Raw genomic sequence first — 72,089 nt, 5'->3', positions numbered from 1 at the left:
AAACCAGTCTGGAACACCAAACAGAGCCTTGCTTAAACCTTCAGCCAACCAAAGACAAATCCTCATGGCACAAAGATCTGCTCTTCCCAAGAGACAATCACAGCCATCAGAAACAGCACTACTGGATGTCAGCTTGCCTCCTGTTAACTTCCAGGGTTACCAACTCTGTTTAGTCACATATTAAACCTACAGCATATTGGAAAGTATGATCAGAAATTCTTTTTGGGATTTAGCATACAGAAATTAGATCATTCCTCCAATTTAAAATTGTGCAAGCTCTGATAGCACAAAATACTTTCTCCTAGCAAAGAGTGATTTCGTGTGAGTAAGGAACAAAGACAGACTCGCATACTACTAGGATGAGTGCTCAGAGATCCACCAAAATCATTTCCTCACGATTCCCCATGTTTTAGCCCAGTTTCACAAACCCAATGCTCTTACTGGCATCTAGTGGTGGATGGAGACACCAACACCAGCAGCAGCTTTTCTGTGATCAGGGGCATTGTCCGTTAGTCAACACAGACTGTAAAGCAAAATATCTAGTGTATGTCTTGTATATGTTGGTGGGATACTAGTGCAGTGAAGACAGATCTGAAAAGCTGACTTGCAATGCCTTTTAGAAAGACAAGACAAACGAGCTGGGCAAAGAGCTTGAAAAATCCAACCCGGAGAACAGTGCGTGTTTCAGCATGCCTTTTGTAGTGAGCTGCACAGGGCTGTCTTTGAGCCATGTGGCTGTGGAAATAAACAGGTCTGCAAACACAGAATGACCAAAGGCTGGCTTTCATGCGGGCTGTTGCTCAGTCCTTTACATTGTTCCACAAAGACTCAAGAGAAATGCTCTCCTACTTCACAAAACTGGGGAGAAATAGGACGCAGCACTGAAGCGAGCTGCACTGAAACACTTGCAGTTTGCAGACACTGTCCAGTTCAAGAAAGACAGGGAACTCCTGGAAAGAGCCCAATGGAGAGCTGCAAGGATGAGATGGGGACTGACCATCTATCTCTCTTGTGAGGAAAGGCTCAGAGAGGTGGGGCTTTTTAGACTGGAGAAGACCAGGAGGGGATCTGATACATGCTTATAAATAGCTAAAGGGTGGATAGCAAGAGGATGGAGCCAGACTCCTTCTGGTGGTACCCAGTGACAGGACAAGGGGCAATGGGCACAAAGTGGAACACAGGAAGTTACATATCAATACGAGGAAGAATGTCTTGACTCTGGGGCACTGGGACAGGCTGCCCAGAGAGGTTGTGGAGTCTCCTTCTCTGGAGACATTAAAAACCTGCTTGGATCCAATGGTGTGTGACTGCTCTAGGTGATGCTGCTCTGGCAGGGGGGTTGGACTAGATGATCTCCAGAGGTCCCTTCCATCCCCTGCTGTTCTATGATTCTGTGAATCTGTGATTGCATGAGAAGGTATTTAGGGCTCCAGGTCTCTTTCTTTCCAGACAAAGAGGGCTCCCTGCCTTCCCTGCTGCAAAACCATGCAAATGCTTTGCCTATCAGCCACAGAGCCCCAAAGAATAACTGGGGGGAACACAAATGTCTATACAAGATTTCTGAGCTTCCCTTATACCTGTGCCATTTCTTTTTTATTTTCAACAGATTTCAATCAGGACTCTTTGTTTTTTTGACACAGGGATCCTTCTGCTTATTCATACACAGGTACAAAGATTCTCTCTGAAACCCTGTAGAGCCAAGGAAGGTCTTTAATGCTATGTGGGTTTTGCATCTGACCCTGACTGACTCCATCCCTTACATGCCGCTCACAATACTTAAGTTTATTGTAGATGTTTTCCACTGCTAAAGGATCAATCTTTCGAGCTGTTAAACTAGCTTTCAACAGAAATGGTCTCTGTGTGGTTTTACTAACAGTAATATCACTTAGATTCCCTAATAGAAACATTTTAGTACCCCAAAATATTGCTGTTCAAGATCATATTTGTCCTTTGAAGTATTTCACCACTTAATTTATGGATAAATGGACTTTCCCTAAACATATGCATTAGATTAGCCTTCGACACACCATTCCTCCAGCACATGTCATTTACTTTGATCCCTATTTCAGTCGTCCTGGATGGAATCCAGATAATTCTAAAAAGTGCTTTTTCCTGTATGAATCTCAGCTGTAGGTTTATGGTTTGCTGAAGGTTTGAGATTTCATTAAAGCACCACAATTTGCTATCTATAAAGGTTAGGGGTTTGTTCCATGTATTTCCAACTCTTTTCAAATGAATATTTGGTAGCAGAAGGTAATAAATTCTGGCATAAATGTGTGCACACGTGTATGCTTTGAAAGGAAGGAGGAACTGCTTCATGTTTACCTGCAGCTAATGATCTGATGCATTTGAAAAAGAAAGGACATTTTTGATGCACTAGGAAATAAACATAATAAATGAATCTCCTGCCAAGTACCATTTTTATCCCCTGATTTTTAGTTTCCTCCACAACATAATGCATTCATGGAAAAATATTTTCAGACCATTTTGCACATTTAAGCATTTTGAATGTTCTCAAAAGGTTTTTCTTTGTGTGTGTGTAAGGTTTGTTTGTTTGTCTGTTTAATTTCTCTGTATCAGTCTGTAAGGCTCAGCATTATTTTGCGCTTTAAACGAAAGTACCTATATTCTCTGAGAGCTGGATACTGCAAAAAGCAGCATGGCTCTTGGGTTATATTGTTGTTTTGTTATTAGTTTAGCAGCAGAAGCAATTCCCTCCAGTGTTCATCTCTCTTCACGTTGGCCTGTCAATATCTATTGCCTAATATAAAGGATGCCTAAATTGAAGGAACATTTGAAGGAATCAAAAGAGCTCTTCCACAGCTTAGTAATTTAAAACTTCTCTAATTTGTCTGAATTTTCCAGAGGTATTTTTAGGTTTTGTATTTGTCTTCAAAATATTCCACAGTGCTGCAATAGCTTCTGAAGTAAATGTATTTAAAAGTGCTTATTAGCAAACCTCTGCAGAAAAAGACTTATTTAGGCAAATGTTTATTTGCATAACAGTAGTTTTCTGTACGTGGGCACAATCATCAGCCACCAATTGTACCATTTAGTTGCCTAGTTTAGTTTTTTTAAATATATTTGTTACATATTTTTCCCCTTCTCACTATCCAGATCTCTCATTCCTCAGCTTCCCATTTGAAGCCCTGATCTGGGATGCATCCTTTAAACCCTTCTTAAAAATGGGCATATAGACCATATTCCATTGAACCTGCAGTTGGGAATATATACAGGCTATTTTCTAGATCAGAAATATGAGGAACTGTCTTTTCTGGTTCAGTTACAGAGAACAGAACACCCTCTGCACATCCTACTCTGAGGCACTCTATTTCCTTTTACTTAGACTTTAATGAAGTTGCAAATATATATAGTATTGCAAAGAGCACAGAGGTTAATAGCACAGGCATTCGTAGCTGGGTTTTAAAAAGTAGATGGAACCAAAAAGGCAAAAATAATGGAATTTAATTTAGGGAACAAGAAGGGGGTGGGGGTGAAGAAGGGGTCTCAGCTCCAGTGTGAGGGACCCAGCAGGAGGAACGTAACGAAGACTAGGGCGTACCAAAGGTCTCCCTGACCCAGTAGATCACAATATGAGTGCAGGAATGGACCAAACATACCACGATACTCACACATAAACACACGTATTTTGTGTCAACCTGTGGCTTAGGGACCTCTTCAATGGGGAATTATTATCAACAAAAAAGCACAGTGTGTGTGGCAGGAGAAAAGAAGCAGATCCTAAATGCCTGCTTGCCATCCACTGGGGGCCATCCACTGCTGCAGAAAAGGACACACCATGTACCTGTTCCAGGGATGCTGGAAATCTTCTACACAGCACCCAGAGGATTGTTCTTCTGACCCAACTAAGCTTTCTGTTCCTCTTGAGAAAAGACACTGCCTCTCCTGTCTCAGCTGGGGCATTTTAAGGTTGCTGTGAAATGTGAGGGATGTTACCTGAAGAGCAGGGCATTGCAGCACACGCAGCAGTATATTCCTGACTCTGTTATTCAGATAGATCCCACTAAATGGCTTTTGAAAAATGGAAGGGAAAAAAAAAGAGAAGTTAATAATGCAGGTCTTTTAAAAGCTCACCATCTGGAACAAGCATGTAAGAATCAGATTCAAAACAGGAGAAAAACCATAAAAAGAAGGCTTCACAGGGGGGCTTTGAAGAACAAACATTAGCAGCATAGAGAAATGAAGGGGAGGATGCCTTTGGATTAATAGCAAAGACTACCCCCTGCCCCCAGAAACTTCGAGACCAGTCAGATGCATAAATCATCCAGGTACCAGGGCTGGAGTCGTGACCTCCAAGGAACTTGTGAAATGTGCAGGATCCCAAAGACCAGGGCTCTGCTATGGAGCGCCACAACTTCAAAGTGGCTCTACAAAGGGACTCTCCTCCTCTTGGCATGCTCTGGAATTAGGATCCTTATTTTACAGATAAGGATTTGGGCACGGTTCATGTGATTTAATCCCACGGTGCATGTTCCATGCGTGCAGATGCCCTGGCTCTGGGCAAGGGTTGCTGGCGCTCCACCCACAGCACTACGGGGTCTCCATCACAGAAGGAAGTAAAACATAGGGACAAGGTAGGTGGGTGATCTGATGCACAAGAGGTAACCAGCCTGCTGAATATTGCATGGCCTAATCCATGTGAGGTCGAAAAAAGAAAGATGGTGGGCATAGTCTTCCTCCCCTCTGGAAAGGCCTCTGCTACTGCCCCATAGACAGCTGAGCTGGAAGTAAAGTGTCCCAGAGAAAACCCCAAAATATGAAAAGAATGCAGAATGTTTTTTCATCTGCAAACCAGTCTGGGTAGGAAGAAAATTCACCTACTTCAGTATGCCGAGTCTAACTGCCATCCCCGGAGACACAGAAAGCTTGCGAAGGAACCGAGTGGTGGCAGCGCCCCAAAGCAGGTTTTTCTCTGCCCAGCAGGCAGAGGAGGGGCCTTAACCCGGGCCAGCATTGGCACTTTTGCCTTCCAGTGCAGTTCCTTTTTCTCTTCTAATGAAGAATTGCTCTGGAGTCATTTTTATTCCAGCCTGTAGCAACAGTTGCTTCAGCTTGTTTGGTCAGAGCGCCGGTGTCTTCAATTACTTATAGAAAGATCATATGCATTATTTCTAACGCCACTGTAACTTCAACTCCATTGATGCTTTCCATCATCACTTCAGTTCTCCTGAAGTGCCTATGGGTCAGACAGCACAGGAGGGCACTTCAAGGACAGAAAACCAGGGGCAAGTGCAGGACTTCGCATCTGCTTTCCATGCTGTGTGCTGCGTAGGGAGAGCAGCTCCAGCACACCACTTGGGAAGGGTCTGAACGGGAACAGGCACCTGAGACACAAAGTACCACCTGCTCTCCCAGCTCTGCTCTCTGTTCTCAATGCCCCCTCCCTGTTCAAGGCCAGGTTGGATGGGGCAACCTGGGCTAGTGGAGGGTGTCTCTACCATGAGGCTTGAGACTAGATGATTTTTGAGGTCCCCTCCAGCCCTTGGGATAGCTGCTGGTCTGCTTGAGCTCCTTCCTCATCCCAAGGTATCACTGAAAGGTTTGGCAGTTTGCCTCTTGGAAACCCCCAGAAACCTGAACTAGCATCATTTGTGGGCTATCAAAGACCAGCAACTTCCACAGGCTTCAGTGCAAAACGGTGCTAAGAAGCAGCAGAGGAAGAAAGCAATACCTACAGCCCAAGAGAAATGGGGCCACTGTTAAGTGAAGGACACATGATGGGAGAGCAGAAGTCACCCATCATGGTGCAGACCTCTGGCAACACCTCCTGTGGGTCTGTACACACATGAACAACATGTGGTAGGGGATTGGCAAAGAATTAATAGATTAGATTAAAAACAATAAGTAAATAGTTTCATTCCTTCCTAACCAAAAAAGTCCAGGGTGGAGAACTACTTCCACACAGCATAGAAAAGAAAATCAGCTCTTGAGTAACGAGCACTTGCCTGGACTCATCTCTTACAATGCAGAAATGATGGAAAAAACCCACAAAAGAAAAAGAATTTGAAAATTACAGTTTAACTATAAAATCTATAGTTTAGCCTGCCAGTTGAAGAGAAACACCTACAGCAGGCTGGCTAGAGGACACCATGAATGGGGACCTCCTCGCCTTGCAGGATGACTCCTGCCCTTTCCCTCCCATTCCCCATGCTCCAGGGAGAGAGTATCTGTGGCACCACGGACAGTGCAGGAGCAGCAGGAACTCTGTGGCTGGGAGGGGAGGAGAAAGAGAAGGCATCTGCAGAGCATCCTCTGGAGCAAATGAGCTGCCATATTGGTGGGGTGGAAGAGGAGATGACAACTCCCCCTGTCCCATCCCACTGGTCTAGTCTGTGCTTAAATACACAGGCTTAAATACTGATGCAGCATTTGCAGGTAAAGGTTTAAATCACTTCTTACGGAGAGGCAAAGAGGCCTGCTTAAAAATTGCCTCCTGTTGAGGCATTTGCTGGCAGCTGTTACAGATTGTTTTTAAGGAGAACAAGTCCGGTATTTGCATGCAAAAGTGCTCTTAATGCGTTTTATAGGTATTGCTCTTTGTTGTATTGATTGAGTAACTGCAAAGGCAGTGCTCTATCTGCATGGTTACTTGTTTACACAGTGTGATTTGCAGTCACAGCTGCTTTGACTTGCCCTATAAATATACCTGTAACGGGACCCATATTTTAGTTTTTGCCTCCTGTCCCTGAAGGCAGAACTAAACACAGGTCCGTTTGCCAGGTTAAGCCTTAATGCTGCTATTTTTTCCCAATAGTTCCATTTCTGCTTTAGAATTGGTTCATCATTACTGCATGACATAGAAAGAACTGTTTTGATTGCATCAGACAGCAAAGCTACTGATGGTGCTTAATACAAAATTACCTTCTTTTTAGGCTGATTCTTCTGGGATGATTTTCTAAATCAAAGTTAAAAAATCGTGCTGAATGGCAAGTCCTGAACCATCCTCACATCTAAGCTGGTGAGTTCAATGGCAGCTGAGGACATCCAATGCAGCATATGATGGGTACCATGGCTGTAATCAAATTCTCTGCTTGGATCCATGAAGCCATGCACTGAAAGACAGATAGTAGGGAGGCTTGGAGATGATCACGCTTGCTGTCTGCAGCAGCAGGGGAGAGGGGGGCACACTGCTGTCTTATGGCTGTGTCCTATATAATAAGACATGGTAGAGTGAGGTAGGAGAACCTTGATAAAACTCCTGGAGATGTGATACCTGTGAATCCTCAGACCACAATTCAGGATGATAGGAGAACATGGGGAAGACAGCTTCACTGGGGCTCATAGTGCTGACAGAGGACAGTGTCCCTTTTCCCCTGTGCAGCCATTTTGGGAAGTGAAGATCAAAGCATGGTCTTTCTAAACACTTTCTGGCTTAGCCCTGTGGCATCTTACAGCACTCATTTGGCCATGGTTCAGGAGGGAATTGGAACACATTAGGGAGCTTTCAGAGGTGAAACACCCCGTTTGACACTCCCCCAGTTCTGGCAAGTGGTTTAGGGTTGGGAAGTATTTGCAGGCGATGGGGTGGCTCCAGTCCTCACCGCCACCATCTCCGGTTCAACTGTGGCAGAGAGACATTTCCTTCCCCTTCCTGGCCTTGGTCTCAGGCAGTGTTTGCTGCTGAGGAGGACAGGTAATCAGTGGAGTTCTCCCTGAGGGATCTGGGAAATGAAGCAGGGTGAGATAAAGTGGTTAGTCCTGAAACTTGCATGTTTTAATGTAATTGACATCGATTGAACTGGTGCATTTTTAAAAGGCAAAATTCAATAACAAATGAACCGTCAATACCTTCCATGCAGCTCTCTGTTATTGGTACTACCCCAAGCACAGCAGTTCTGAGGCAGTGGGAACCCAACGGGCACAGGCCCCTTGCTGTCCCCCTTCCTTGGGCTCTGAGGAGTGGGCACTGGGCCCTGCGCTGGGGAGCAGCGGCAGCAGAAAGCATTAGGCTTGTCTGTCCTTGCCTCCTCATCCTCTCTGCAATCCAGCTTATTGCAAGTTGCTTCTTGATTAAAACGAGCGCAGTGGTGGAAGAGGCAGACCCCACTCATGCCAACACCCACCATCCATGCTTGAGGCAGTGTGCCGGTGGATTGGATCCTCCATTTTTCCCTGCATGACAGATCTTCCTCAAGCGGAAAACAACCCCCCTGGCTGGACGTATTTCATTTTTCAGATCTTCAGTGCTGAAAACCCAAATCATTGTCCTGTCATGCCTGTAATATTGCCTCCCATGGTTACAGCACATACCAAGCTTTGTATCTAGGCAGAGAACGGGCCTGCATTTCTCCCCATAGACTGTTATAAAAGCCAATTAGGCTGCTACTTAATTTTCCTCCTTTTTGTCTCCCCTGTGCACAAGGGGGAGCAGTTAAAAGTCTCCCTTAGCTACATTATGTACATTTTCAAGTAAATTCTCCCTGAATTGTAATTCAGCAGGTTTATTGTTAAAAAATGCTGCCTGACCAGCAGATACACAAGCTGCATCCAGGGAACGGTCACTCATCAAAAGCACGATGCCTTATTAGATGTGTGTAGATGGGGGAGAAGCTCCTCAGCTCCTCCTGTACTTTGCACCCAGGCTGCAGCAGCAGCGTGTGTGTGGGCGGGTGGAGGCGGGAGTCGGAGGGAAGCGGTCACGGTCCAGGCTATCCTGCTAATATTTATTCGGGTTCTAACCATTTCCCAGCCCAGGCTCTGTCTTGACTGACAGCTTTGGGGACAAGCAGAGCATCACATAATGCCTACGCTGGCAGATACTGAGCAGTCAGGCAGGAAGCGGTGAGGTGCAGAAATCAAATGAACCCCATTCAAATTCAAGCCCCAGCTTAAGCGGCTTTTGTTAATAAAACCTCTCGACAGTACTGAGGGTGGAGGAAAACACTGAAACAGTGGGGTATTTTTTGTTTATATGCATTTGTGTGCAACTAGTTTTCCTCTCCTTATTTTATCATACCTAATCTAAGTCCTCTCCTATGGGACGTTCCTGTTGAAATGTAGGGGAACTCAGCATACAAGAACTTGGCTTGGACCTGTCCCATGTAGCGGTACTGCGTGCCCAGGTCCCCAGAGAGTGAAGAAAGGGGGGCTGACATGAATGCTCTGGTGGGTACATTGTATCTGTGGTGAGCTCCCTTTTCCCCACAGAAATCCTCACTGCTTTTGTAGGGAATGATTGCAGAAACTCCACATCCTTCCTCGGCAGAGTCTTCCCTCCCTTCGAACAGACTTGTTAGATCTCCACAGCTAGTTTCTAGTCACTCAGGTACAATGAAAATCTGGGCTTCTGGTGTGTAGAGATACTGCTTCCACATGGAAATGCTATCCAAAATATACAGTAATTCTCCAGAGCTCAATTCCAATGGTGGAAAGGGATTTCAGGGAAAATTATTAGGAGCACAATTGCCAAAGCTTCTCGGGAAAAAGGCTCAGAGAGACTGAACACAGATCCAAACCTACCTGAAGCTGGTCCATGGATTCTGCTGAGATTTCTTTGTGGTGTATCCTGATGTGATGCGTCAAAGGCATGATCAGAAACAATGGACAACTTCTTTCCTTGTTTGCTTTATGGTTTAATATCCCTTTTTTTTCTAATTAAAAATATAGGTTACTTAATTATTCTAGCGTTTATTAATAAAAATTAGGTTATATTTGTGGACTAGTTTAAGTAGAATAGAATAGAATAGAATAGAATAGAATAGAATAGAATAGAATAGTTCCAGCTGGAAAGCATCTACAAGTTTGGTCCACTGTGACAAATGCTTTGGATTGGATTAGACCAAATGCCCTTCCTAGTACCTGTCCCACATAAATTATTCTAGGATTCTAAAAATTTTTTGGAAAATGAGTGAAGACATGAATTCCAGGTCAAATGGATATTTTGCAATCATTTCTTGATATAAAACTACTCAACATTCTCCAAACTTGTGTGTGATTTCTAATCCCTTGTACCTCAGGGTGGTGGAGAACTGGGATGGTTCTTCTTCCATCCAGTACCCAAACCTGAACAAAGCGTTGCGTGAACAGTTGTTTGGCAGCAACTGCTGTAGCAGCAGCTTTCTGTAGGTTATCTTAATGGATTTATCACCCTGAACTAAGCCCTGACCATCTGTTCTATGCTCTAATTACAAAAGTAGAAAAAGCTAATTCATGATTGCATCATAAAAAAGGTAAAATAGAAGTTATTTAAGAGCAGGGTATGTCATGCTTCACACTCTGATTGGGGAAAGTCACTCTCCCTTCATGACTTCTCTGGTAGCAGAGTTTGCCTCTTTCCCAGCAGATGGGGATTCCTCACCACACTAGGCTTTATTCTGCTCATTCATGTTAGACATACCTTTATATTTTGGATTCACATAAGGCAGTTGCGAACCTTCTTTCCTTCTCACTTGGATAAGCCCCAGAATAGTTGTTTTTAATGCATTTTTCTAATCAGGGAAAACACAAAACCGCAGTCCTTAAAAATCCCCCCCCAACTTTGCATGTCCTCCATCCCACTTTTGCTGTGATGCAGGTGTGTCTGGTAGACTCAGTCACTGGTTTGTGCTGGCAGCTCATCCCCACAGCAGTGCCCTTGCTTTAGAAGACAGGCAGAAAGTGGGGGGCTGAGTGTGTGTGCTCTTCTTCTTACCGATACCTCCAGTTCTTCTGCACTGCCCCTGCCTGAGCCAGCAGCGGTGGCAATGCTTCAGCTGGGAGCTGAAGTTCCAGTTCACTTGTGTTGTGAGGATAAGGGCTTCAGCAGTGTTTGTCCTCTGGAAGTCTTACACTAAAAAGTGGATGCAATTGAACAAGTTAAGGGGTCAAAAAGTAATATCTTGGTCCTCTTTATTTTTATGGGGTACATCCTCCTGCCACTGGCACCTCTTCCCACTGTGCAGTGTTGTGTCCTGGTTCTGCAGCAGCTTCGTAGAACTTTCAGCAGCCCCGGTGGCTGCAACCCAGCTCACAGGGGAGTCTGGTGGGGCACTCAACACCTGCCTCGTGGCCAGACAGGGAATTAGGATCAGCGCAGAAGAAACCTGTATTCTCATGAGAGATCATAGAATCATAGAATCATAGAAAGGTCTGGGTTGGGAGGGACCCCAAGGATCATACAATTCCAACCCCTCCTGCCACAGGCAGGGACACCAACCTCCAGCCTGGATCTACACAAGATTGCCCAGGGCCCCATCCAACCTGGCCTTGAACACCTCCAGGGACGGGCATCCACCACCTCTCTGGGCAGCCTGTTCCAGCACCTCACCACTCTCTCTGTAAAAAACTTCCCCCTAATATCTAATTTAAACCTTCCTTCCTTTAGTTTTAATCCATTCCCCCTTGTCCTGCCATTGTCTACACTTTTTAAAAGTTGATTCCCCTCCTGTTTGTATGTTCCCTTCAGGTACTGGAAGGCTGCAATGAGGTCCCCCCGCAGCCTTCTCTTCTCCAGGCTGAACAAGCCCAGCTCCCTCAGCCTCTCTTTGTAGGGGAGGTGCTCCAGCCCTCTGATCATCTTCGTGGCCTCCTCTGAAACCTCTCCAACAGTTCTACACCTTTCTTGTATTGCAGGGCCCAGACCTGGACACAGGACTCCAGATGGGGTGTTACAAGGGCAGAGTAGAGAGGGACAATCCCCTCCCTGTCCCTGCTGCCACCCCTCTTCTGATGGAGCCCAGGATACCATTGGCCTTGTGAGCTGCAAGAGCACACTGCTGGCTCACGTTAAGTTTCTCACCTACCAGAATCCCCAGGTCCTTCTCAGCAGGGCTGATCTCAAGGAGCTCTTCTCCCAGTCTGTATCTATATCTGGGATTCTTCCAGCCCAAGTGCAGCACCTTACACTTGGCAGTGTTGAACCTCATTAGGTTCACCCAGGCCCACCTTTCCAGCCTGTCAAGATCCCTCTGGATGGCTTCCTTTCCTTCTGTTGTGTCAACCACACCACTTAGCTTGGTGTCATCCACAAACTTGCTGAGGGTGAAGTCATCCAACTTCAGGGAAGAACTGGCTTCAGTTATGCTTTGCACATGGTTTCCATAGATGATATCTCAGCATGTCAGCAAAACATCAATGAGCTGGAAGAACAAACTGGTTCATTAGCATGCAAATAAGCTCACTCCTTAATGAGAGAAAAGCTTTTACTAGCTCATTGTGTCTCCACTACACTCACTTCTTCCATGCCATACAAATAACATTTTTATAGGTCAAAGACACGTATGGGCCCATGTCTCTCCCTCTGTTTCTGGCATTTCTGCACATACTCCACCCATACCTGAAATGTAACTTCTGACTGGCTAACAGGACAAGAAAGGCCAAGGTCGTTCCAATATTTCAGTGTCAATGCCAGTGTTTGCCCAATAGAAAAATAATTGGCTCATGAAGAGGGCTAAAGAGCTGTTCATTTATCTGCAAAGTTCTCCTGCAATAGCTGCACCACAAAGACTGTGAAAAAGACATGGCCCAAGGCCACAGAGCTGTGCTGCAAAGCCCACGGCAAAGCGCTGCAGTGGAGTCCTTTGGTGGTTTCCCTCTGGGCCATTTAGGGAGAGGTGCAGCTGTCTGGGAGGAAAGGAGATACCTTGGCCCATCTGTGGTGGTAGTGGGTTTGCTTTCTGGATGTGCCAGCAGGTCTTGGTCTGTGTGTATCTGTGCCATAGCACGTGTTTTCATCCTTGTGTGGTGTTTCCTGGTGCTTTGGATGAGTCTCTGCAGTCAGCAGTTAACACCTTTTAGCTGACCACTGTTTCCCACCGCTGCCATCCACCCGCAGGCACAGTCCCACTGCCCAGCCAGCCACATTTCTCAGCATTTGGGTGACAACCCTCTGGCCTGTGGGGCTGCACTGCCCCAAGTTTCAGGATGGGACACCCCAGCTCTTACCACTGAGCAATGCTTTGTTTGGGGTTTTTAAGGATAAAGAAGGAAACCAAACATTTTTACTGGCTGTGATTGAGAGGATGAGGATAAATACTAATGGGCACCCAGACTGGATGTGAGCCGGGTTCTTCCCATTAGCCGTGGCTTGACACAAGGAATGTTTCACCATCTGCAGAGGCTGTCGTTTGGCTCATACCTCATTCCTCTGTGACAGCCATCAGTGAGCAGGTCTTGCTGTTTGTAACTTGCATCACCAGGGCAGGGGCTGGTGGCCCTGGGGATGGGTTGAAATGGGGTCCTGGGCTGTGGGCAAGGATGGTGGTCCCAGGCAAGATGGGTTTGGGACGTTGAGGCCTGACAATTGACCATTATTGCAGGATTTTTTAGCCAGTATCTCTAGGTCCAAATCTGCTGTTGCTGCCTGAACCATCACCTCCCTGCCGACTTTAGCTGTCGTGTGGTGGTACCTTGTTACGGAAGAAAAATGGCTTATGAAGAGAGAAAACCTTTGTAGTATAAAATCAATTGATCTGAATGACTAAATCAATAAACGTGACTCCACCGACTGCTCATTTTCATACATCAGTGAAACTCTTCAGCTTTTAAGTGGAGCTGCCAGTAACCCTCTGTCCTGCTGCTCAAAGCTCTCCAGCAGCAAGAGCTCCGGCACAGGGTTAGAGATCCCCTTTTCACAGCCAGCCTCTGAGGGCGGAGAAGGACTAGTAACTGGAGAGTGCCTTCAGGAGCCTGCGGCACCCTGTGAACCAAAATAGTCAAGATTACTGTGACACACTCCTCCCCCTACCCCATTTTGGCTAGCTAGTCCTCACACCATGGGAATGATGGACTGAGGCTTGGGGGATGTGTTTTTCCAGTTAACCAAGGAACATACCAAAGGTAGAGCTGTGTATTTATTTCCTAAGTCTTGAAGCACAAGAGCTGTCATGACAATGGATTCATCTGTCGTGGAATCATAAGGAAACCCTGACTCAAGTTAGGGCTCAGGAAGGCCACAAAGCTATACAGAGCATCCTGAGGTCTACAATATCAATACAGGCTAGGCTTCCTACTGTGCCCGCTGACTTTGCAGCTAAACTTTCAAGATGTCTTATTAGTCTTTGCATAGTGAAGTTCTCAAAATGAGTTGCACTTGCTCCTCCATATCCTTTCATCCTAGGAAACCACATAGCTAAATGTTAGTAATTGTCAACTGTAAACGATATTAAGAGCTATTAGGAAAAGAAGAAGATAATATATCACAAACTCTTCAATATTGTGTGGAGGTCTAGTCGTATCTCTAAAAATGCAGTAAAACTAAAAGAAACAAGCATGGAACAGGAAAGTGGCCAAAGGTAGGGGTGGGAGGCCACACAAGTGATTAAATATACCTCACATGTAAGTATACTTAGGGAAGTGTGCGTGGAGGGAAGATAGGATGGAGACCCATAAGAACACAAGCCTACAGTGGGTGACGTAGGAAATTCATGTCCACTGTCTCTTCTGCTACAAAACCTAGAAACTATTAAATGAAAGCAGCAGATGACAAGTTCAGAATAAAGGGAAGGAGTTGCTGCTTTGGACAACTGTAAGAGCTATAAAATCTATAGACACATAGGAAGTCCCTGAACTGCAAACTGCTGAGCATTGCCAACACACTCTTGACATGTAGAAACGCATTTTGTGCCATGTTCTAATCCTTTCTACATTGACTGTGGCTGGAGATGAGATACTTGATTGGACAGACTCTTTGCTTGAGCCTGGACACCCACTCTTATGGTTCCTTCTACTTTGCTGTGATGGTATATGCTGTCCTCAGGCTTTGAATTATTTGGGTATTTTTTCTTTTTTTTGCTTATTTTTGGTCTTCTGAAGGAAAATAGGTACTGCCAATGAGTTGTTGGGGAGAAGACTCTTGTACAAACCTGCAAGAGATTAATGCACTTTTCTATCTTAACTAAGTTGGCACAGTAGCCAGGAAACAGCTACTGCCTCTGCACAGCTTCTATTTTGACACTAGGTGTTGTTAATGAGCTGGATTTATGGAGAAAGGAATCGTGTGGTAGGTGAGGTGGAGATTCATGCAAAGAGGCTATGGATGACATATGACATCATTCAAAACTTGATTTACTCACAAAATGTTTTCTTTGTTTTTCCCTAAAGCCAAGTTTGATGTCAAAAATAAGAGAATAAAAGTTCCTCTTGGATCTGAAAAGAACACCTGTTTTGCTGTAGCAGCCTTGTTTTCTTCTCAGGATCCAGAGTTAATCAGCAACAATTTACCAGAGGAAGAGTTCATTTCAGTTTCTACTACTGAAGGCAGTACACAGTTTGAGGGGGTGATGTTCTGCCATTGCTGCAGTTTAGCAGCAGGCAATTGGAACTACTTGAAATGTGTTAATTCTATCAACTACATGGCAGTTGTTCCCTGCCAGCATAACAAGAAAACAAGTGTAAGTTAACATCAGTGCTCCTGCTACTCAGGGATCAAGGGCAACAGAAGGGCTGCCAGCAACCTGCACTGCCTCTGCATCTGCTTGGGGAAAACCAGAAGAATCCATTTGTGCAGCAAGGTGTTTATCAGCAGCACCCCTCAGAAATGGGTGTCAGCCAAAAACTGGTCTGAAAAGCCTGAATCCACTCAGAACTAGAAGATTGTTTCTGGCAGCAAACACTGGAGACCCAGACTCTCTTTTCCCAAAGGAATTTACCCCATTTTTGTGCTGAAGAGATCACTCAACTTTTCAGCTTCCTATTAATCACGTGTTCCTTTCTACATAACAGCAGAGCTTCAAAAACAGGCATGAGGAGCACCTAGTGCCTCAAATGTATCCTGGCACTTAGGTAGCTGTAGATGGTTTTGCTCATGCTTAGAAAGGCATCAAACCTGACTCCTCCTATGTCCCGAGTGACTGAACTATGATGTGAAAGGACATGGGAGGGCCTTCCCCATCTGCTCCTTAAAAGAAGGAGCATGGCCCAAGCCAACTTGTAGGTGCTGGGCACATCCCGGGAAGTTTTGCCCAGCTGAGCCTGAAGAAAATTTTGAACGTTTTGTTTTCTGTCTCAGATCTGGAAGGAACGTGAGCCGAGCTGCTCTTGGCAAGGCTGAGGGAATTCTCAACCAGGGCATGGGCACAACTGCAGACCCCTGGGAAGCATCAAATAAAAACTCCTGGCATCTTTTGACTGACTTGACAATCAAACTGCAGCTTTCAGGTTAACAATTTGGGATTTAAGTGTTTATATTCTGCTTAGATCTCATTTCCGACACCCAAGAGCATAACAATTCTTAAGTGTCAGAACTCAGCTAATACAAAGCTAAAAATTGTGCAGGATGTAAAACTCTATCCAGCATTTTTGGATGATGTGCAGTAATTTTTCATTTCTTTAGCTAAAAAATTCTATGTAAAGTAACTTTTTATGTTGTCCTGGTTCTGTCCAGGCCAGAGTTAACTTCCCCAAGCAGCCAGCCCAAGGGAGCTGAGTTAGCCCGGGCTCTTTTTCTCACCACCTGACATCACGCCCCATAAAAGGGGCTGGTTGGGGAGGGGCACTGGCTGCGTCAGTATTTACAGCAGAAAGATAAAATGACACCCAAAGGGCTACCAGGAAAATCACACTGTATGTCAGAGGAGGAAGGAGGGGTAGTGGTGTGATCCTGCTCAGAAGCGGTGATGAACACAAAAGGTAGAAACCTCTTCAAAGCACAGCAGACTGGAAGTAAGTGTGCTTATACAAACATTAAAAATATAACAGAACACAGATTACAAGTTTCTGTCACATTTTTTGGTGGGGAGGAAGTAAGCACCTTGTTGGTGTTCTGGTCTTCTGACATTCAGGTTTGTACAGTGGTGTCTGCATTGGCCTAACTTCCATCCAGGACTTCTCACTTTTCTACAAACTCACATGACAGTGATGCTCCCAGAACTACTCTGCTTCACTACATTCCTGACAGCTTCACCTGAAAGTGTTTATTAGAGAGTGTTCTAGCCAGTGTTTCACCTCTCAGATGCACCACCACACTTCAGCAGTGCCTTGTTACCAAAGGCTGCAAGAAATACAAATTCTGCCTAAAACTGCTCCCTCTCAGAGTCCATTTCATCTTCACATGAAAAATGAAGAATTTAAAGACAGAGTGAAAGCAATAACTTATCAATCATCTGTCTTCTCTGTGCCAGGACAAACAGTATTTACTTTCATCCAGAGGATGTTGTCATCCATAATTATTAACTCTGCAGAGTTCCAAGAAAAATAAGTGGGATTTTTTTTTTTTTAACCAAGGCTGCTGTATACTGTTTGCTTTGTGCTTCTGACTCCCAGGTCTTATTTCACACAAGAAATTGGCCGGTTGTTTTTAGGTGACCTGTTACTTCACCAGATGTTATATTTTCTTGTTTAATGGAGATATAATTCAAATAAATATGCATGGGAATTGAAGAAACATAAGAACAAAAATAATGCTGTATTTTGGAAAAAAATGAAACCTATTTAATAAGCATTATAATGTTAACACATCCAAACAGTCTTGATCAATCAACTTTTAATCTGTACACTTTAGTCTGAAAATAGTACCACCCCCCAAAATTCCAAGCACTGAAGTCAGATACCTAAAATATGTTTAATTACATGTTTAGGACAACATGCCAGATATACTTCTTTTTGATAGCTGGACCTGAACCCCCTTATGTTTCATAAATTCTAGCACCACAACCATCTCTAAAATAGTAATTTTGGTAAAATTAGTCAAGATGATTAAATGCATTTGTACTGATCTGCCTCTGCGCTTCCCTGTTTTATCAAGAAGCCAGGCTCAAACATTAGATCTACAATATACTCTCGAGGAGGAAGCAGAAGCCCAGCTATTCCTTGAGGTGACTCATCAACCAATTTAACTTCATTCCAAGCTCTGTTATACTCGCCTCGAACCAAACTGCAGCTGATGCCAATTCTGTCTGCTATCACCTGAAAAGGAAAGAGAAAGGAGTTAATCACAGTTGATGCCTGTAGCTTGTGACACTTGCAGCAAGGCCAAGAGATGTTTAAAAAGAATAAAAATATTTGAAAGGCCAAGAGCCTGAAATGGACTTTGTAAATTTTGGACCACTTTGTAAATTTGTAAAAAGTGGTCCAAGCTCCCCATCTTTATTGTTGGTTCTGCTCAGAAAGTGGAGGCTTTTCAATGTTATTGCTACCATATTCTACAAATGACATGAAAAAATACACATTTTAACTCTTTTCAGACACTGATAGATTTACTTATCAGGCAGTCCTTTGGATCACAAATGAAGTGCAACACCCATCATACTCAGCAATGTTTTTTCTAGTTGGAAGACTTATTTCTGAATAACATTTTGAAGACATGTCTGTGCAAGCAATGAGATGTGGGTGCATCGCACACATGTAGCTGGTAGGAAATATTAACTGTAAAAATGTAACATTTTTACTAGTGTAAGTTTAGGATTCTGCTTCACTCCAAAGCACACTCCTTGCTTTTCAACCCCATGAATGTGGGAAGCAATGAAACGCGAGGCAAGCGTCTGCTAGATGAAACACCTGCCTTTCCTCTGTGCCATGCTATCACTGACAGACCTATAATGGCTTCCAGCTTCAAAACTGCTTTCTCAGAATGCATCTGCTCTGAAGGAATGAAATCCTGAAAGATTTCCAATTCCATTGCTTAGACTGCTGTGGCTTTAAGAGGGATGATCCACCCCTACGAAGTTTTCCTAGGACAGTGGAGGGTAAGAGAACATCAGTGCTGTTTCAGCACAATTAATCCATGCCCTCAGACTTCCACAAAATGTGTCAGGAACTTTCTTTTCCCATGGATACCATAAATTTAGGATTGTGATCTTCCTCCTTCGTACAGTTTGCTAGGTCCTTTTCACTTAATGTGCTAGGCCCTTGCTTCTCTTTTTTTTCAGCCAAGAAGGAGAAAAGTCCAGCTCCCCAATAGCCAAGAAAAAAGGATGGGACAGATAAGCACACTGCACTGGTACATCTTCACATGAAGACAAAAGAAATTAATCTTCCCAGTCAAAGAAACTAGAACATAAAAGCTGTTACACCCTGTCATAGAATGCTGGAGAGATACCAAATACAAATCTTATCAACAAGTTTACATTTGCAGCGTGGAAAAAAGGAAGCTGCATAATTCAATATTTTGCAGTTTACAGAAAATATAAAATGTTTTGACTCCCAATCAAATATTTTGGCTTTTTGCCATTTATCAAGTATTCTGCTGATATCACCTAAGACAATTTAATGACAACAAGAATGTTTACAGGAAGATGCGATGTTGGCTTTCACTCACTGGGAAATCAACTTTGCCAGTGAAAAATTACTTAAGTGTATAAAAAGATTTTACATGAATATAAATATCCTACTGATACGAGTGTACTTTAGTTTGCAATACCCAATTAACATCAGTGATGTCATGTTGTAAAATAAACATGAAAAGTACCTTGAAAAGTAGTGCCCTGTGGTAGAACGTCCCTTTCTTTACTTTCCCAATAGGCACAACGTTGCATTTCAGTTCAAATTCTATTTCACTTATGTGAACTTCCCAGCTGAAGTCATGTAATTTGTCTCTTTCAATCGGGCCACCCATCTTGTCTGCCACAAACCTGTTCCAATTTATACTGGGATCAATTACATCTATAATGCCTCACATTTATCACAAAAATGTAGAAAAAATAAGTATATACAAGCAATAAATGAATGACATATAAGACTTTAATAATTTTGCTATGCTTGCTTTAATTATTAACTCATTTTAGATACACTCACTGTAACCATAACTCAAATTCATTCACATCTGTCACAGACCTAAACTGAGGTGCAACAGCTGTCAGCAGAGATTCTGGAGAGGTCTGGTATAGGCACTAAGTCCTCAGAAAAAATCCCCAATAACAATTAATTACTGAGGAAATAGTTCAGAAGGTGGTGTTCACCTTTACAGCTAAAAGATGGCGTGAGCTATGTATTACCATCCCTAGCCCTTCCATTTGTTTCAGTTAGTAATAAAGGGGTGGGTGAGAATATTTATGAAAAAAATCAAGCCACAGGAGATGATCCCAGCATAAGAAAGCAATAATACCCAGAACTGAGAGCTCTCACTCTGGACCAGGCATTGCAGAGCTGACATGGGCAACGCGAGCTTCAGAGAGGGAACAAAATTGTGCATCACCTCCTTTGCAGTAACTGTGAACAGGTTCTGTCCTCGCAGTACATGCGCGGCAACCCCAGAGGCCTTATGGCTCAAAACAGAGGGCCTGAGGCAGTACTGCTCGCAACAGCACGGGCACGGGGGGCTGTCACTGAGCAGGCCTGACTGGGCATCTTGAAGTCGGGCATTACTGGGTCAATCTGAAGCAGCCAGGGGCTCCAGGCAGTCACTTGTGCTGCATGTACCTTCCGCCAGCCCCGAGTAAAGAGAGCAAAGCTTCTTGGTCCTCCGTGCACACAGAGATGCGCTGGGTTTGCTGAAAGGAGACAGGCAGCACTATTGCGTGTTCCCTCCTCTACCCCGGCTCCCTCCCCGGTGAGCACAGCGGGGGTCCTGCTCAAGCTGCCAGGCTGCCGAGGGCTGCTGCAGCTGCCTCCCCCTCCTCTTCCTATTCAACACACGCTATTCAGGCAGCCGCTTAAAATGGAACGTACACATAAAAATCCCCCCAGAAAACATTCTCCTTAAATTCCCCGTGATTGTTTCGCTGGGTTGTGTGTCTGCAAGTATTTTGTTGGTGTGTTTGAAGAGTGGATTTGAAAGAGGAGTTTATGGATTCCACCTTGAGGAAGGCAGCATGATTTATACACAGCTGGACAGTTAAGAATGAGTATCTGTCCTGTCAAATGTTGCAATCAACAGAAAAGCCATTCCTCATATCACATTAGACCACTTTATTAAAAATGAGAGTTAGTAGAAGAAACAAAATTTGTGAGACTCAGCAGGATCTGACGCCAAGCTCTCCGGATTCAGGAGGTAGCCAGGAAACTGCTCAGATAGTAAAGGTTAGAGCAAGGAGAAGATGAAAGCAGACACACTGCTTGGAGATGACAGTGATTGGTGCCCAGGCTGAGTAGTCAGTGTAACTAATGAATCACACATTGAAAACAACAGTCTGTACACGCACCATTGCAATATCCTGGCACTTATTAAATCATCAGGATGTTAATTACAGCAGCATCTAAAAACTACACTAGAAAAATGCCTCATGCTTTTGGATCTACAAGAAAACAAAATACAAGACTGCTTCTGTCCCAAGGGGTTTCCAAACCAACTAGGCAAGAGAGAATGTGACAGAAAGAACAGACACGAGGCATGTAAGTTGCAATAGTCTCGGTACTAGGCTAGGGCTTTAGCCTGCAGCCCCTGTGTCTCCTGTTCCTTGGTGATATTGATGCTATATGCATCAGCTGATGAGTTCGTTGGAAAGGATCAGTACAGACATACATAAGAGAAAAAACCCCTACATTGTCCACACAAATATTTTCAAAATGAGAATTTTCTAGACTTTTGTTGGGAGAGATATTTTGTTTAAAAAGAAAACCAACAAACTAATTACAACAAAATTAGAGACAAGAAGCTTAAAATCTAAAATTACGTCAACATTCTGGACCAAAGCTGATTTGGGTTTGAATTAAGAGTGGGAAAAATGACAAATTTGAAAAAGTTATCCTTGGTTATCCTTGGATGAGAAAACTGTTATTTTACCAGTTCAACTTATTTGCATTATTTATAGAAATACAATTCAGTACTTACTGTGCAAGAGCCACAACCTGTTCCCGGGTAGTAGCCAGTGGTAGAATTGTTTTGGAAGCATCATTAATGTAATCCAGTAAAATGAAGTCAGGTGGTGGTAGCCAGTGCGACTTTTCTAAGTTTATTTCATCTGGGACTTTAGATATAATCTGAGTAGTGTCTTTAATTTTTTCCTCTTCTTTTTTCCCCTTCCCTTTTCTTACAAAGAAAACAGTATAACCTTATTTAGAATACTGTAATCTCTACAGTCCAAATTCTAATACAGTACTTCCCCATCAGGACACTTTAGAACAACTGATTAGGGGAAATCTTTTCCCTTGAGAATGAATAGACCAAATCTATTTGTGGAACATGCCCTTAGGAGATGGCTAGGAACCAAATGACACTAGCTCCACACTGATACTCCTGTAAATTCTCATTTTATGTTTGTCTGTGGCTCTGATATGCTTTTCCCACATATGGATTACCTAGGGGAGAAGACACCTATGTAAGAATAACACGTTTTTTAAGAGTATATAGGAAACAGTTTTAGACTGTTAGAGGTTTGGTTGCATGTGGTCATGAAAGAAAAATCATGAAGCTCCTGAGTTTTCACTTGATAGAGAACTGGACTTCAAATAAGGGAACAAATGGTATCAAGAGCAAGGCTGAAATCCTGATGGAACACACCAAGAGGCAACATCTGTAGTTGCAAATCCATGTACTTCAAAAGCATTGTACAATCTACAACAAAGATTTTACAAGAGATGCATCTTTGCTGACTTTTTTTCATTGTATATGCTGTATTTTTCACTAATATTCAGAAGCTGAAACATGATGGTGCTGCTGAACAGGCCTCACAGGCACCCAGCAGAGGAATAAATGAACCACTGGCTCTGTGTCACTAGAACACTGTGCGTTTCACAGGTTCTGCGGCAACCATAAAGTCAGTATCGTACCAGAGGTATTGTTAAGATTATACAACCAGAGTTTAGGATTCTTCATTTGTGGGAACACAAGGAACCTGTGTTTTGTGAGCATTATGCCTTTTTTCAGCATAGGTCCTGAATAATTCTAATGTGAAATATGACAATTTTTTCCCCTTTTATTTAACAATTTTAGATTTTTTAAAATTCTTGGAATTAAAAAAGAGAAATGAAGGACCAGTAGAGTACATGGTTCCAGGGCACACTATCGTTATTGTATGCCTTTCACATTATTCTTAACATTTTTACAATGAATAGCACTCTTAAGATGGAAGGCACTGGACAAAGCAGAAGGGCATATACCATTATCAGTGTCTAATTCAAGCAATTTGTCTTCAGACTACTTTGCAAACTTTTCTTGTACCTATTGAGATTTATCATATTCACAGAAAGCCCTTTTCATAGGTTTCATAAAGCGCTTTTTTTAAGAAGGATAACCAATTAAGATTTAATCTTCAAATTATAGAAAATTCACCACCCTCTTAAATAAACTGTTCTGGTTATTAATTACACTTACAGTTGGAAAAAGCAGAAAAACAGTTTTCTTTATCTACGTGGCTCTAACTATAGCCAGAGGACATTACAATGCTAGATTAAACAGCTACCTTCTTCTCCATTTACATACTTATGATTATGGTTAAGAATACCCTGCTTAAAACAACCTTGAATTATTCCCACCTCTCTGCTGTCTGACTTAGTAGTTTTTCAAAACAACAGTTTCTACAAATGGTCGAATTCTTGTTCCTTGACCATTTTCTCTTTGTCCCCTGCTCTTTCCTCCTAGTACTTTCTTTTCTCTATGCAAAGTGTACTGCTAAATTACAGTGCATGAGAATTTGTTCCCTATTCCCATCTACTCAAATGACTCCTTAATTACTCTTATCCTTCTTCTTTCCAGTTTTCAGGAAGAAAAGACCTGAGAAGGAGGGGTTTAAGCAACATTTTGTTTGTTTTGCTGCTTCTTATTTCTCTGAGGTATGATGATGTTCTGTTCTTTGGTGGAATGACTAATACAAGGTTGTCTCCCACAGCCTGCCCTACTCCTCAACTCTTCAGTTCACCATGTCTGTCTAATATTTATCTCATAAGGAACAGTGGAGCTGCTGTCTTACATTTAATTGTTATCTTTTAGCCCAGTCAATGTGTATATCAGATATGCAACTCTTTGATCAAAAATGTAGCTATCTTGTCTATGCAAATGTATGGTAAACTATCAGCTAGGCACTTCCTCTGCTTCTAGTTCAGACACTTCCAGCAGACAGTTAGAATTGCTCTTTCTCTTAGCTTTCAACTATGGTTTATATAAAGTAGTATCACTTTTTCAAAACAATAGCTTTAAACTCTTTTCAGTAGTGCTTTGCAAAATAATGATGAACAGAAATGTGTGATGATCAAAGGAAAAAAATAGATCAGAAAAAGTCTAAGTATGTTTGAGACTTGGAGTCATATACTGACCTTCAAGTAACTCCCATGTATCTAACAAATTAATAATAATAATGATGTATGAATTATGGATTCAAAAATAATGACAATGGGGTTATAAATCACAGAATTTGATCATGACATTCAAGCAATTATGTCATACTTGAAGAAAGAAGTCTTTGTATCCCTGAAAGTACTATGGGAAAGTGAGCCAGGTATTTGTGTTTTCCTAAAGACTTTTTTTTTTTGCTTTCCAAAAGTGTAACGGTCCTAACAGAACAGTCATTTACTGTGGAATTGACAGAAAGGACATTAAAAAGCAACTGTCCAAGGGAATCCTCATCTCTTGCAGTAATAAACAAACATTGTCTTGTCAGAATAGGTATCTCTGCTCTGCACAACTGCTTGGTACTATGCAACATGGTCTGTGACTAGAGCATCTTGAGATGATGGAATCCCCCACTGGTGCAAAGCAAACATAACTGGGGCTCACTATCTCATTGTGCCTCCTGTTCCCTTTAAGTAAACTGGCATATGCATGGTTGGTCATGACCAGAGCACGCTGGACACTGGGAGGAACTGGTAAGTGAGCAGAAGCTAGAATAGGCATGGTAAGGCACTCAAGATGCAGCATCTACTCTTCTGCATCCTGAAACAGGAACCTTCCACCATGTGATTCATCTGATCCATTTCAGGGGTTCTACTACAAAATGATTTACACCGAATTCCAGAAGTGCTTGCAGGCCACATAACTAGCCAAATGTGAATGTCTGCCTTGTAAGTCAATAGCTTCTCAATAGACTTCTTTCAAAATCTGGGTCCTGATTCAAGCTGGAACCTCAACCCTTCCCAGTCAGTGGCTATTATCTGCCAACAATTTGCATTCAGTTCTAAACAAACCCATACACGTGTAACAACTGAGCCTTTCCTCTAGTGTTGCTTTTGCTCAGTGAAGACCATTGTCCAGATGCCTCCTGCTTTCCCCCCACTGGAAATACCGGTGAACTATTGATATCACAGAGCAGGTTTGAACTTTATCTTGATTTCATCTGGCAAGCAGAGAGATATAGACTGTATATATTTCTGTGTATGTATAAGTCATCAATCATTATCTCTACCAATAAAATGCCTGTACAGACAGTGGCATATTGTAGCTCATGGATGAGCTCCAATCCAAAAATTGCAAACATAGTGTCATAGAACCACAGAATCTCCTGAGCTGGAAGGGACCCATAAGGATCATCAAGTCCAACTCTTGGCTCCACACAGGGCCACTCCAGCTCCATTTCTTTCCAACCCTGCAACACTTAGCATTTTGTAATGCTCACCACTGACTAGATGTAACAGTCCTGAAGTGTGGCCATGGCCCCCTATACCACAAACCAATGAAGAAACCAGCATAATAAATGGTCAGCTCCGTTAACAGAAAAGCCATGAAGAGTTGTTCCTATCAAGGACTCGGCACCATCCAGTTGGTGACAAGGAGGCTCTATTTGGACCAGTTTTGGAGTCCTGAACATTCCCTGGTATTAGGCACAGAGACCTGCCTTCTCTGTGGTCCTGACTGTGCTGCTGTTTTACACAGAGCTACCAGATCACTTGGGAGACCATGGATCATTTTTTTTTCCCACAGGAACAAACTAAGGGTTAAGCATTTTATATTAAGTCATCAAGAAAAGGACTAGAACTTTGGTCTTAACTCTCAGACCAGTGCCCTAAGAGCTGAAGTAGAAAACTCTGTTCATTATGCTTCTTCATGAGCGAACAGCTGCAACGAACCAGAACAAGAGTGTTAAACCCCAAATATCATGTGAACAGCAACCTGCAGGTGGGAGGGGCAGGCTCAGATCCTCTTTCTGTAAAAGAAAGAAATCAATTTCCCACAACAAGGTTAGAGATTCTGACCCATTTGGTGCGAGCAATCACGCCCACCAGCTCAGTTCCACAGAAAGGATTACAGGACTGCACCTGGTGAGTGGTACAGAGCAGAGGGAGCCCTGCAAGAGTGAGGCATTTTTAGGTTTGTTGCTGTCAAAACTGGGACAGTTCTGAGCACATGCTTTTCAGCTTTTTGTCATCAGTGGAAGACATTTAATCTAGAAATAAGGATGCGTGTAGGCAGTGCAGGAACTTTTTGTGGGTCTGGGTTCTAAATTAAGAAAGAACTAGTACCCTGATTTCCCTGTGCCTTGGTTGTCAAGCTGTAAAATAACATCATTCCACTGCCTCCTAGAGATACTGAAAGGAAAAACAGCCAAATAAGTGGGAGATGTTAAAAAACAGTATCAGGAAGGAGGACAAATAATTACTAACTAGATAAAGGAAGATTTCCACAACAAGGAAGTGAAAGACTCCACAAACATTTAATGTTGTATTTATACACTGTTCGGAAACTGTCTCTAGCTGCTTTCAATCAGAATTCTATTCCTAATGTTAGAGAGCAATAACAGAACATTGACAAGTAAATCTTAAGACCATACCTTGCTTTTTCTTTACTGCTTCTTCTTGTAGTAGTTGACAAGATAGTCTGTTCATAAGATGAATCCTGTGCCTTTTCCTCTACCACAAGGACACTGAAACGGAACAAGATATTTTGGCATATTACTTACAGAGGTAGTGTTTGCATGTTAGGCTATGAGAATGGAGTTCTGATTTTAAAGGACAGTAAAGATATTCATAGAAAATACTTAAGTGGAAGAAATAAAATAACCACTAATAAATTGGATGCTGCTTCAGGGATCATAAAGGAAGTATGGAGCATGAAATGATGTACCAAGGATAACAGGGAAGTAAGACTGCTGCTAAGGTGTGAAGGCAAGAAGCTGTATCAAAGTCAAAGAAAGAAAACCTGATAGTTAAAGACAACTCCAGAGATCAACAAAGACCACAGAAGTTTAATTTGTCATAGATATTCTCAGACATCTTTATGGTGTCATATACAAGCTTAAAAGGGAAGCTAATGATACTGTAAACCAAATATATGATGTGTTGACAGAGAAGAAGGTTTTGGACTTGCAAAATATTGGTAGAGCATTCTTTGATCTGTGAGACTGTTTACAGGAAATGATTCCCAGTTAAACAAGCCCAATACCAACTTCCTGCATTCAAATCTAAGAGTATTTGTTAGGCTGGCTTCAACTTAAACTGAGAAGAAATGGACACAGGTTCTTTATCAAGCCTGAAAGCTTGATTCTTGGCTTTGTCCTGCCCCTTGGGATGCTGTGCTTAAAATGCCATGCATTTGTCTGTGCAAGATGATCATCAAATCATAGGTTTCATTGTTGCGTGTTGACATTCAGCTTAGATGACATAATTATTATGGCAGATGACAAGCTTTGTTAGAACTAATAAAACACTGGGTGTCCCACCAACAGGAGGGGTGTTAAATGAATGAGTCTGAACAGCTGAGTGTAAAAAAAAAAGCAACTCAATGGAATACATCCTTTCTGTCTGGAGGGGAAAAAAGTTATTTTCCAAATTCTTATCTTATAAGATACAAATCTCTTGCCTTCTAAGGCATGAAGAACTGTGGTGGGATCTCTCTATTATGTATGTATATATATGCACACACACACACACACACACACACACACACACACACACACACACACACACACACACACTCTATGTAGTTTGTACTGGAAACAATGGAAAGAACAGAAAAGGTGAGTGGTTGCAATACATGTTGGGGGATACAAACATGACTGACTTTTCTTGTGGTTTAGCATTAATGAAGATTGTGGCCCGGCGGTCAGTAAGCTCTTGCATGCTCAGTTCCTCCAACGATGAAAGTTTTACTCCAGGTTTTATCTACAAAATAATAGATAAGGTGTTTTGTTCAGTTGGAGAGAAGATAACTATTGTAAAGATATCTAAAGAGTACTTTAAAATTCCTAATCTTTAACAGAAGACTTATTATTAAGAACTTATAAAGCCATTTAAAATATGTGAAATTGGTTTTTTCCTTCATGTGCATTTTCTTCATCAATTTTCTTATGAAAAATTGTTGATAAATTATTTAATTTGTAATTATTGTTACTGTGTCATTCCAAACTGTTCTACCATCAGGAAATGTCCCTGCAAGCTTTACAGTATAGGGTAGAGTTTTCAAAAGCATCTGAGTGCTTTAGAAGCAGGTATTTCACTCATTTTCATTAAGACATTTGAGCATTTTGAAAAGTCTCTCTCAGATTTAAACCGAACACAGCACTTACAAGTGCTACATAGTGGGTTCATTCTTTCTATATAAACAGTGCCTTGTGAGAGAAAGGGTCATGACCAACGTGAAAACATGAACTCTCTCCTCCTTTATGTAAAACTAAACAAACAGAAAGTCCATAGGTCATTCAGTGTCAGGTTAGTATTAAGTATACTGCAGGAAAAGACATCAGAAGAAATGAAGGCCTGAGAAAGTTCCTTTCCAGATCCTAGGAACTGCACAGCTTACACAGGATTGGGAAGAAGATCACAACTGGGGGACAGCATGAATATCATGAGTTTTCATCCGTGAAGATAATCAAAAGAAATTAGTATAAAAGCTAGGAAACTTTAGGCCAAGAAAACAAAGTATTTTCTGTAACCATATTCTGGCTTTTGCTACAATATTCTTAATTTTTCTAATTCAAGAATAAAAGTTTACTCTTTGTAAGTAGCGTAATGTGTTTAAAATATCTCACCTGACCATAATCATAGAATCCATCAGTAATGATGTCACTTGATGATAAATATCCCATCTGGCTGTACTTTTGGGAAAGATTATTATCAAGTAGTTTTTCCAGAGCAGCTTCACTAAAGTTATTTTTGCGTCCTGTTGATAGATTAATTTCTTCTAGGATGTCTAAAGCACTGTTAAACACAATAGAAAGGCTAATCATCACTTAATGCCAATTAATTGTTATTATAAAATTCAGAGTTAATTTTCAGCATAGCCAAGGCCAAGACAAATTCATTTCCAAGTGCTAGCCTGGTGCCCTCTGGGCCGGCAAGTAACTGGCTGTGCTGCACAGAATTCTTTCTCTGGGCAAGGAAAATGCCTTGCAGTGCTTACAAGCAAAATACAATTCCTCTAGGCAGTTAAACAGTTACATAAAGAAATGCTGACAGCGTGCCACAACCTTTTATCAGAAGGATGTTAGGTATCTCAGAGAACTTGAGAAAAAGAAGGATGTAAAACCAGAGAAAAAGGAATGTTCAGCTCTGACCACAAGATGCAGTTTGGGGAATCTCTCAGTCTCCAACTTGCAATGCAATTTGCAGATTCCATCATGCAATGTGTGAATCATTCTGCTTTAGTGCTGGTTCCTGCCTTTGGGGAGGGGTAGTTGGCAGAGATTTGCAAAGCATGGATGAGCATGGGAACACAAGCAGGTGCGTCAGCATCATCGGGTGCAGGAATTTTGCAGCATGGAGGTAGAAACAAGTGATTATGTGGGGACATGGGAGGACAGGAATTCATTCCTTAAGCTGGTTTTGGTGCTGAAACCCACATACTGATAATTTCTGACCTGAGAAACTTAGGAAAGGGTCATTAAGAAGAAAAAAGAAGCTGAATCAGGAAATCACGACATAGTGCAGTTACAAAACCATTTAGCCATGAAAACAACAGGAAAAAAGAGGGGGATACATGCTTTTGTGTGTGTGTGTATATTTTTGTGTGTCTATACACACAGGGAGATATTCTTCGTATCCTGAGGAATCAATTTTTATATATATACACAAATGCATGTGTAGATAGATAGATATAAAACGAACTCCATATTTAGACTGCCCATTTCTTTCTCTGAGCTACCCAGGGAACCTCAGCTGCGGACATTTACAGTGTAGACTTCTGAAGGTACATCAGATGGATTCCAGAGAACAAGGTTTTCAGGGAAGGCAGATGACCACTTTCTCATTTGGAAGAGAGCAATGGGAGAAAACAGCAGAACAGCAGCACAGGCTGTTTGTCACGCAGCAAAGTCAGGTGACAGGCAAGTAACGCAGGGAAGAACGTTCAAGGGGAAAATGAGCAAGAAAAGCCCAATAAGTACAGCTGTGTCGAAGACAGACGACGTTACCAGCGCAATGACACATTATCTTCCTCTGGAGGAAAGACAGACCAAAAAGGGGCAAACACAGCTGCACTAAAAATTCTGTCAAGACCCAAAAGCCAAAAAAGGACTCATACAGAAGTGGAAACACTGACACTTCCAACAGTGAAGAAAAAGCATGAGAAAACCAAAAGACCCACAGGCAAAGTGAGATACAACTATTCAGGGAACTGAAACAAATGTTTCATATGCTGCAAGTGAGAGAGGAAAATGTAGTCCTATTACTCAATGTGGGAAGAAAACTCATAACAGATGGCACAGAAAAGACTGAAGTGTCTGATGCCTTTTTTGTTTCAGTTTTCATAAAAAGGTTGCAAGCAGATGCCTGGCAGTAATATTAACAAGGCGGTGGAAACAGTAGGCTTAACATGTCTAAAATAAGTTTGGAGAGACAAAGTTATCAGTGCCTGAGGAGACTTACCTCATACTATTCTATGAATTGGCAAAAGCAACCTCTGAACTATTTATAATTACATTTGAAAATTCAGGGAGGACAGGCTAGGTGCCAGGGGAGTAGAAAAGGAAAAAGATAGTATCTAGATTTAAAAAAGGAAGAACAAGGAAATAATAGAGATCATTCAGCCACATTTCAGTGTCCAAAGGACACCATATCAAATTACTAAATAACCAGTTCACAACCAACAAGAGATAAGGTGGTAAGAAATAGCCATTATGTATTTGTCAAGAATAAATCAATCTAATCCTTTGTGTGATAGGGTAACTGACTTAATGCATAGGCAGAAGTAGTAGATGTGAGATACAAGTTGGCTTTGAGATATATTTTGACTTTAGTAAGTCTTTTCACATCTTCCTACTGGAATACTCATGAGCAAGTCAGGGAAATACGATCTACGTGAAAATAACATGAAGTAGTGCCTGACTGCTTGAAAAACTATGCTTAATGCATTATTATCAATAATATGCTGTCAAACTGGAAGGACACATAAATTAGACTCCTACTCCGATATTGTCACAAGAAAGGGATTAAATAAGAACAGTGCTATGTGCAAGATATAGAAAATAATTACTGAGCTTCATTTGATGGTGGTATGATCTCAGCTGAAGCACCTCATCCAGGCTTGGAGACCACGCTTGGCATAAATAAAAAAAGAGAAATTCAGAGTGGTGTGACAAAACCAGACAAGATTTCAAAACAAAAGAAGTTTGACATTGTCACTTTGTCATGAAAAGGAAACAGAGAGGGCCACGGAACATGAGGAACTTTAGTAAGTTAAAGTGAAATTGCTATGAAAAGGTGGTTATTCAGTCCCACTAAAAGTAGGGCATGTAGTTGGATTGATTTGCTGTAAGGGATATTTAGAACTCAGAACTCCCTTTTTCTTGTTAAGGACACTTCAGCACTGGAACAGGTTACTTCAGAAAGCTGTGAAACTCCCACAGAATTGGTATCTACACTTCAACAAGCAAAAATACATCAGCATACCTGATGCAGTCTTAGAGTGGGCAGATGGGTAGCATCTCCTTTGAGGGCCCCTACAGACCTAAATTTCTGGGATTCTCACTTGGCAGAATCCCCCTGTAGATGGATTTTAAGTATCAGTGCAGCAACCAGAGAAGTGTCCAGCAGAGGGAGCAGGGCAATTACACATTTTAATTTAACAATAACTAAAAGATTCACCCTATATAAGGAACCCTGTGCTGTAATTCTTACCACCTAAGCCAGCTTTTGTAATTTAAATCTTAATATGTGGAACGTGGAGTTTCTAAGGAGGAATAACAGAGTCTCTTTCACATGACACTTCAGCACACCTGCAGTTAACCACAGTCTGTAAAGTGTGTGTAATAAGTACAATTTACTGTATAGTGAACTTAGCCCAAAACCTTAATTTCAGTAGTCCCTAATTTTGACTGATATAATCAACTCTTCAACATAAAGCCTAATTCAGCCGCAGGGACAATAAACATTTCTAGAATTCCACACAGTTCTCTCTTCAGGTTTGCATTTTTTTCTTAAGACTTCTGTTATTTAAAATGAATACCATTTCACCTGCAACATCTGTGGTGCAAAAGTAGTTTCTGCTTACCAGAAAGCATAGCTATATGGACTAACTTTGTTATTCTGCTATAAATATGTAAAGATCAACTTAATGAGAGTTCTCTCATCAAAATCTTCCCTCTGCCCCTTGTTACCCATTTTACTCACCCCAGCCGGCATAGTTCAACAGCAGTTGGTTCATCACTTGCACATACCATAACAGCCCAACAGGCATTTCTTCTGACTTCTTCATTCTTAGAACGCAGCAATTCAACGAGTGGTCCCAATCCACCTGCATTTCTCAACTAACAATTAAATAAACGAAGACATTACCACTTAAAAATGTCCTCTGTCCCAGCAAGAACTGCCTGTGAAATCCACATTCTGAAACATTCAAGCCTTGCAGACAAGCTGTGCTGGGCTGGTAGAAAGGCCATTTGTGGGGATGCTGTGCTGCTGCGAGCCCTGTGTAGGCTGGAGCTGAAGCCAGCTTCAGAGTGGTTCAAGGCACACACCCCTGCTGGCTCCAGCCGCCTTTTCAGTTATTAGGTTGCAGAATGGAAACTGTAGAGACCATACAACCCAACACTGCCACAGAGAGTTACACAGCTTTTTCTGTGTTCTGTTGCCTCCTAGCAACTAATTTACATCACAATGTATTTGAATTTGTATTGGATGTATGACAATCTTATTAACATCCTATTCTCTTGTGTGCTACAGTATCTTTCCTATGCACGCTGGAGGAAATATCAATCATTTGGATTTTTGAAGAGAAAGACATTTTAAGGACACTGAAAGAACTAGATTAATTATCTAAGCCCCTTATTCATGTCCTAATTAACAGCCTTGACCCATGAGAAATCCCCAGTTCATGATCTATAAATGCACATAGAATCATCCTTATTTATGAAAAAAAAAATCCCAAACTACGACCACTGATAAACAGCAAAAAGTTCAACTTACTGGATGCCACTGATCAAGGGACTGATCATATTTTATTTATTTACTCCATGCACAGTATCTTGATAAATCATGATCAGACATTGCCATTTAGGCCTTCAAAGTAGACAACAGAACACTGAGGGAGAGCAAAGAGGACAGAACTTCTCGCCTTCAAAATACAGCCGACAGTTGCAGCTAAGAGAAGCCTTAATGCCTAATGCTGACAAACATGGGCATTAAGATATAGCCCTGGCTAAGGCTCACTGAGGCAACAGGAAAGCTGTAAAACATTGATTGATGCGAGCAAATACATATCTGTAAAAATATAAAGAAAACCCTTTCCATGTTCTGATGAGAAATGGGGCTAAATTCAGCTGAACAAGTCTATGATGAAAGTGAAAAATTAATTACTGGGAATTAGTGCAGACACACGAAATATAAAAGATCCTAAGTGAGCACAACCCCAATCTCAAGATCTAGAAAGGTTACAAATAACTGCAGCCTTGAAGAAGTGTTTTACCTCAGCTCTTGCATCAGCATCACAACCAAACGCAGCCACAGTGAATGCTGCTTTGCTCTGCACTCGGCTGTTGGCTGAGCGCAGCGGTGCTGCAAGCAGACTCATGATACCACGGCTCTGGATAGTCACACGCAACAGCTCTTGCCTGGCCAGATTTGTTAGCACCGTGGCAGCATCAGCAACAGCTCCATCCCTCTGAGCGTTCAAGGTATTTACTAATGGCTCGATTCCTTCAGCCTCAGCAACAGCACTAGCAAAATGAAGGAGAAAAAAAATATTTTTTCCTGTATTTAAGACCATTTTTTATTTGTGTTCTATTTATCAACTAAATTAGCATTATATTATAAAATATAAAATATTGCTTACCTGCAATAAATAGCACAACTGATGCTTCTATTCTAAATTATAGTATGAAATTTAAAATAAAAATTGAACTGTAACACCCCTTTTTCTTCTGATGCCTTAACTACATTTTGACTCACAGTGTGAAGCTCAAGAGGCACAAACTAAACAGATACACCAGGTCACAAATTTCAGGATTCCCTAACTTACCAGAATGTGGGTTCTTTCTGAGGTTTCAAACAAGTTAATGAAATCTCACACCTTTTCAGGGACACAGAATTTCTGTATCTTTAGCTGCAGACAAATGCTTCGGTAGAGCATTCTAGCACTATTTCTAATGAGGATTATGGTGCACAGAATATCATGTTGTTGTTCTCTGTTCTGCCTCCATAAGCTTCTGTGATTGAACAAACATAGCTTCTGCTATTCTTGCAGAGTAGGTATACGTGGTGCAGTTCAGTGCAATGTAGGAACTATTGTGCTGGCTTTAAACAAGCAGATTTAGACACCAGGGTACAACAGGCACATCAGCATAAACGGCTCTGACTCTGGTTCCCCATCAGCTAGCCCATCAGCAACAGATGAGTTTAAATATTCCCTCTACTCCCAGATGATCACTGCAGCCCCAGCTTAAGGGTGATGCCCCTCAGCCATGGTGGGATGTATCTTGGGGTGGTCCAGTTCTGAGCTAGACTTGCAAAACAACCTGTTTGCAAATAAAATCAGGGAAGATTGTTATCATTACTACTGATACTAATGTAATTTATGTCCTCCAAATGCTGTAAAATATTCCATAACTTAATCTGATGACTTTCTCACCAGAACTTTGCTCTCTACTAAACAGGAACTTATTTCTTTTGTCTATACCATCTTATGCTCATTTCAGTGGTATTTTTTCTTCTTTCTGTCTTCCTTCTGAGTTTGTATATATAATTTGATCAAATGATTTGAGGCATATGTCCAATTTACTATCTGCTCCTAGTAATTTTACATTAGGCTCATCTGTTTGTTAAACAAAAGTTGGCAATATTGTTAGCAATGGAAACATGCAGATGGCAATTTGAATTTTCATTGCAACTGCTTTTTATACCCTCTTTTAGTACATTTTGTCTATATCCAAAGTATAGCAAACCCTCCCACCTCTATTCAAGCATATCTACATGCTTGAACAACAGAAATACATATGTTTTTTAAAAGTTTTGCTAAATCTCTGCCAACTAATCAATAAGAGAATGATGTGAAAATCTTACTTTTACTATAACAGCATCTTTCCAAAAATCTAACCAACCTGTTGATAACTTTCACAGTTACAAAATAAACACAAGCTTATAATTATTACATATACAAGAATGAATAATGCTATCCAAAACTGTCAAGGCACTGATAAAACAAACAAACCAACCTCGGGAATGCTGACGGTCACTCTCTTCTGCAAACAGGACAGGAAGCAGAACACACACCAACCTGTGCTCTATAACCCCATTACATGGGCAACATGACAGAGATCATACTGTGAACTGATCTTAGTGCAAGTAACTCCAAACCACATTTTCAGAGAGGAAGATGCAGATACCACTGAGCATACAGAGGCTGATGGGATCTGTGATCCTCGTGTACCTCAGCTCTAAGGCAGTGGCAGCTCACAGACAGCGCTTTAATGCAAGGACTTCAGTCTCTATTCAGATGTGAATCCCATGCTTTGAGATGCGCTGCACTGCGCTTCTCAGAGTGTCTCCAATTAACTGGATTTCCACTTATCTGGGTACCTCCTTCCCTTCCCTCCTTGACCAAATAAAGAAGTGAAAATGGTTGGCTTGGGTTTTTTGGGGGTGTGTGTGTATTTTGCATTTCTGGGTCCATTGGTTAATATTGTCTCTTCTTCCACCTGAAAATTTTATCCAAATTTTCACCTTCAGAAGTGCAGTAGCTCCATCCAGCCTGCTATTTATGAAGAAATCCTGCCATGTGAGGATCAGCTATACACCACACAGACCACAAATTTCCCAGAAAACATCACATTCAGAGCAGGTGTGGCAATAACATTACATCCATGCCGACAAAATGTAGGAGAGACTCAGAATACATGCACACAACCATGCACAATAAGGCATGTCCATAATGTATCAGTCTTACAGCAATATTCAGTATATACACACATAACTTCTCCTGGAAAAAAGAACCCAAACAAAACCAAAATCAATGAATTTTTCCTGTACAATGAAATTCCAAGATTTATGGGACAGATCTGCTACTCATGAAATACATCTCACAGGTGTAGTACAGTCAATACTTCTGCAGTAAGTATAGGACTTAAAATTCCTATACTACTCTGAATAACACATGTGCTCTCCTGAAGGAAACCTTAAAAAACATCTAGTCCCTAACAGTCTGATTCCAGGACGTTACATGGAACTGAAAGATGTAGCCAATCACATTAGAAGCAGATTTACTATAATTTCCATAAAGCCAGCGAGTACACAAGTACTTAACAAAAGAACAAGGTGACAGCTCCTCGTGTGTTCAGAGCTGACCTCAGCGAGGTACAGAGCACAGCCAATTTTCTCAAGTGCCACTCAACTTCAAAAAGGTTGAGAACCACTGATTTAGAAGATCATACATATTTATTTCCAGCCTGTGTTCTACTTCTGAGCAGATTCATTTTGAATCATGGTTTCATGAATATAGTTCAATCAAGTAGCACAATGGATCACAAGGCAAAAAGAATTCATGTTAGAAGTAACAACAGCAGGTAATGAGAGTTGAAGGTAAGCAATACCTTCGAGAATAAGATTTTAAGAGGGCATGACCACCTGAGGACAACACTGTGTCCTGATAACAGATGCGGACAGCAGAGGTTATGAGGGAGGAAGGAAGAAAGAGGAATCCATCGTTCAACTAACTCCTGCCCCAGGGCCCTTCAGAGAACACAGAAATAGTGCTGCCACCCTGGGCCATGGAGCCCCAGCTGCTAAAGAGACAGCAATGCCTGACCTTAAAAAGGAGCTGAAGGAACACATACACTTGATTTTTTAAGGTGCTGAAATACTGCAACACTAAGTATGGAGTCTTGGCTCCCTTCCATCTTGCACAGAGATATGCACTGCATGATTTTTTTCTTACAAGAAAAAAAGTCAGAGGAAAAAGCTTTTACCAGCACTGTCTTTGCATAATGCAGGTTAATGTAGAGCCTCTCTCCCTGCCTCTGGAACAGGTTCTGCTCTAAACATGTTCTACTGAGATGAATGCTCCCTACTTCATCAGTGCTTCCACTGTAGGGCTTCAATCATCAAGGAATAAGGGAGCCTTGGCTTACCTGAAGAAAAATATATACTTTTTGATGTAGGAAAGGGATAAAATACATAAATCCACAGCTCTTTGTCCTCCGTGTTGTGTAAAGATTGAAAATACATCAACTTTCCTAATCACAGAGAGAAAAGATTAGGGAAAAGGAAAACAATGATGGGGGCAGGGAGACAGGATGTTGCATTTGCAGTATCACCATGGGTTTTGTGAATAGTGAAAGCTATCTGAATCACAAACAAACAAGAAAACCCAGACAAGATAGATGCAGAAGGTACACAGCTCAAAGTGAGAATCACTCAAATGTTACAAGTTATAAGCATATGGTTATGATCATTAGAGTGCCTCCCATAACAGGATTAGGTATGTACCTTAACCAGGGTATAGATGATTCAGGTACCCTAATGACATTAACCACGCCCTGTAGTTAAACAATAAAATTCTGATTACAGTTGAATTAAAATGACTGCATTTAAGAATAGCTAAAATATTTTTTTTCTCAAGTGGCACTGGAAAGGCAAGGTTTCTAAGGTTAGATAATAAATGTTTAATTTAAAATATTAATTTAAAACATACTTTCTAATATCTAATCAAGATATTTCTTGAAAATGCTCTAAAAATCACTCAGAACTCAAAGAATAAATGTTAAGAGTATGAGAAAAATGTTTTCTATATTATTTTTACTAAAAATAAAAAAATTAAAAGCTGACAAAACCAGTACTAAAAGTTTTGCAATATAAACTTTGTTTAAAAAGTTACTTTGGAGATGCACATGAATTGCACTGAGATGAATGTTTAGTTGATTCGGTTGTCTGGGGTGTAACAGGAAAGCTCAGACATTGGTAGAGTGTTGTGAAAACAATCATCAGTAAAAATTGGACCAAAGCTCTGTGGTGCTGGTTTGGGTTTTGGTTTTTAATTATTTTTAGGAATGTAAGCTGTCTGGGGCAAGGACCCCCTCTTTGTTGGCATCACATCAAGCATGATAGCTTTGTTCCCTGACCAAGCCTCCTAGCCATGGCAAGAGAGGTAACAGATTATTTACTTAGTGCACAGGGAATGGTCCAGTCAGGTTTTCCTCCTGCAGAGAAAGTTCAGCAGGATGGAAGAAGCAACTACCGGTGTTCAAAGAGCTGATAGAAACCACTGCCCTCAAACCCCTTCCCCTAAGCAGCCTTCCATGCAGGGGGGAGAGGGGAAGAGCAGCGGTGCAACTTTACACCAGTGTTTACTCTGGGTTGTGCTTAACTGACTTAATAAAAATGATCAAGTATGCCAGGTTTTGTTTCTTCTACCACAACTGAACACAAGCAGGTTTATATTAAATTATATTTTTACTCATGTCTATGCTGTTTACTGCCCCCATTCTGACTGAGGATTCAGCACAATTTCTTCTCAGGAAAAAACCAAAAATTTCCTCTTCACAAAGGCCATTGGACTCCTTATGGACTTCATCTTCCAAATGTATTTGCAACTACATGTTTAATTTCTGTGCAAAATTACTGTGATTGTGTGTGAGGTGCTTAGCTAGCCATTTATGCCTGTGCATATCTCATTTTCATACATAATTGCATGTAAATTATGCATAAGAATTATGCATCTAATTACACACACATATTTTAAAATCAACTATCTGTGTTAAATCGCATCACTTTTCCACAGAAGACATTTCTGACCCAGCTCTATTACATCATTTCTGACTGAGAAACCAGAAGTTTGAAAAACCTCAATAGAGACTCCTTTTTATCCCCTAAATGTATTCTCATTCTTCATTTGCCTTGCTATGCCATCAGAATAATCACATCCTCTGCATTTACCAAAAATTTCACTTGGAGATTTAATTTTCAAAAGCAATTGACTGTTGCATATAGGTAGTTGTATTTTACCTAAAGATTAAAATTACTTCCGTTCTCTTTACATATAGTTATGTCTGTATTTTTATTCTGAGTAAGGGAATCTAGCACAAGAGACTTTTATCTACAATTTGGGTCCCCATTGTACTACAATTAAAATATTGATGATATCAACAAACCACATTCATTTTTCATTTCTGGAACTGAACCCTCTATTCCTATTTTTTAATGACAAGCACCTTGTTAATCATCAACAAACCCAAAACTCAATAAACCTCACGGTCTGGAAGCAATAAAATCTTAAACTCTCTGGGTTAGCAAAGACTGTAATATCTGACTCTTATTTAGAGAATCACAGAAATTTTTCTAATGTCTGTCACTGAACTCATCTGACAGAGTTACAAAGTGCTCTGCTCTCAAACTGTAGTATATCTAATTTAAAATATTACAGAAGCACTGGTAATGAACTATTTATCCATGATATCTGAGCCTTTCAATTATAATGTTATCTGCAACCTTTATGAAGAACTTCAGATACTTCCACCATTAGTAGAAACGCTTGAAATCAGCAATAGAAAGTCTTTTTGATATTTAAAGATCCCATATATCTTCAGCCAGGATAAGCTCATGAAAAAGACACTGCCATCCTCTCTTTTTTTCTGATCCAAGGAGGAGTGAATGCAAAAAATCAGTAACTCAGCACGGAGTTTAGAGTCTGGAATCCACACTGTTACAAAAGCAACATTAACAGGGAACATTCAGGAGCTGCCAGAGCAGCCTTCACAGAGGTGTAAGGGAAGGCAAAAAAGAGTCAATGCAGGGTCCCTACAACAACTCATCTGCACACAGGGACTGTGGAGATGGTGGTTCCTCTTCATCTTTGGAAGCACCAGCTGAGGAAGGACAAAAAATGCTATGCCTTGTCAGTCTCTTCACAGATACCTCTCTGACTGAAACTGGACCCCATCTTTCACTTCTGGATATTTTTTTTTCTAGAGAACTGTGAACTTATCTCAAGCAGCAGCAATTTGTTCTCTCTTGCTAAAGGTTCAAGCTCATATGAAGATTCAAAGTGGAGATCCTTATGCTTTAATTTTTCTCTCTTACAATGATATCTTTAACAACGTACACATTCACTACAACATTAAGATAAAATTACTGAAGCTGCAAGTCAAGAGGTTTAAAATTACTTGTGAAAGCTTATTTTTTCCCCCTGTATATGACAGTCCAATTAGACTATATGCCACTGTCAGTGCCCAGGTTAAATTCACAGCAGGGCAGAACGAATTTTGCATGATCAGCTATAAACCTGAATTCCCTTATATCCACTTCAAAAATATCTTCATGCTATACTAAAGTAAGCTAAAACATACACTTAAGTAATTTGTATTTAGTTTAGAAATATGCTACAAAGAAAATATGTAAGACCTCAAATACGTTTTGCTGAAATTTACTCAAGTATAAAATAATCCTTTTCACTTTTTAATTCATTAAAAGTATAATTCACCTCAGTGGGAATCACTGAACGTCACCACAGGGATACATACTCAAGGGAAATCTTTGTGCCACTATATAACCACAGTTTTCTCTCTCAGGCTTAGAAGTCTCCAGCCAGGAGCAAAAAGTCTCACCTGATCCCTCAGAAATCTACCATGGGAAGTTACAGGTGACAAGACACATGCTCTGACTGAAATTCCAGCCTTCCATGGGGTAAGATGAGTCTTTGAAGGTAGTAGAGTACAAACAGCCCAAAAGATTTTGTTATATCTGTTAGGGGCACAGATTTCTATAGAGTTACCATTAGCACAATTTAGGAGTGTTCTGCTTTCTATCTGAAACTTTTTAGACTATATTTAGGTTCTCATGCACTGTAGGATGCTGTGACATGAGATCTGTATAATCCCTGACAAACAGGGAAATATATAATAAAATGTTTTGTGAAAGAGCAGCTATACTGCCAAGAACACATAGTTAGAGTGTCAGAGTCTATAAGGGGACCTTTCCTTAGCCACATCTTCACAAACCTGAGAGAAAACCCAGAGCTGCTGGGGTGAAACATTTTGCACCTGTCAGTGCAGTTTAATTTAGGGTACCGTCCATCAGTCATCTGATGTGATGTTAAAGTCATAGTGCAAACCCACTTTTGAATGACATCCTGGCATTAGACCTTGATTCAGCTTTTCTGCCAAGGGAGAAATTTACCATAAAGCATTTTGCACTTTGCAATGGATGTCAGTACGTAACTGGTACAGAAAGCTTGTGAGGTCTTGGGTAACGACCATGTCTTTTCTCTTTAGAAGCATTCTTCACACTGTGGATATACAGCAAAAGATGGAAAAGAGGAACCCGTTCATGACTCAAGTTAACTGTATTTGCACAGAGCTCGGCAGAATAGGCACTAATGTAGAAAATAACAACACAAACCACGAAAAACAAGTCCCTTTCCCTTACAGCTCAGTAGCTCAAACCCGGATTTCTGTCACTAGGGGTCAGTATTAAAACATATTACCTTTAACAATACAGCCACTGGCACTCTATTGTTGGTTCCCTCCTTCAGAAATACAAACTTAATGTGTTAGAAAAAAATTATTAAACCATAAAAACCCCAAAAACCTATACATTGGATTATTACCTATTTCTGGTTTTAAGTGTAGCTCCCATATAGTAGATTTTTTTTATTCCTGTTCTTATAAATTAACACATATTCATGCAAATGCATTTTCTTACATAATAGCCATGCTTCAATATTGATCCATTTATGTGAATTAGGTTCCATCTACAGTCTCGAAAATTACAAGCTATGTTTAAGTTTCTCATTTTCTAATGGAGAAGATTACTACCTAGTGATATTACTGCCTAATTGTAACAATCATTACTTCCTCATGATAGCAGTAAAATTTGAAATGTAAAACTGGACATTTTTGACATTTATTCTTTGACAACCATACCCATCTCAAAAACAATAAAAATCTGTTGTGAATGCTGAAAATCTCCAATTAAGGCAGCGAGAAACTCTCAGTACAGGTGAGCATTATCCACATGGAATAGGCTGAGGATGTATTTTTGGTCATTAGATCAGTGTATGAATTCCAGTTTAGAATAGATGTAAGACCACTGAAGTCAAGGGAACAACTCACTTTCTCCTCACTGGACACTGCTGGTAACCAGTGAGTTCCCAAACTACCTTCCTTCCTATCCCCAACCTACTCCCAAATCTTGAAAGTCTCGATACATAGCAGAAAGCACACAGTTAGATGCTGTGATACTGCATGTAACTACCTATATGGACATAATTTTGCTAATGTAAATACGTCCCCTGATTCCTGTGAAGAGTTCAAGAAGTAGAAAATAAAATAATATCAAGCTTGCTGGCTTTGCAATTTTTAGCGTGACATTTTACAATCTTGAACCGAGACATAATACTTAGAAATATGTAACATGACACTAATTATAAACCCCAGGAGAAATATTCTGCCAGATCATAAGTCTGTCGTGTACCACAATTTCCTGCAGCCTTTAGTACAGCTGAATAAAAGCCATCCCTTTCCTTCTTCCCCCAGACCAAACTAACTGAATGCTATAAATTTTGCACTTAAAATAAACAATTTAAGACAAATATTATGGAGGCTGTTAATTAGTTTTCATGTCCAGTACAAAGCTCTAAATTTTAGAGCATATGTTTTTCTTTAGTGGTAACTCCATTAGCTGCCCAGAATTCAGACATTGCCAGATTTATGAAGACAGCTATTAGAAATGGCATTTGTACTACGACAATACTGAGGAAAAGAGCTGGTCCAATGAATGCTGACTAACTGGTAAAATTTGAAATCTTAGTTCTATGTGTAACTTCTAACTAATAGTGTATTTAGATTTAATATTATGGTCTCATCCTAAATAAGTGAAAATAATTGATTATACTTTAAATGGAAAAAATAGGCAGGGGTTGAAGTAAAATGTTCTGTACCTAACTGGATAGCACAGAGTAATTTATTTTTCTGCCCAATAGATGGCACTGCTGTTTCTTTGTTTGTAATTTTTCAATTTGTGCATAATATCCATTATTGAAGTGACTCTGCCTACATTTCCTGACGCTTGGACACATCAAAAATAGATAGATTTCACAGATTCTTTAAAATGGCATTCCGCTGTCCAAATAGCTGTATACAATTTTCAATAAAGCAAGTTAGTGTGGTGGATTAAAAAATGTGAAAGGGATGCAAATACCCAGCTGAAGATAATTCTCCCCAACAGCAGACCCAAAGAAACAAATTCTGATGGGTATATCAAGGATGACCTCAGAGCTACACACATAGCAACCACAACATCATTTCTGTAAGGTACATTAAAATAAGTACATGGTATTTTAAATTGCAGTATACTTTGCAATTTTATTTTGATTTAGCATTAACAAATTTAGAAAGAATTAATGATCAACATTAAAATTCTGTCATTACTTTATGATAAAATTCTCATAAAAGCATCATCTGGGGGTGTCAATCTCTGAGAGACATTTGATCACCGTACATTTTTCCATGTGCTACTGAAACATGAGATAACATCAGCTCTGTAGAAAAAGCTTAAAAATAATTAGAGTGTAGTTACACTAATTTTTATGTGTTCTGGTAGAGATCATATTGTAAATCTATGTTCTCCAATAAACCCAAAAACCCAAGCTGTCAGCAGGGACTTGTGTTCTCTTCTGCTCTAGTTCTTTGGTTAAAACACTACAGGGCCCAGAGTCATTCATTCATTTATTTATTTTTGCCAAATCATGGTTGCTTGGGGACTTGTGTGAAATGACAAGCTGGTCTCTGTCCCGTTCATCGTGAACAGGTGTTCTAATTACAAAACCTCCACCATATTTGACACCTTTATTAGCTGTCTCAGTCAAGAAACAAAGGATTGATTGGGTAGGGGTATAGAACTAGCCTTTCATTGCTGTGGGGAAGCACCTAAAGGTCAAGGTTAATATACATTAGTGGGGGGTAGTATTGCCCATTGCCTATGCCTTTCTTGCGTTATTAATCAATGGAAGACTTAATCCTTACAAGCCAGCTATTGTAGAAGCTTTAATTAGTTTGTTTTAACTTGTAATTTTTTCCCCGTATTATATGAAAAGCAGACTTTTCTTGACCAAATATTCCTAACAACACATCTCCAGCAAAAATAGCAGTGTCTTGTACTCTGTTTACATTCTGTAATATATACTGTACAAAATGAAAGGGCAAGGCAAACATCCTTCAATCAATATAGTACATGCAAAAATGCTCCTGAAATGAAATACGGCAGAACAAGTATATGAATTAAGATGAATTTTTGGCTGACTGGCAAAAAGTTAAAACCCATATAATAAATGGTCTTTCCCTTTACTGTAGCCATTTTGTTCTTGCCACATAAGGTCTACCTGCTACTATAAAAATCTAATATATAACCAATAAAAGGACGCTAGTTTCATTAAGTCTCATTTGGGACCAGAATACTGTCAACATAATTAGACAGCAAAGTCACATCATTACAAAAGTATACCAGCATCTTCATTATATATACACTTATTTTCGGTGGTTTACCAGACACACATACAAAATATTCCTGAATGAAACCTGATTATGGTAACTCAATCTGGAATGCATTTTCTCCAAACAATTTTTTTTCCCATTATGTGAATGTAAAATAAATATGGGCCAGATAGTCAGTGAGTTGGAACTACACCAATTTGTATCAGCTGAGGGTTCAACTCTATATATTCATTTATAGATCCTAGTCACACTTGGACCCTGCTATGGCTTATTAATGGTTTTGATTTAGAAACAAACCTTTGAAGTAATTATATAGCCACATGGCATTCATCCAATATACATATTTAATGTAAATTATTGCTTCCTGATTTTCACAGAAGACCTGTGATTAGATTACCTGGTGCTTCCTTATTGTACTTGGAGCTGATTTGCAAAGAGACGGAAGTATATATAAGCCACCTTTACAGTTTCCTGACTCTGCCCAGCAAGCAACAAATACGGACTCCACTATAATGCAGAGGAACAGACACAGCTATTTCCCTGCCTGAGGTCTCATAGAATTATCCTAGCAGTTGAGCAAAACAACATCCTGACTATCTCCTTGGCAAAAAAACCCCCAACTACTCTGAATGGGTTGGCATAAGCTGCTATACCAACTCAAAGCTCTCCAGAGATTCCCTTTTCACAATGTGAAACCTCAAAGGGCTGCACTACAAAAAACAGCTGTAGCGGAGCTGAAAGTTTGACCCCTAGACTCCAGTACTGTGCTCTTTTTATGTGTGTATGACTCCCACTGACACCAACTGAAGAGTCATGCACGAGGAGAGCAGAGTATCAGACAAAAAAATCTACTACGTGAATCTGAGCACAGAATATTATTCTCTTGTGTCAAATTATGGTTCCATCTGGTAACATTAAGCGAATACTGGTGACTATTAGAGCTGAATCAATAAATTGCAACAAATAATTTATTTGGTGAGTTACTTCACTTGTTCACTTCAAAGAATGCCTGTGAATGGATTACAACTTCCTCAAGTGTATTCCAGCAAACTTTTAAGGAATTTTATTTTATGGTTTGTTACACGTGATTGCTTATATACGTCAGACCGCTGTTTCTTTTCCTTGAACAAAACTTTTAGTAGAAGTTGAATAACAGAACTCTGCAACTGACAGAAGAATTTAGTTGATAAAATTATTTTGGAACTTACAGTCAACTAACCATCCTTTACTTAGGTATTCTGGATACTTTTTTCTTTTAGAGAATGAACTATAAGCATTCTCTAGTACTTGGGAAACAATAAAGGTAGGTGAAAGAGTGAAAACATTCAGAATATCTGAGTACTGTCTCCCTCAAAGGTTTAAATCAGTCAGTTGCATGAACCATCAAATTTTAAAGGATACCTTACTGATTTTGATTTTTCAAAATTGCCTCACGATGTCTTAGGTTACAAGGCATATTTTCTTCATATGTTCTCTTCGAAACATGATTTATCTCTCTGCTTTCATTACATCTGCTTTATACATTTCCTTGATAAAGCAAATGTTAGTAGAGATAGCATAACTCTTGTAACACTGATGAGATCCAACCTATTCCAGATGACTCATAAGCACCAAAAGGAGTCTTACAGTCAAATTCACAGACCTGCCTTGTAGGATAAGAACGAGATGAGGTATTCTTTAAAAACAAAAATGTATATTATTATTTAAAACACTAATCTGAACACAAGTGATAATTTAATTATTGCAGACTCACCTTGCATTACTAGGACTGTCTGCTGTCAAATTAGCTAATGCTGTCACTGCAGCTTCTTTTACCTCTTCATTGTCACTGCTTAGCAACTGTACTAGCTGGGGAATCCCTTTGAACAAAATAATTGTATATGTGAACCTTTAAATAAACCACGGCAGTCTGAACAATTATAATATCTTCCTTATGAAGGAAAAGCACAGCTTTTCATTTCATCCCTCCCCACTTTACTTACCCTGGAGTCCAAGCGCCTTTTTGCTAGCTAAATTCTCACACATGGCAGAAATTGCTTGGGAAGCAGCAACTTTAACTCCATCATTATGAATTTCCAAAAGGTTTATGAGACACTTCTCAACCTCTTCCTCATTTAAGATTTTTCTATTTTCAGCTTTAAACAAAAAAGAACAATAGCATTAATCTGCATTCATTTTCCAAATCAGTGAAAGGACACAAATTGGATTTCACACAGTTGTTTCCAACATAACACTTGCTTTTGATACCATGGAAATGGAAATATTTTTGTAACAGAGGCACCAGCAATAAAGAAATGTGCACAAAGGACCCGATCCAAAACCCATTAGACTTCAGTGAATTCTGAATCAAGCCCAAAAGATGACTATTACACACAGGTCTAAATCTATATAGCCCAACAGAATGTGAAATTTGTTCTCTATAAGACTTAAAACTGTAGAATGCATATTAGCTTGATGGAAACACCTTTTCCACTTCAACAGATCATACTTAAGATCGCACTCACTTCAGTTTATGCTAACGAAGTTTGAATGCATAATATTGAAGAACATACTAGCAAATGTACAATTGAACTTGGTGGAGTGCCAGTTAACATATTACAAGAGTAAAAATGGCAAGAGGTGTTAAAATTTTAAAATTTAAGAATTTTAAATTCTGCGCAGCTTGCTGTTCTTCAGTAATGCACACTTTGCAGGGAATTTAGCTGGCACCAGGTTCACTGCTGACCTACACTGCAATAACCTGCAGCAGTTAAGGACAGACATAGATGTTCCCTTCCTCAGCACACATATAAAAGTCTACAAAGTATCTACAGACACCTGAGAATTATAGTAATAAACTCATTCCAAAATGGATGAGATCAGAAGTGCAGGTGTTTGCTAGAAAGAGCCCCGAGTGAAACTTTTTCTCAGCCAGAAATGAATTGGACAGCATAGAGGCTCTACAGTTAGGAGGGTCAATAGACATTTAACCATATGTGTAATTTATAATGAGTTAATTACATGCTTAAAGTTATATCTACATGCTAATTTTTTTAATGTCTCAAAAAAATTCAGGAAACGAGAAGTCAGTAGTACTTTAACACACTCGGAAATTTTACCAGATTTTATTAATGCTTTGAACTATCATTCCCTTATTTTGACTGTTGTCTCATGAATAAAAAAAAGTTGAACCCCACAGGCAGCTAAAACAACCAATAGCTGTTCACTCACCCTACTATCCCCATCCCCCACAGTGGGATGTAGGAGAAAAAGTAAAACTCGTGGGTGGAGATAAAAACAGTTTAATAGGACAGAACCAGAAGAGAGGAACAACAGTAGTAGTAATAATAATTAGACAAAAGAATATAAAGAGAGTGATGCACAGCACAATTGCTTCCCAAATGCTGACTGATGCCCAGCTGGTTCCAGAGTCACTTCCCTTCCCAGCCAACCTCCCCCAGCTTATATACTGAGCATGATATATGGTATGGACTATCCCTTTGGCCAGTTTGGGTCAGCTGTCCTGCCTGTGTCCCCTCCCGGCTTCTTGTCACTTCCTGCAGAAGGCTCATGCCTCATTGCTGGCAGGGCCTGGGAAACCGAAAAGTCCTTTGCCATAGTTTTAAGCACTGCTTAGCAACAACTAAACCATCAGTACGTTATCAACATTATTTCCAAACTAAATCCAAAACACACTACTACATCACCTGCTAGGAAGAAAATTATCCCAGCCCAAATCAGGACAGATACATAACTGAAACCATAAAGCAAAAGTTGCAACAAATAAAACAGGGAGGTTTTTAAGTGTCAGCAGAACCTTGACCACAACCTTGATGCATATCAGCCAGTTCTCAAGAGAAGGCTTTAACTGGGATTACAGACCACCTTTTACAAGTCATCAAGTATGCCGCTGGCCTGCTGCTTGCCAAAATAGTCCATAATCCCTAATAATGATCTCTAGAGGGTCTTTGAGCCTCAGTAATTTGCTTCTTATACGGCAAGTTACCTATTAGTATACAGACTCTTAAAAACTTTTCTTGATTTTAATAGCAGTTTTGATGATGGGTAAGCATTTCACTGTAAAGATACTTTATGCCTATGTGAAAATAATAATAGCAACAATAGTAACAATAATAATTCATTTAAATGACTGAAAATAGTGATTTAAAATATTTTCAACCAAATAATGTGGAAAAACAGATTTTGGATTTGAATTTACAGTAAACAGTATGCTTCTATATTTAGCTAACTAGACAGATGGAGAAAATTGATTAATATTTTAAGATCCAGGTGACAATTCTATTTATGGGATGATTATTTTCCACTGGACTCCTTTGTATGAGATTTTTTCCCTTTGTTTTTTACTATAGAATAGAAAGAATGTAAAATTGAAAAGCATCCTTTGTAGTTAAGCACTTCTCATGTCAGTGCCAATACCATATTTACAGAGATTAATTTCTTGGCCCCTAAGTAATATGAATACACTGATTTACAAGTTAAATGCTCAGACACACACAGCTAGGAGAGTCTGGAGCACTAACACTTCTGTCCAGTTTTTCATATATCAACTCCATCATGAGCCAACCTTTTTTTCAATACATTTTCCTGTTTCCCTTTCTTGCCTTAAAATCATGCTCAGTTCTACCCATTACCTACTCAGCTCACTGTTATCACCTTATGGAACTATTTACATGAATTTCAAGTGAAAAATCAAAAAGTTAAATATCATGACTGCTCATTGATCTTGAATTGATAGCTCAGATAAAAAACACCCTGTATTATGATAAAAACATGTGCTAATCAGGCTACAGAGCATTTTTAGCATCCCCTTCGAAAGGATTTATATTTAGATAAAGTAATGAACAGGGTGAGTCAAAACAGAAGTTTGGCAGAGCGAGGCCCAACTTGAGTGAACGTGATTATCCCTTTCTCTCTACACACTTCATAGCATTTTGTTGTTGGTGTGTCTGGCACCATCAGGGGAAGCTGAGCCCTCGTTTATCAACAGTCCAGATAATCCACCTGTAGATATTCAATATTTATAGTATTATTTTTTGCATTCTGAAATGACTGCATTATTTGGTGGGCAGGGGGGGAATTGCAGTAAAACTCACCATTGTAATTCTGAGCATACAAAATACAACCACTGATGAATTAATATATTTAAATCAAATTATGTTACAGGACAAAACAAATTTTCAAGGGCAAAAGGGTAATGATTATGTCTAAATATATGATCAATTTTAACTTACTTAAACAGAGAAGCATCCTAAAGATGCTATTTAAAATTGAATGTAATATTTGTACTATGAAATTTATTCTGAGATTGACAACAGCTTTTAAGAGATGTATCTATCTTATAACAACAACAAAAACATACAAGAGTCCCTTTCCAAAAGGCTGGAAGGGGCATGAACTAAAACTGTTTGCTATGATCATATCTATCAGGAAAAAAACAAAACTAAATTCCATCTGCCACCAATAATAATTTCAAAACCAGACGCTGCTGTATACTCAGCTGCCAGGATTACAACAGATAGATACATGCTCTATCACAGGAGAAGTTTTTCATTTCAATGAAAAGTGATTTTTTCTCAAGTATGCAGGAAATTTTTGTGAAATACATCCACGATTATCAAACCTGAAGAATGTGCGCTCCTGTACAGCTACTGCAAATGTAATGAAAAAAAATCCCTAAAACCTTAAAACTGGGTTGTATTATATTGTATTTACATCCAGGCAAGTTTTAGTATGGTATACATCAGCACTGCAGTTTGGATAGGCTCTTTAGTATATTTACAACTGGGATACAAATAACCAAACAAGAACTGCAAAATTTTGTTTCTTTTTGCAATTGGAATATTTCTTCTAATGGCCCTAATGACGCTTTTCTTTCTGCTGGAGGGCTGACTTTAGACCAGTAGCTCTATGTATCTGAAATAAATCCAGCACTCCTGGGTGCCATGCTGAGAAGCAAGTTTACTGGACTACACTTTCCACTGCGTCAGTACAACATGTTGCCCTTTGTCTAACCGGTTGTCATCAAAATTCTACAGCTTGGAAGCAAGTATTTTAAATCTTCTTTTGATCTATTTTCCCAGCTTGCTGCATCCATACCAACTGTCATAGGCTGAAGAAGAGAGCAAACCTTTATAATGAAACCACATTGACTCCATTTGTAAAGAAGTATGACAAGAAGATGCATCTTCACTGACGGTAACATCCCATGATATAAGATCACAGGCAGTACTGTAATATATTATGTGTAGCTCTTGCTACCGTGTTTTAAAAACGTTGTGCTCAGACATGCTGCTACTAACAGCTGCTAAAATATTAGGCCACAGAAACTGAAAAAGGCGTGAAAGAGAAAAAGGCGGCTATGCCTATTTGAAAATAAATATGAAAAAGGAGTAAGACACAGTAGAAAGTAGTAGGAGCAAATATAAATCTGCTTAGCATACTACTTACTAGCCTGTCACAAGACTATAAAAATGATACTGACAGTCCTAAGCAGCATAATAAAATAACAATACAGGAAAACAGACAAAGAAAGTACAGGTATAAGAAAGCCCCTTTCTATCTTTGATACCTGAATATTAATGAAAATAATTTTCAGTGACTTGCAAAGCTTCCAAAAGATAATGATAAAAGGATACAGAGACCCACAGAATACTAGGAAAGGTAAATTTCACTCTTTTCATGTATCATTTGCAATCCAAATAATTACAAATATTCAGGATGTCAAACTAGGGAAGGTGAGAAAAGAATGGGAAAGATAAGATAGTGAGAGAATAAAGGAGGTCTGAAATACTGTAGAAAGGAGAGATTATTTTAGCCACATATTAAATTAGATAGCTTATTTGTAAAATACACATAAATCAAAGCCATGATTCAACCCTGAGATGATAGAAACATGAATGAAATATTTAAACACTACTGTCATAGTTACTGTCATCAACATCCCTTGACAGGATTAAAATCTATAGACAGAAGTATGTTATTTCTTACATGGCATTTCAGCATATAGTACTACTAGGCCTATGTTGCAACTCAGAAACGAATCTATGGAAGGAATTTCAAATGTAGATTTATTTAAAGAGCATCCTAATTCATCCTAATTCAGAATTCCTTGGTGAATTAAAGAAAAGCATATAAGAAAGAACTATAGGATGAATAATTATAAGAAGATGATAATGAAACTACTTAACTCCATTGGGAATATTAATCTGCAAGCCATTTGAAAGGCTTTTTTCCATGTCCCCGTTAGAGGAATTTCTATTTGAAATTGCCTGACATACAGACAAGCAGTTGTATGCAAAAGCAAGTAAGCTTGTGATTAAGCCCTAACTGATACTGATGAGAAATAGTGCCAGTGGAAGTGGTTTAAGATGGCAGTTACCTGGCATCTGTAAACTAAAGATGAAGATCATATTTTCAGACCTCCACTCTCCTTTCTGAGGATAGCATTTTGCAAGAATATATTTCTGTATGGTTATATACCCAGCATCCAATTGCTCCTGATTGCCAAGATTCATCCCTTTAAGTCATGCTTCCCAGTGTTTTGCTCAGCACAAGCACTACCCTCAACCAGATAAAATGGCCTCAATCTGGGTGAAAATTTACTTTATAATCAAATTCAAGTGCATGGATTTTTAAAAAGTCACATACAGTCAGCAGCTGCTTTGGTAATTGCCTTCGCTGCATTCTTCTGAATATCAGGAACTGTAGAGACTCCTACAAATGAAAGTAGTTTTTTAAGGCCTCCTGTCTGCTGAATCATCTGCAGAGTATGCACATCTTCCAGACAATTTCCCAACACAGCAAGAGCTTCCACATGTAGATCGCTGAATTCCTAATAAGGAAAAAAACCCAAACAAATAAACAAATAACCCTCAAATAAGATTAAAGTATCTTTGGCTTTTAACTTTTTAATTGTAATAACTTTTTTTTGCAGTTTATTTATACTGCAAAGTACATCTTCTTGTACTCCTATTTTTTGTATAGCTTCTATGATGGGCCTTAGGATACAACAATACCAGTTAAAAACCCAAAAGCCTCTCACTGATATCAATGTGGGCAAGGCAGGTATTCAGAGAGGACCTGTCATCATAAAATTTCAAAACCTTCACAAATTCCTCTATGCATTACATTTCCCATGGTGACATCTGAACTCAAGAAGCATTGAGTCTCATAATAACATAAACAATGACATTTCCAAGGTTGTAAATTATATTTAAGGCTATTGATATCAAAGTAAATCCAGAAAAAGAAAAAAAAAAAATCAAACTAGGAACCAGCACCAGAGTTCAGTGCACAATCACAAATTTGGGGAAAACATGACATAAAAAGCTATATGGTGATTTTTTTTCTGATATTTACAACAGCTTGGGAAGTGGACAGTAAATGCAAAACAGTATTGCTAATAGCAATAAAACAAAAAAAAAAACCCATTCAAAATCTTTTTGCTCCCTTTCCTCATAAGCCAGGTATGGTAGCTTATCCTATTTCTACCATAGTTGGCTTCAAGATCTTTCTTCTTTTATCTTCCAGAACATGAGTAGTATTCCTCATTAGTCATACAAACATTAGCATCAAGCAGAAAAAAAAAACAACTTTTAAGGCAAGTAAACTGTACTTTGGTTTCCATTATCTTCAGAAGGCAATCTAATCCATTATTTTCCCCCAGTATGATCCTGGTTTCTCTGTCTTTGCTAATTACTTCTAAGGTTTTAAGGGCCAACAATTGAATAACTGGGTATTCAGATTTCAGTAGTGCCAGCAAGGGTGGAATTGCATTCAGTGCACGAACTGCAGCACGGCTTTGAAAATCCTGCAGTAAAATATTCAACAAAGAATGTTAGTGATAGAGAATATAACAGTACATCAAATCCTGACTTTACAGAAAGAATACTAAAAATCTGATTTCAAACATACAAAAATGAGTCAATGTTCCAGAACTTCCAGATCTGAAGATATCTTTCTTTTCAGCTAAGAATCAAACTGAATATAATCAAGTCCCAGCAACCTTAAATTCCAATTATTCTTTCATGACTGAAGTACACACTACAAAATCTAATCCTCTCTAAGGGAGCCACATTTGTCTCAAAATAGGTGATTCTTTGAGAAAAATGTTCTTAAACTTGTTTTCATTATTTTTATTTACCTCAGTGGGGAAAAAATTGTTTTTGTACTCTACTGGGGTTGCCTGGTTATATCTTCTTTTGTTTTATTAATTATAACAATTTAAAAGTTCAACTTTAAATAGTGCATATGCAGCTTAATAAGAAGTCAGCATTAGATTATATTAAAATAAAAAAAAATAAATAAACTACAATTTGCTTTTAAATAGCTTATTGCACATGTGCAGCATGTAATTATCCTTATCAATATAAGCAAGCACCAGGTGCAGTTATCCAGATATACCCTGCAACAAAGACAGTGAGATGGTAAAATAGGAGAAAGAGTAAAACGCGGTTCTGAATAGACATGCTCTGATGCCCCAACAGAGATAGAGTTATAAACTGAATTCATTACTGAATTGATTCGCTTAAGCCATGGAAGAGAACTGCCACACAAACGCACCATTCTTTTGCTAAGCAGCATATGGATGACATTAGTGCTGAGTGTGAAAGTAGCCAATAACAAATCTATTCCTCCCAGCATGAAAAGTAGCTGTTGACAGCATTCACCTATCATTAAAAAGATGTTCAGAATTGTGACTATGGACTTGCTGGCCAAAACAAGGCACAATGAACTTGCTAGTTCCTTAATTTACAGGATTTCTACAATCTTTTGGATAGACAGGTTATAACTCCCATTGCTGAGATTATAATTTTCTAAGAAAACAAATTCATATTTAATTAAATAAAATTTGAATCTGCTTCTGATCTCATCTATACTGCTGTACAGCATAGATAATCACACAAAGTACAATAGAATTAGAGTCAAATTGTCTATATTCATATGTAATGTAACAGTCAAGGACTTGTGAATAATGTTTTCAAATACACCAATGAACGCTGGAGCGTAAAGGAACCATCTATTAACCTCACAGAAGATGGCAGGGGTGGGGAGGAGAGAGCTTATCTGCCTTTGAAATTTAAACAAGAGCAAACTTTACCTGCACCAGGAGGTAGATACATTCAACTGAATTCTTCTTAACATCAGGATCAGGGCTACCTAGCAGTCTGATAAGTGGTTCTAATCCACCTTGTTCAAATATTTGTACTTTAGTAGTATACTCAACAGCCATGTGTGCTAGACACAGAGTAGCAAATTCATGGATAACTACATCCTCTAGGGGGAAAAATAATAGTATTGATCAAGTTTTATTCAGTACAGTGTATATTCTATAATAAAGTGATTAAAATTATTATTTGAAGTCAATAAACAATAGCTGTTAATCATACTTGACATTTCTGTAAACATGTTGCTTCATCTGTACAACATAGAACACTACTCATGAGTAGCAGAGATAGGTAATTGCTTTCATAGGACTATTTAATGTGTACTATGACAAATCATAAGTTACAAGGAAGCCTTTTATTAAATTGTCCAAACAAATGGCAATCAAATTATTTCTGAATTTGTTTTTGCATATGGAATGAGTGCTGCAAGCTACCTTCTGGCACCAGCAGTGATAGAAGTGAATTTGTGACATCCAGTTCCCTCAGTGACTTCTTGACATCATCTACAAATAAATAAATATAAATATGAAGTCTTCCATTTGGCAATCTTGGCTGAGTAAAGAAACAGACTAAGGAAATGTACTTACAGTTACTCTCTGAGTAACAAAAAGATCTGACCGAGAATGACACACAACTGAAATTATACTAAAATCGTAATGGACCCAGAAAACATGCAGGAGATTTTCAAGTACCAGACATCATTCTTTGGCTTTTGATACATATGAAGGTCCTCAATACTTCATTGAAACATTATTCAAACTACTTGCATCTAGCAGGTTCTGATTAAATATTTCACAGTTTTAGTTGTCAAAGAAGTCATACCCCAATAAAGTTGCCTGTGGTTAAAATTATCAAACTAAAAGCAGTCCTTTCTGCTAACACAGCCCACATTGCAAATTGAAAGCATGAATTATATAGGTCTTATTAAATTCACTGTAAATTCTCTCAGAGTAGGTTTTTGTTGTCATCAATGACAAACAAGAAAAACCACAAGCACTGCATAGAATAACCAAAAAACATTCTCTAGGACAGACTTAGTGTGATCTTACAGGGCGGTGTTGTTACTAGCAGTGTTAAAATGTAAGAAAAAAGGTATGAGCTGAATATACTTTTAAAGGAAAAAACAATCAAGATGTAACATAAATGGAAGATCTGCAGTCATCCAAAAATCCATGTTTGAACAGCAGTGCTGGAAGCCAAGGTCTGAAGGGAATGATTTTATACTAATGCTGAGTTGAAAGTAAGGTAAAGAGCATAAGGTCCAATACTGTGTGAAAAGCAGGTAGCAGTTGAGGAAATAGTGGTTAGAATATCACCATGGAAGAGAAGTGGGTAGAACATCTACCAAAATAAAACCTGATTAATTATTAGCTAGATGTGGGTTTATAAAGCAATGTAAAAGTAACAGCTTCTGCAGCTCAACCTTATATCACTTATTCTTTCACCTTCAGGTATGTCTACATACCACTCTCTGCAGCTTGATCATTTGGCACTCAGGCACCCCATGTAAATGCAATGCATTCATTCTCATCTTACAACAAGCTACATGAAAATCTGCACACACTGCGGTTAAATCATTTAATAATGGTATGGCCACAGCAGATACACAATCTTGCCATGAATGCTGAGAGATACTCAAGGCTGGCTGCTTGAATTTCACTAGCTCAGATACAGATAACAAAACATTTACAGCAGCACTGACCTGCCAAAGCAGCTGGGTAAATATACATGCCAATGCTTAATTGTTCAGGGCTTTTTTTTGCCATCAATACTTGAGTTAGCTGCTTTAACACATTTTCTCCCTTATCACTGAGATTACACTAATGCCTCATGTAACAACTGATATTTAACTATAGCATTTCCTGTAGATGATAAATACTACTTTATCCTTCTCTTTCAACTTTTGTAAAAAGAGAAGAGTGTGTTATGTCCACATTGGCAGGCATCTTACCTAGTCAGGCTTTCCTGAATGGACAGACACCATTCCAGTATTACGCTGCTTCAGTTTAGCCCCATCAAAACAAAAATAAGGGTTGGAAAAAAATTAACTTATCTTGTAGATTTTTTTTCCAGAATCAGTGGAGTTCACTCTAGTTGCATTTAATCCTTTATTATGAGCCATTAATACTGCTGTGATGACCACACTCCCAGATTTCATTAAAAAATGGAGACTCTTACGACTAGAAGCCATGATGCCAAACACCATGATGGCATTTCTGCGTACAACTGGATCTTCATGTGAGAGGAGTTTATACAGATGTTCCACTGCTCCAAGACCAAGAAGTGTCACTTTGTTTTCATCACCTGAAGAGTAATTAGGTTAAAATAGCTGTAAAAATGCAACAAGCTTGCAGTTCTAATGTAACAAACTAAATCAGCTACCAATCTTTCATTGGACTATAGAATCAAAAAACAAAGGCTTGGCCAGGAACCTGAGAGATTATCACTATAATCCAAATAAACAGTGTCAAATAATATAAAGGATTAATAGCATCTAGGATTAAGACACATGTATAAGGCAGAGGATGCCTCTGTCCAGTGGACACCCAACTCATTTGTTGGAGACTGCAGTGGCAGTACAAAGGACAACTTTCTATTTAGTGAAGTACAGGTGACTGGTGTCATTAGGAACCTCATTTTATTTTCCTCTTTTCTTACCTCCCTATTTAATCTTCCTTAAAATATCAGTTAATTCATTCTGTGGATCTGTACTACCACAACTGCAGCAACTATCAGGATTTGGATCATTAAATCCCACCTGAGAAGGGATTTCTATCTGATTAGGTTCTGTCCATCCAAAGAACAGTAGTGTTTCCTATGATTACAGCCTTCTGTTCCTGTGCACTCAAAGAGCACCCAAAACTCAAGAAAAACATGCAATTTTCAAATTCCTATTTTCAGTTCCCACAACAGCATTATAATTCATTTTATAATAAGCCATGCCTGTTCTTTCTGGCTACAAGTGAGCAATGTGAGAAGAAACTGGAAAACTATGCTCATTCTCAGGCCAAAACACAATTAAAATTTATTAACTTAATTTACTAGCAATCAAGAAATAATTTAACTGCAAAGTGAAAACAACTCCTTCTTTTGTGTCACATTGCAAAGTTATAGTCTAGTCTTCTGGAAGATTGCAGGAATATCAACATTAACAATTTAAAGGATTATTCATTTAATAGAGACAAAAAAAATTTATGTATTTGTCCTCTTGCTGTGTGCCACATGTTTCTGTGCACAGCAGTGAGGGAACCAACAAGAGCTTATGACCTGCAGTTCACAGCTCTGTCCCAGCAGCCCAAATTCTCTCTTCTCATACGCAAAGTTTGGTTGCATGGACCCAGCCAAGCTTGACGTGTTAAGCTTAACCTAAACACCTTTCAGAACCCAGTGATCCCATGCCAACTTTCAAAGTTTTCAGCTCTTCTCTCACAGCTTCAGCAGTTATCATTGCCATCAGTCAGCATATAACGCCATAATATTTAAAGAAAACATAAAATTAAGTTTAAATTAATATGAAAATATTAATTATACCAAAAATGCAACTAGTGTATACCAAATGGAGTAGCTGGCATGGAATGAGTAGGAAACAAGGTAGGAAACTGTGCTACCAGATTTTGAGCCTTTGTTATATCGTTGTCTTCTGGGTACCTGGAACATGACATTTAGCTATGGATAACACAGGGACCTTTGAAAGATCTGGAATCTTGGAGGCTTGTTAGATTCCCAACACATACAGAAATAAATTTGATAAAGGAGGCTGAGCAGTCTCCAATGAATCATCTGTCACAGAAGTACTGACACAAGAGGCAAAAAGCCCCAGAAACAGAATAAAAATTAATTTTCATTGATAACTGAACCCTAAAATAGCTACACTAGTACAGACCTTTCAAACTGTAACATAAAAGACGCAGGTCTGTTGCTCATAACAAAACAGATCTAGGTAATATATAAACCAAACTCTATTAAACAGAGAATGTAACATTCTACAAAGAAATGATAAAGATTTCCTTCACATAAACAGCAGGACTTCTTTATAACTGAAAATACAGGTTTGCTAGATATTTCAGAAACTCCTCAAAACCTTGAGACATGCCTTTGAGGTAAAGATTTTAGTGCTATGAAACTAGAAAAAAAAAGTGAAATGCTACCAAAATCTAAGCAACACAGAGGAAAGTTTATTGCAAAAAGGACTAACCTTTAGATGCAAACTTATATAGGGCATCACATGCTTTGGCCAAAACTTCTTCTTCAGGAGAGCTAAGCATGAGCACTGCTGTTGCTGCTGTTTTGCTTTCAACTAATAATGGATCAAACTACAAACAAAAAAAAGCAAAGAATAGTTCGACTTATACTGAGCTCTCCTGTGTGCTACACTACACTCTCACATTTGATTTAAAAAAATAATAATCTACTTTGAGAGCTATATTGAGAAATATTAACATGAGCTGCTATTTACTTGGAGAAATCCAATTATTTACTAACAATTTGAGACATTACTGAAAAATAAGAAAGAAAAATTAACTTCCAAATATAATCATGATTTCATCCCATATGAAGACTTTGGGAAGAGCCTGACACTTCACTGTACATCTAGGAAGTCCTGAAGGCACCTGACTAGTTCTGATGCAGGTGTAAGCACATCCTGTGACTTCAGAACCAAATATGAGCACAGAGCCTATGAACAAGGAAGAGAATTTGGTTCCTATGTGTCATTAACACTGTTTGCTTACCAAAAAAAAAAGGTTAATGAAAGGACCCTTCCCGTGCCTTCCTCAACTCGGCTGACTAGCTAGGGGTGATCTTGTGCTAGCTGAAGTATTTCCATGATACAATCCCTACTCAGACAGATAGAAGGGATACAAAGTGTTGATTTCCATGTCTGACCTCTCTCACCCAGAATGCAAGCTTGCAACAAATCTGGTGGGTTTGCCCTCTCAATTGACTCTTCAGGACTAACACCACTGGAGAAACTTTTCACTCTTTCACAAAATTCATATCTGAATATTCTAAACATTAAAAAGCTTGTTTGTCTTTAAATAATTTTTAGTCTTCTCACATTTTAAGCCTATAGAATTATCTGTGTTACATACAGAAACTACTAAATACTGGAGTCATGCAGTCTCACAATATAAATGTATTTATCTTTAAAATACAGCAGATAAATAACTTAAGATAGCAATAAGCAATAAAATTATCTAAAATATTACTACAGTGCATATTTATACTGTATAAAATTTTGAATTATTTGTTTTAACCTCTAATAGTTACATCAAAAGCCCATGTTGCTAAACAAGGGCATGAAGATATGTACAAGTCAGCTGTCAAGGAAATTATTCGGAGCAAATCTTAAAAAAATGTTCTGATTGTGCTAGAAGGAAAACGCGGGGTTATTTTCCTCTGCCTTGTTCAATGTAAAGCAAAATATGATACTAGTATCCAAACTTCTCAGTTCATATTTTTTATAGTCTTGTAATTCTAAATAAATTCATCTTCCATGAGGTGTATCACACGATTTAATAGTCTGGAAGATCAAGATTTCATCACCAAGTTTCATTAAGAGTGAAGAGGTTTTCAGGCTAATGCACTTAACCAGTCTCCCCAGCTTCAAGCAGGTCTGCAACCTGCAACACTCATTCTACCCGTGTGAGAAGCACATAGGAGAATTAAGAGATGATTGAAAGTCCCTTTAGCCACCTTCATACTTATCTACTTTTGTACATTTGTGTTCTTGCGTAGACAGAACTTGGTTCTCCAGGTGAGTGTTATGATTTAAGCACAGATACATCTCCTGAGTTTGTTGATGGGATAAAAATGTAATGTTCACTAAAGGCTGTTAGCCATACAGAAAAAAATGAACACAAAGATTGATCTCAGGTGAAGAAATTAAATAAGAGTTTTAAATCTGTTATTTATTTATACTGATCTAATACCAAACCCACTATTCTGCTGTTCCATTTTTTTGTTTCCTCTTGTGGTCACCAATAATCATATAAACTACAATTCAACAGTAATTCTTAGAATTTGATGATAGGTTTGGCCCCTGAGCAGAGTGAAATTGGTCTAATCTCTACCCATTTGTATAGACATAAATTCACTACTGTCTGAAATATTCAATAGATACTTTTAGTTTTGTGTTAAAAACACAGTAAGAAGAGTCACTGAAATAAATGTATGTTTAAGTCATCAGAGGCCTGAACAAGTCAGCAATTTGCTGGGAAGCAACATTGTTCATCGAAACAATCACAGAACTGGATGTGACTTTTGTTTATCATAGTGCTGGCATAGCTAGAGCTCCCCTCTCTTTTTAAAGAAAAAAAAATAAATCAAGGCTTGCTTCTAAATTTTCATTCATGATGTCAGACTCCTCCCTTCATGGCAGCCGCTCTCTATTATAAAACTAGAAGACAAGGTTGTTGTGTCACCTTTGCTTTCTGTCTCATAAGCAGACATTATTCCCAGGAGAGGAATTTCCTTTTACCTATCAGTGTTTATAGGAGCAGAGAGTTTGGTCTAAGAGCTTTTACAGAAATAAATGCAGATCATTGTTATATAGCCTACAGTCTCTTCTAGAGAACTCAGATTTAAACTTTCCTCCACAAAAGCAATATTGATTCTCCCTCATTACTATCATATTTATCTATGCTTCTTTTTTGGGGGGGAAGGGTGAGGTGGGAGCGGTAACTGTTTCTACCAGTTAATACAGCATGAAAAACAAACTTTCTGGCTGGTAATTATTAATGATTTCTTTTTGAAAATGAAATTTTCTACCCTCCATTCCTTTAGTACAAAAGGTGTACATTAAATACCATAAGTCACAGTACTACAGTTTCGTATTTATTTACTTTTCTGTTAGAACAACATCTGAGCAAATTACTGTTACTGATGTTTGTGAAATTTCTTCACATTTGTTTAGTGAGCTGCTGCACAGCTTTCTCGTTTGGCACAAAAATACAGAAATGTGTTTGGGTTTATTTTTTAATTACTTTAATCACCTAATAGTGTCCCTCTGAGAAGCTTCTTGTTTCTAGTCAACTAGCTTTATTGCTAGTTTTTGCATCCTTGCTAGTTGTCTCCTAAAGTGGTTTGGTGCAATGTGACATTGTGCTTTTACTTTTCATTTGTGAGCACAAGGATTTTTTTGTTTTGTTTTCCCATTTAGATGCAAATCCCACCTTTTAAAGGATGCATTTATCTGCTGTTATTATACTGCTTAATCATGCATGCTGTCTTATTTTCTAAAGTCCTTTAAACTTGAATTAACTGACTACAAGTCTGCTTTATTCTTTTGTAGACTCTTTAGAAGTGTTACATATATCTGATACTCTTTTACCAAGAAAGAGAGTTAATATGTACCTGGGCATGATAATTGTTTAGTTCTGTCACTGTCGGATCTCCTACACTAATAATATAAACCAAAGATATTCTACTGAATCACACACAGTTGATATTGGAACACACTTCTACAGATGATGTGGTCCAACTGCCCTGTTCAGAGCACCCTGTTCAGGGTGACTCCACCACCTCCCTGGGCAATCCTTTCCAATGCCCATTGCCTCACATCCTTTTACTGGGCACCACCGAGACTTTACTTCCTCCTGTTAGCTATTTATACACATTGACAAGACTCCTCCAAGACATCTCTCAAGACTGAACAGTTTCAACTCTCTGTCTCTCCTCATATAAAAATTGCTCCAAGCCTTTGGAGGACTTGTTCCAGTAAGTCCATGTCTCTCTTGTACTGGGGAACCCAGAACTGGATACAGCACTCCAGAGGTGGTCTCACCAACACTGAGTGGAAGACAACACCCCCTTCCCTCAAGTTGCCAGCAACACTCTGCCTAATGCACCCCAGGATTTCGTCGACTTTCTTTGCCCACCAGATTCATGAGGTGCTTTCCTGTAAATATGTTTTCCAGCTGGTCAACACCCAGTCTGTACTGGTTACTCTTTGCCCAGGTTCAGGACTTGGCATTTCTCTTCATTGAACTTAAAGGAAATTCCCATTTTCTCATTTCTCTAGTTTTTTGAGGTCATTCTCAATGGCTGCATAACCATCTTGTCTAACAATCATACCTATCAATTTGTATCCTCTGCAAACTTGCTAAGAGTGCACTCTGTCCCATCATTCAGGTCACTAATGAAGAGGTTAAGCAGAACCAGCCCTGGGATCGACCCTTGGGGCACACCACTAGTGACTGATCTCCAGTTGGACCTCATGCTGTTACTCACAACCCACTGAGTCTGGCAGCTCAGCTAGTTTTCAATACATTTACAGCATCTTTTCTGTACTTCATCAGTCTGTCTATAAGGATGTTATGAGAGACAGTGTTAAAAGCCTTACTAAAGTCAAGTCAAATTAATATTTAGGTATTAATTTCTCAAAAGAAGGTGTTTCTGTGGAGACCAAAATTCAGGACAATGCCACTTCATATTCCACCTTCTTAACATCAGCGTTGCGAATGAAGCTGTTAAAAATACTTAGGTATCTATAGTTTTATTTTGATGATAATGCCTCAGTATTTTCTCTAGTGGTAACCTTTGGCTACCCTTTTAATGTCTGTGCCCTAGCTGATCAAATCATAATATTATCTAAATTAAATTTAATGAAGATATCATATGAAAAGTCCTTATCAGTCTTTGTCAAAGCTAGCCTATTTTGTCTGCCTGAAATACTGTCTAAAAGTCATTCATGTAGGGATAGAGGCTTAAACAATATTTTTCCTGAAAAATCCCAATTCTTGGAACAGAAAAGAGTAAAAAGTTAACTATGGAAGGCAGGGAAAACAGAGTCCAGAGGAATACTTTCTGAAACATATAAGCTGTGGCTAGGCTAAGAGATGCTTTCCACCTGTTCTTAGAAATCTATAAAAATTAGTGATCATCTGCTGTACCAGATATTCTCAGAGCATTCCATGCACAGAAAGGCTTTTATAAGCCTGTCCACATTATCACAAGGCTTCTTTTCTTGGACTTGACATTTTCATAAGCAGATTATCAATCACAAGACAATAGCCAATACATCTTTTATTTTGTCTGCATCTCATTTCCTGCCATCTGAAATAACCAGGTGAAATTTCAAGTTTTGAGATTTGATTTTACATGATCACTATTAGCAATATTCTCATATCTAGACAATTTTCTTGGTTGACAGTTACAACTAATCAATTCTATTTTCATATTTAAAACTGCTTTGCTATGCAAAATTCAGGTGTTTATTTTTCCTCCCAATCTGACTGCTGGAAGATATATGCTAGCCTGAAGTACAATAAGGGTAAAAAACAAGGCAAAAACCGCAGGTGCCATCTGGACTTCACTTTCTAATTCTTTCCTTTTTGATAGTTTTCTGACCTTTCCTGTAAGTTTAATTTTTTCGACTGTTGAATATATTTCTAACATTCTTCATAGCTTATTATAGTAGTTAGCAGTCTGTACCCTACTTTTCTCCAAAAACTCTGATAGTGTCTTTTGGATCCCAAAATTGTGGTGCTGCTGTGCCTTTCAATTTATTTTTTTTTTTCCTTTAGATTGCAAAGATACTTAGTTTAATTCTTCAGGCCTGTTTTAATTAGCCCTATCCAAATACACCTTCTTTGTGTCTCCTCCTGGAAAAGAGTCACAAAAATGGCTTTAGATCGGTTTACCCTCTCATGCTGAAGTTATGTCAAGTCTCCTTCCATAAAGATTTATTATTGATTGGAGCTTATGAATAAAGTTTGTAATATTCATCTTTCCATGAACAGTTGAGAAAAACCTGTTATCAATTGCTATGCCTCAGTGACGGTACGGCTATTGGATACTACTGTCTTAGTAAAAGTTAATGACACTTTTTAAAATATTGAAGTTGTGATGCAGTTTTTACTGATTGTGTTTTCTAGAACCTTTAAAAAACCTCTTGCAGCACCAGCGCTCCTTACAATTTTATTTTTAAAAAAAACAACAGTGTACTGAAATTTGCCTTTAGTTTCATGTCCCTCTGTGGGGCTCTCTGAGGTCCTCACTTCCATTAACTTAATTATCTGGCACATAATTTAAATTATACTCTTTTCAGTGTTTCTATCTTATTTCCTCTACTTCTTTCTGAATAAGCCAATTAAACTTCAAAAATACCTGTATTTTGAGCCTCTATCTTTTTGAGTGTCTCTCTGAACTTTGTGAATTTATGGAAAGTATGGAAAACTCTGCTAACATCAGACTGTTAATTGCCACCTTTTGAGTTAATTACCACCATTACTCCATATTTGGATTCAGCTCTTGTACCTCTCACTATGGCAGTTCCTATTGTACCAGAAAAAAATGAAACATGCCTGAAGACTGTATATCTTTCCAAAGATCCAGAATACATAGTACTGTCATTGGAAATAACTGTAAAATTTTGTATGCTTAACTCTTTCATCTTTAAAGAAAGGAAATGTCTCCACAGTTGAAAAGACAGGCAGATTTTAGTTCTCTATTCTCTTCTCTCCTTTGATTTTTTACAAATGGAAAGCTAATAGCGTTCGTCAAATAAAAAAGAAGTCTGCATTGTTTCATATATTACAATTTGCAAATCCTGCCAAAGACAACAATCTCCACAAAGAACTAGACATGCCCAGTCACTCTGGTTTGTATGCTGTCCAAGAAAAGCAGAAACAGAATCATCTTTTAAAAGACATTTTTAGAATAAAGTGGGTAAACTAGGAGAATAAGGAACTATGTAAGGATGGCAGAGCTGGGCCTATAATCGCGTAATGTTTATTTTATAGCACACAGCAGTTTATAAACTTACCACATCCTTGGGTGGAGGCTCTACTTCCTTCTTTACTTTTTTACCCATTCTAAAACAAAAAGCAAACAAAAATAAAAGCAGACAAACTCATTTCTGTGTTTTAGGAATCAGTTTGCAAGACAGATTTTCTCATTCATTTGACCCACCTAATGAGTTTGAAGATTTCTTTGACATAGTAATTTCTATGCATAAAGTTCTCACTTATAAACAAAACATGCTTCCTAACACTTTAACACGTTTGGTAATATACATCTGTCAACTAAACATAGAACTAAAAAGAAAAATGTGAGACATCACTGGCTCGAGTTGTAATACAGTACAACTACATAGGACGGGCTTTTGTCTAAGTTAGTTTTACCTGCATCTATAAGTCATAGATGAACTTGAAAGTTCTACTAGGGTATTCCCTCATGCAGAATGTACAAAAAAATTCTACTTTGAAAATGTGGTTCAAAATCAATTTCAATTTTCTATTCTTGCTTCACAGAAGGAAAAAAAAAGAAAAAATAAGGTCTACAGGTATTAAGAACGTTTATGCACAGTACAAATTTCACTGATTAAAAAAAGTTACATCTATTTACACCAAGTCCAGCGTCTGTCTCCTTTTTTATATTAGCAGAAGTGCACACGAACCAGGAAGACCTTCTCAGCTGCATCTAATAGTAGCTTCTGAAGCATATGGATGTAATACTTCATGTGGACCTAATTTCATGTGGCTTGCAAAACTTCAACAGAGCCTTCCAGTTAAGCTACAGGCAAACATCAAGAGCAACATGACCCACTAGCACTGGGTTATGCTCTATGCATAGCTAAGTTATGCCAAACTTAGGTTTGTTTTAACACTGTGTAAAAGTGAAAGGTGCACTGTTAGTACCCGTTAGTAACTCCTCAGTTCTTAAACGAAAACCACACATTCACCCTCTGCCAGGTCTATCCTGAGAGCCTGCCTGTGGTATAAAGGATTATTTTCTAGTACAATATGAGCTGTAGCCTGGCTGGTTACAGAAGTCAGGGCTATTGTTTCTTGTGTTCAATTTTTTTCCAGGTATTGTTCCTCTGCTGGCCTCTCAAACTGTAGTGCAGCAGTAGTGAAACCAGTCGATAAGCACATCCTAAAAATGGATCTGAAATTTAAAACTTCCTTTCAAAACTCTGATTAGTGACCTGCCTATGAAGACCCATACAATCAAAGATTTTTCAGTGCCAGGGACTTGGCTTTATCCAGGGACAAGTTAACTTACATAGGAGAAAGCATAAGGGCAAATTACTGATAGTACAGCCTACAAGAATGAAGGACATTCTGATTTATGCTACCTTCTGATTTATGCAACCACTCCAGAAAGCAAGCATCGTGCATGCACACACAAGTCAGATTTATAAGGACATCTGGAAATTTCAGTTAAATTATGTTAAATCCTGATATGGAGATATGGACACTTATTTAGAATTATTCACTTCAGCTCAATTCATTTCAAATACAAATTATCCTAAGTCATAAAAAGCAATTTTAATTCTGAATGAGTTTAATTAGGTTTGAACCAAACACTTTTAAAAGTTAAATTAAGGAAAAGGCATTTATAATGTTGTACAATTAATGTTCACAGATTCTAATAATTATACATATTCCAAGACTGAATAGAGCCTTTAATTATAAATATTTCCTCACACTGTATAAACACATCCAACTTGTGAGACTATTTTCAAGAAACTTATACTTTCTTTTCACTACATGCTCAGAAATACTTGGTTCCTTAGTAATATTAAAAAAGCAGTATGACAAGTAGCAACAAGCACAGAGAACAGGACAATAACTTTACTGTGGATTGTGCCCCTCAAACTGTTTCTTTGCTGCAAATACTATTCTGGATTTCAATGCATTCTGCCATTAAATGTTGGTGTTAGCTTTGTTCTCATAAAGCTCTCTGTTCAGTGGTCATTCTCTGACTTAAGACAATGATGCACATAGAATTCTTTGAGTTACTGATAATTAAAAATGTGTCTTCTGCATTGAATTTTAATTATCACAGACAATCAATATGTACAGGTATTGAATGGCTACTGAACCATAGAAGAACTTCCTATTCAAATCTCTTTCTTTCCATGATAACTGCATGTCTTTTTCTCAGCAGGTTTACAGCATGCATATCTTTGATTTCAGTTTACTGTTCTAAATATTTAGAATTCAAAACAAATTTGTAGCAGGATTTTTAAATGTTAGTAACTGCTGGGTTTATGTTACCTGAAAAACTTCTCAAAAAAAATTAAAACTCTATTCACTAGTAATTAATCAATTAAAGCTTAAAGACAAAATAAAGAATATTCTCATTTCATTAATATTTTCTACTTCATGTTCTGTAGGCTTCTTTTTCCACATATGTTTTTCTGATATTAAAGGGTTGATTGTTTTAAATCATGTAGAGGTTATAAAGGGCTGTGACATAACAGATGTAGACAATGCATGGTCAGGCAACCTATGAAGTTATCATTATATGCTACTTCCTGTCCTTCAGCTGGAACTTACTGCCTTCAGTGGAAGACAAACAAACCTGCCTTACTTTGCTCCTACCCAACTTCAGTGCAGTGGTCTGATCAGGTGTTGTGTCTCAGCCAGCAGCACAACCATTATGCCTAACTAAACGTTCACTCCAAAATTACAATCCCCAAATGCTCTCCCTCAGCTCCTGCTGTTCTGGGTGGCTAAGGTCAGTAGGCACTTCCCTGTTTCACTCTGAACTTCATTAGGGCCTCCAGCTTTCCCACAGGAACAGAACTACCCCAGTGTATTTTAAGTTGAACCAGCATCCAGAAACCATGAGTAGTGTCCACTAAGCCAAATCATGCATCATATGACTTAAGTCAGTTGCTTTCCTTGATAATCAATGGAGATCTAGTCAACATATGCACTAGCTCTTGGGCAGATTCATCCTAAAGTAGATATCTAAAATTAAATTAAAAAAGCAACTACTTTTTCCTCAGACCAAAACCAGAGTCTAGAGTTGCTAGCTTATTGACATTTCTACTGATATAAAAAGTTAGTGAGATAAACTTATTACCCTGTTTCTCCAGACACCAGACTAGATCTGGCAGATACTATCACAACAGGCTGAACGTTAACAGAACCAGCCATGTGACAAAGCACAGCCGCCTTCCCTTTTATAAGAGTGGCTGAAGGAACAGGCCCATCTGCAGTAACAACTCTCTGACATTTAGCCCATAAGTGCAAAATAGTTTTGAGGAAGGCCACCAATGTGCATTTTTGAGTTCAGAAGTGGGACTTGCCTATTATCACAAATTGGCATATCTGCCATGTCAAATAAAATAAGGAAAAAATTATTAAGATTTGGAAAGATCTGTTGCAGATGCCTGCCCAGAAGAGCAGACTCCAAGTACTACATTGTAAGATAAGGATGGCCATGATCCCTGTACTTGCTTCATTTTATTGTCTTGCTCTAGGAACTTTTCTTTCTCTGTTTAGTGTGAATAGTTTCTTAGGCAGCAAATGGGAAATATCCACTTAACATTTAGAAAGTACTTTTTCTTTTTTTTTTAAACATATGAGATGATGGATAACAAGTAAGCTTTAACAAAAACAAAGTCTACAAATCATACACTATAATATGAATGAAGTCTTATGGTGGTTTTTCTGTTCAAAATACTGAAATATTATAAGCTTCTTTTACAGTACAGTGTCTATCTATACTATCAGAGTCTTTTGGCATACACTAAAACCCACAAAACATTATGTTTTTTAAGTCAGACAATGCAGTTAGAAAACATTAGTTGTCCCATTTGCATGTTCTTCTTTCTAAACCCTTAAATAACTGACACAACCTAAGATCCCAAACATTCTGAATGTTAGAGAGACAAAGAACAGGAATGAGACAAAGACACAGACAGCTGTGGAACTTACCTCTGAATCAAGGAATCAAAGGTCTCTTCTGAGAACAATTTCTCCTACAGAAAAGTGGTGCAAAGAGAAGGATTTAAGAATAGCTTCTAACCAGTTTTTTGTTGCATGATGCACTTTGCAAATTGATGGTCCCATCCTTTTAAGACAGCCTGAAGTTGTTTCACTATAACCGGGTTATGATTCTCAGGTTCTTCCTAAAAATGAGTCTTTTCCTTTCAAATGATAATTACATAGGGTTAAGTTAGCCTAGCTAGTTTAAGTGAAGACTTGCTGTTGCTTCTTCTCTCACAGAAATTAAAATATTTTTTCTGTGATAACAGTGAAAATTGCCTATAAATCGTTGATGTTCATTATCGATTGGTTTCTGTATGGCCACTCTACTTCTGCCTTCCAATGGAATCAAAAGGAAGATATCAAAATTATAATCAGAGCATTAGCAGACAAAGTCACTCCTTTCTTGAATCCATAAACTAGAATATCCTTTGTATGGCAGCCTAAATATTCTCCTCACAATTCTCATGTAGATATATCACAATTAAGAGAACAACATGAAATAATCTTGAAGCTCCCTTCCTTCTTTCTCCCAATTTCTTTTTCAGGCTTACTTCTGTTCTCCTCCTTAAACACAGATCAACAGACCCCCCCTTGCCCATTGTTGTAATGCCAGTGTATGAACACATTATAGAAGGCCTCATAGATGACGAGAGTTAAAGAGATACCAGGTCCAAATTAATATTCAGTTCCTCAAGACATAAGCTGCAGGAATTTATTATATGAGATACCAATTAATTCAAGACCTTTGGCTGCTCACTGTTTTTTCTGTGCTCTTGTGCATATTAGACAAAAAATTATGCGTATCAAGTCAAAAATTAGCTACCATGCAACAAATATTAGCTAACCAAGTTTAACTAGAAGCTGTTTCTAGATACTAGGTAACATTTTCTATTTTGACTCAGCTGGACAAACTTAATCCCACTGCAAAAAAGCCAAACAAAATGACCAAATACATGCTGATTACTCTGAGCATTAATTTAAAGAGCCCATTTTTTCAAATGATCTCTGTGTTTATAAATTATACTCACAGAGCACAGAAGAATCATTAAAAAACCCCAGAGAGATGCAGAAAGGAGTACTCTGCAGACAAGACATACCCTTAAAACCAAAATGAGTTTGTAGTTAGATGACAGGTTGAGCAAATAGCTACAAGAAAAAGTGGGAGTTTTAGTTGAGCTAAAAAATAATACAATTATTTATTTAAAAAACTCAGAACTTTGAAGATACATTGATACTTTCAACTTGCATTTTTGTATCACACTAGCATTCAGCTGAGTGTTGTTTTCTAAAGCCCAAGGGAAGATGCTGTCCTTTCTAACAAACCCCCAAATTCTCCAGTATTTGATCCCACAACCTGATGCTGTGAAATTGTGAGATTTGCAATAAAACTTTGCTTCACATACAACCTCTGACAGATAGTTGTGCCTTTTTTCATGCTGTCCAAGGACCACACTTCACTGGTTTTTGAAGTAAAGCAGTTTGGTACACCTAGTAAGAGGTGTACTAAGTCAGGAGTGTTTCAGTTATGTTAAAATCCTAAGCTATAAAGGCAGAACTCATTTCCAATTTGTACAGTGTTAAAGATGATGTACAAATGTTAATAACATGAAGTAACGGGAGTTAAAGAACATCATACCATTCTTTCCAAATCACAGAACAACTATGAAGCCTCAGCACAAAAAAACCTTCTTCAATGAATAGAAACAGTCTTCCATGGCAGATCAGTATCCTGTCTCCAGAGTGGCAAGAACCAAATGCTTCTGATAAATGCATGAAACCAATCCCAGAAGTCAGATTTCCTCCATCTGTTACAGGTTTTTTATTTCCCTAAAGTACAAAGGTTTAGATCTCCTGAAGTTTTTACGTTCTTCCTAACAATAGTAGCTATTTTTACTGTCCACATAAATGCTTAATCCTTTTACTCTTCATTCTTAGTCTGACATGCTACAGCACAGGTCCAGTTGTGAAGCATACTGTATAGGGAACTACTCCTTAGTTTTAAAAAATGTGTAAACAGTTTAAATGTGTTATTCAATTTAACACAACATCCCCTTGTTCTGGTATTGCAACTTCAGTTAAAAGATGCCCTGACTTGATCTTTTCTACTTTCTTTTATAAGTCCCTGTACATTCTGATTTATTACCTTTCTAAGCTGCCTTAATTATTTTTTCCATATAGCTTTTCCAGGCATATATGTTCCTTGTCTCAGAGTCCCTCTGTGACTGTTAAATCTTTCTCAGATATGATGAGCCTAACCTGAAATACCATAATCAATTCTAGAACACTACTGATTTATTCCAGTGACTTTATAACTTTTTGAGTATTAATTTTTACCCAATTTCCTCAGTGAAGATTTTCATTAAGCTATCCACATATGGTAAACAGGTCATTTTCCCAATTTATTTAGGTTCACTACTGAAAAGTATAGTGTTCCAAATATTCCTGATCGTGTAAACTGCATTGCTTTCATCAACAATGAATTTTATCTGTCACAGTGTCATCCGTGTCATCAGTTCACCTAACTGTCGAAGAGTTCTCAGGTGTTTCTAGCAGTCTTCTTTAGACATAAATTATTTTATCTCACCAGAAAATTTTTATTTCTCTAT

At 38.9% G+C, this 72,089-nt stretch overlaps 1 protein-coding gene across 1 annotated transcript; it reads right to left on the bottom strand.

Annotated features, from left to right (window-relative positions):
* Nucleotides 1–17,631: 17,631 nt before the first annotated feature.
* Nucleotides 17,632–65,567, bottom strand: ARMC3 (armadillo repeat containing 3; the record flags this gene model as incomplete). Its single annotated transcript, XM_084279960.1, has 17 exons — nt 17,632–17,841; nt 19,343–19,505; nt 21,644–21,841; nt 26,511–26,603; nt 27,740–27,840; nt 28,707–28,875; nt 32,284–32,420; nt 33,578–33,827; nt 46,342–46,447; nt 46,571–46,723; nt 52,236–52,419; nt 53,203–53,397; nt 54,688–54,863; nt 55,189–55,257; nt 56,933–57,058; nt 58,950–59,067; nt 65,520–65,567. 17 exons carry the CDS (start codon nt 65,565–65,567, stop codon nt 17,632–17,634), a joined length of 2,496 nt encoding a protein of 831 aa, XP_084136086.1.
* Between the last annotated feature and the right edge of the window lie 6,522 nt (nt 65,568–72,089).

The sequence above is a fragment of the Gallinula chloropus genome, assembly GCF_964237585.1.
Source record: "Gallinula chloropus genome assembly, chromosome: 2".
NCBI classification, from domain to species: Eukaryota; Metazoa; Chordata; class Aves; order Gruiformes; family Rallidae; genus Gallinula; species Gallinula chloropus.
The sequence above is the reverse complement of the archived record's forward strand: the minus strand, read 5'-3'. Positions and strand labels throughout refer to the sequence as shown.